General features: G+C 45.7%; 27 non-coding genes and 3 pseudogenes across 27 annotated transcripts; 28 read left to right on the top strand and 2 right to left on the bottom strand.

Moving 5' to 3' along the window:
* The first annotated feature begins 18,556 nt into the window (after positions 1-18,556).
* LOC135031388 (U1 spliceosomal RNA) lies at positions 18,557-18,720 on the top strand. The gene has a single exon (XR_010227102.1). It is a non-coding gene; the product is annotated as a U1 spliceosomal RNA (small nuclear RNA).
* A 152-nt stretch (positions 18,721-18,872) lies between these two features.
* Positions 18,873-19,014, top strand: LOC135031385 (U1 spliceosomal RNA; annotated as a pseudogene).
* A 790-nt stretch (positions 19,015-19,804) lies between these two features.
* On the top strand, positions 19,805-19,968 carry LOC135031510 (U1 spliceosomal RNA). Its single transcript, XR_010227211.1, has one exon. It is a non-coding gene; the product is annotated as a U1 spliceosomal RNA (small nuclear RNA).
* Positions 19,969-20,120: 152 nt separating this feature from the next.
* On the top strand, positions 20,121-20,262 carry LOC135031384 (U1 spliceosomal RNA; annotated as a pseudogene).
* Positions 20,263-20,954: 692 nt separating this feature from the next.
* Positions 20,955-21,118, top strand: LOC135031489 (U1 spliceosomal RNA). Its single transcript, XR_010227191.1, has one exon. It is a non-coding gene; the product is annotated as a U1 spliceosomal RNA (small nuclear RNA).
* A 152-nt stretch (positions 21,119-21,270) lies between these two features.
* On the top strand, positions 21,271-21,433 carry LOC135031429 (U1 spliceosomal RNA). Its single transcript, XR_010227138.1, has one exon. It is a non-coding gene; the product is annotated as a U1 spliceosomal RNA (small nuclear RNA).
* A 674-nt stretch (positions 21,434-22,107) lies between these two features.
* Positions 22,108-22,271, top strand: LOC135031476 (U1 spliceosomal RNA). Its single transcript, XR_010227179.1, has one exon. It is a non-coding gene; the product is annotated as a U1 spliceosomal RNA (small nuclear RNA).
* Positions 22,272-23,243: 972 nt separating this feature from the next.
* LOC135031387 (U1 spliceosomal RNA) lies at positions 23,244-23,409 on the top strand. Its single transcript, XR_010227101.1, has one exon. It is a non-coding gene; the product is annotated as a U1 spliceosomal RNA (small nuclear RNA).
* A 152-nt stretch (positions 23,410-23,561) lies between these two features.
* LOC135031391 (U1 spliceosomal RNA) lies at positions 23,562-23,724 on the top strand. Its single transcript, XR_010227105.1, has one exon. It is a non-coding gene; the product is annotated as a U1 spliceosomal RNA (small nuclear RNA).
* Positions 23,725-24,395: 671 nt separating this feature from the next.
* LOC135031474 (U1 spliceosomal RNA) lies at positions 24,396-24,559 on the top strand. Its single transcript, XR_010227177.1, has one exon. It is a non-coding gene; the product is annotated as a U1 spliceosomal RNA (small nuclear RNA).
* A 152-nt stretch (positions 24,560-24,711) lies between these two features.
* On the top strand, positions 24,712-24,874 carry LOC135031410 (U1 spliceosomal RNA). The gene has a single exon (XR_010227122.1). It is a non-coding gene; the product is annotated as a U1 spliceosomal RNA (small nuclear RNA).
* A 671-nt stretch (positions 24,875-25,545) lies between these two features.
* Positions 25,546-25,710, top strand: LOC135031395 (U1 spliceosomal RNA). Its single transcript, XR_010227109.1, has one exon. It is a non-coding gene; the product is annotated as a U1 spliceosomal RNA (small nuclear RNA).
* Positions 25,711-25,862: 152 nt separating this feature from the next.
* LOC135031393 (U1 spliceosomal RNA) lies at positions 25,863-26,025 on the top strand. The gene has a single exon (XR_010227107.1). It is a non-coding gene; the product is annotated as a U1 spliceosomal RNA (small nuclear RNA).
* A 674-nt stretch (positions 26,026-26,699) lies between these two features.
* On the top strand, positions 26,700-26,863 carry LOC135031487 (U1 spliceosomal RNA). The gene has a single exon (XR_010227189.1). It is a non-coding gene; the product is annotated as a U1 spliceosomal RNA (small nuclear RNA).
* A 152-nt stretch (positions 26,864-27,015) lies between these two features.
* Positions 27,016-27,178, top strand: LOC135031390 (U1 spliceosomal RNA). The gene has a single exon (XR_010227104.1). It is a non-coding gene; the product is annotated as a U1 spliceosomal RNA (small nuclear RNA).
* Positions 27,179-27,852: 674 nt separating this feature from the next.
* Positions 27,853-28,016, top strand: LOC135031504 (U1 spliceosomal RNA). The gene has a single exon (XR_010227205.1). It is a non-coding gene; the product is annotated as a U1 spliceosomal RNA (small nuclear RNA).
* A 152-nt stretch (positions 28,017-28,168) lies between these two features.
* LOC135031405 (U1 spliceosomal RNA) lies at positions 28,169-28,331 on the top strand. Its single transcript, XR_010227116.1, has one exon. It is a non-coding gene; the product is annotated as a U1 spliceosomal RNA (small nuclear RNA).
* Positions 28,332-29,005: 674 nt separating this feature from the next.
* On the top strand, positions 29,006-29,169 carry LOC135031503 (U1 spliceosomal RNA). The gene has a single exon (XR_010227204.1). It is a non-coding gene; the product is annotated as a U1 spliceosomal RNA (small nuclear RNA).
* A 152-nt stretch (positions 29,170-29,321) lies between these two features.
* LOC135031398 (U1 spliceosomal RNA) lies at positions 29,322-29,484 on the top strand. Its single transcript, XR_010227112.1, has one exon. It is a non-coding gene; the product is annotated as a U1 spliceosomal RNA (small nuclear RNA).
* Positions 29,485-30,158: 674 nt separating this feature from the next.
* LOC135031502 (U1 spliceosomal RNA) lies at positions 30,159-30,322 on the top strand. Its single transcript, XR_010227203.1, has one exon. It is a non-coding gene; the product is annotated as a U1 spliceosomal RNA (small nuclear RNA).
* A 152-nt stretch (positions 30,323-30,474) lies between these two features.
* Positions 30,475-30,637, top strand: LOC135031406 (U1 spliceosomal RNA). The gene has a single exon (XR_010227117.1). It is a non-coding gene; the product is annotated as a U1 spliceosomal RNA (small nuclear RNA).
* Positions 30,638-31,311: 674 nt separating this feature from the next.
* On the top strand, positions 31,312-31,475 carry LOC135031511 (U1 spliceosomal RNA). Its single transcript, XR_010227212.1, has one exon. It is a non-coding gene; the product is annotated as a U1 spliceosomal RNA (small nuclear RNA).
* Positions 31,476-31,627: 152 nt separating this feature from the next.
* Positions 31,628-31,790, top strand: LOC135031409 (U1 spliceosomal RNA). Its single transcript, XR_010227121.1, has one exon. It is a non-coding gene; the product is annotated as a U1 spliceosomal RNA (small nuclear RNA).
* A 674-nt stretch (positions 31,791-32,464) lies between these two features.
* LOC135031496 (U1 spliceosomal RNA) lies at positions 32,465-32,628 on the top strand. The gene has a single exon (XR_010227198.1). It is a non-coding gene; the product is annotated as a U1 spliceosomal RNA (small nuclear RNA).
* Positions 32,629-32,780: 152 nt separating this feature from the next.
* Positions 32,781-32,941, top strand: LOC135031428 (U1 spliceosomal RNA). Its single transcript, XR_010227137.1, has one exon. It is a non-coding gene; the product is annotated as a U1 spliceosomal RNA (small nuclear RNA).
* A 674-nt stretch (positions 32,942-33,615) lies between these two features.
* LOC135031506 (U1 spliceosomal RNA) lies at positions 33,616-33,779 on the top strand. The gene has a single exon (XR_010227207.1). It is a non-coding gene; the product is annotated as a U1 spliceosomal RNA (small nuclear RNA).
* Positions 33,780-33,931: 152 nt separating this feature from the next.
* Positions 33,932-34,094, top strand: LOC135031403 (U1 spliceosomal RNA). Its single transcript, XR_010227115.1, has one exon. It is a non-coding gene; the product is annotated as a U1 spliceosomal RNA (small nuclear RNA).
* Positions 34,095-34,918: 824 nt separating this feature from the next.
* On the bottom strand, positions 34,919-35,081 carry LOC135031389 (U1 spliceosomal RNA). Its single transcript, XR_010227103.1, has one exon. It is a non-coding gene; the product is annotated as a U1 spliceosomal RNA (small nuclear RNA).
* Positions 35,082-35,233: 152 nt separating this feature from the next.
* On the bottom strand, positions 35,234-35,397 carry LOC135031507 (U1 spliceosomal RNA). Its single transcript, XR_010227208.1, has one exon. It is a non-coding gene; the product is annotated as a U1 spliceosomal RNA (small nuclear RNA).
* A 3,499-nt stretch (positions 35,398-38,896) lies between these two features.
* On the top strand, positions 38,897-39,075 carry LOC135031437 (U1 spliceosomal RNA; annotated as a pseudogene).
* Positions 39,076-68,452: the final 29,377 nt, after the last annotated feature.

Here is a 68,452-nt window from a genome sequence, read left to right as displayed (position 1 = left end):
ATCGTTCTAGATGAATGCTTATTAGCCTTTGTCAGTATGTACTTTTGCAAAGTGTCGCTGTGGCGCAATCAGTTAGTGTGTAAGGCTATTAACCAAAAGGTTGGTGGTTCAATCCCACCCAGGGACTTAATTGACCTTGTTATCAGATTTTGGTGATCTTTAAGTAGACAAGTCAAAATTTCAAACCCCCTGTTATGGTGTAGGGTACCTGGCCTTCTCTGATGTAATCAGAGTTAGATTTGATTCAGTGATTTTATAAAAACAGCTAGGAAGCACAATTTAGCAGTGGGTTGCAGAGAAAAAGAAAAATGCTGGCAGAAAAATCCAATTGAGTGATTAAACAGCTCTTCATTTTCTGGCTTTATTTTTATGCTAACTAATTTGTTCTCTGAAAAGTGTCCACAAAGCCAAGTATCTGATTAACATATTTGTAGGGATGGTTTTTCACCTATTACTAAATTAAACTTGCTTCATTGGAAAGGCAGCAAGATGCATCCTCATTTCAATATCTACTGAAATAATACAGGTTGACACCAGGAAACATTAACGCCACTGCATCCTTGCTGCTTTCTCATGTGGAAGTCTGTTTAATGTGAAAACAAGGTGATATCTAATTAGCACACAGGTAAGGAATTAAGAAAATCTTTATTTAAGGGTGAAGATGTTTCTCACAAAATCGTTGCCCCAATGCATCATTGAAATTCAAGCTGGAAAGATGATTTTAATATATCACTTGTACATTTTGTATTGCTCTTCTGGTGACAATGTAGTTTGTTTTTGTCAATTACCATTTTAATAATCGGGTAAAGAAAATTAATTGGATTTTTGAAAGAAAACAATACTGTCAATATACTATTAAAAAAAATTAAAATGGTAAAAGTTATTGTACTTTAAGTAAAAATAAAAGCTAAAATATCAATCCCAGTTTTGGATTACTTTAATGAACAAAAAAAAAATGCATATAGCAAAGGATAGTTTCAATCTGCCTACCTCTGGGTTATGGGCCCAGCATGCTTCCAGTGCAGTACTCTGCTGCACATGTAAGTGCAAGAGATCCTGAAGCACTCACTCATCATGCGAAAGTACCAATGTGTTTCTTCATTGGTTGCTGGAAGAAACATCTTACAAAAACTCTCCAGATTATTGACTTTTTAAAGTTTTTCTAGGAAACGTTCTAGATGAATGCTTATTAGTCTTTGTCAGTATGTACTTTTTGCAAAGTGTCTCTGTGGCGCAATCGGTTAGTGTGATCAGCTGTTAATCAAAAGGTTGGTGGTTCAATCTCACCCAGGGATGTAATTGACCTTGTGATCAGATTTTGGTGATATTTAAGTAGACAAGTCAAAATTTCGAAAACCCCTGTTATGGTGTAGGGTACCTGGCCTTCTCTGATGTAATCAGAGTTAGATTTGATTCAGTGATTTTATAAAAACAGCTAGGAAGCACAATTTAGCAGTGGGTTGCAGAGAAAAAGAAATATGCTGGCAAAAAAATCCAATTGACTGATTAAACAGCTCTTCATTTTCTGGCTTTATTTTTATGCTAACAAATTTGTTCTCTGAAAAGTGTCCACAAAGCCAAGTATCTGATTAACATCTTTGTAGGGATGGTTTTTCACCTATTACTAAATTAAACTTGCTTCATTGGAAAGGCAGCAAGATGCATCCTCATTTCAATATCTACTGAAATAATACAGGTTGACACCAGGAAACATTAACGCCACTGCATCCTTGCTGCTTTCTCATGTGGAAGTCTGTTTAATGTGAAAACAAGGTGATATCTAATTAGCACACAGGTAAGGAATTAAGAAAATCTTTATTTAAGGGTGAAGATGTTTCTCACAAAATCGTTGCCCCAATGCATCATTGAAATTCAAGCTGGAAAGATGATTTTAATATATCACTTGTACATTTTGTATTGCTCTTCTGGTGACAATGTAGTTTGCTTTTGTCAATTACCATTTTAATAATCGGGTAAAGAAAATTAATTGGATTTTTGAAAGAAAACAATACTGTCAATATACTATTAAAACAAATTAAAATGGTAAAAGTTATTGTACTTTAAGTAAAAATAAAAGAGCAAAAATATCAATCCCAGTTTTGGATTACTTTAATTAACAAAAAAAAAATGCATATAGCAGAGGATAGTTTCAATCTGCCTACCTCTGGGTTATGGACCCAGCATGCTTCCATTACAGTACTCTGCTGCACATGTAAGTGCAAGAGATCCTGAAGCACTCACTTATCATGGGAAAGTACCAATGTGTTTCTTCATTGGTTGATGGAAGAAACATCATACAAAAACTCTCCACATTATTGACTTTTTAAAATGTTTCTAGGAATCGTTCTAGATGAATGCTTATTAGCCTTTGTCAGTATGTACTTTTGCAAAGTGTCGCGGTGGCGCAATCAGTTAGTGTGTAAGGCTATTAACCAAAAGGTTGGTGGTTCAATCCCACCCAGGGACTTAATTGACCTTGTTATCAGATTTTGGTGATCTTTAAGTAGACAAGTCAAAATTTCGAAAACCCCTGTGATGGTGTAGGGTACCTGGCCTTCTCTGATGTAATCAGAGTTAGATTTGATTCAGTGATTTTATAAAAACAGCTAGGAAGCACAATTTAGCAGTGGGTTGCAGAGAAAAAGAAATATGCTGGCAAAAAAATCCAATTGACTGATTAAACAGCTCTTCATTTTCTGGCTTTATTTTTATGCTAACAAATTTGTTCTCTGAAAAGTGTCCACAAAGCCAAGTATCTGATTAACATCTTTGTAGGGATGGTTTTTCACCTATTACTAAATTAAACTTGCTTCATTGGAAAGGCAGCAAGATGCATCCTCATTTCAATATCTACTGAAATAATACAGGTTGACACCAGGAAACATTAACGCCACTGCATCCTTGCTGCTTTCTCATGTGGAAGTCTGTTTAATGTGAAAACAAGGTGATATCTAATTAGCACACAGGTAAGGAATTAAGAAAATCTTTATTTAAGGGTGAAGATGTTTCTCACAAAATCGTTGCCCCAATGCATCATTGAAATTCAAGCTGGAAAGATGATTTTAATATATCACTTGTACATTTTGTATTGCTCTTCTGGTGACAATGTAGTTTGTTTTTGTCAATTACCATTTTAATAATCGGGTAAAGAAAATTAATTGGATTTTTGAAAGAAAACAATACTGTCAATATACTATTAAAACAAATTAAAATGGTAAAAGTTATTGTACTTTAAGTAAAAATAAAAGAGCAAAAATATCAATCCCAGTTTTGGATTACTTTAATTAACAAAAAAAAAATGCATATAGCAGAGGATAGTTTCAATCTGCCTACCTCTGGGTTATGGACCCAGCATGCTTCCATTACAGTACTCTGCTGCACATGTAAGTGCAAGAGATCCTGAAGCACTCACTCATCATGGGAAAGTACCAATGTGTTTCTTCATTGGTTGATGGAAGAAACATCATACAAAAACTCTCCACATTATTGACTTTTTAAAATGTTTCTAGGAATCGTTCTAGATGAATGCTTATTAGCCTTTGTCAGTATGTACTTTTGCAAAGTGTCGCGGTGGCGCAATCAGTTAGTGTGTAAGGCTATTAACCAAAAGGTTGGTGGTTCAATCCCACCCAGGGAATTAATTGACCTTGTTATCAGATTTTGGTGATCTTTAAGTAGACAAGTCAAAATTTCAAACCACCTGTTATGGTGTAGGGTACCTGGCCTTCTCTGATGTAATCAGAGTTAGATTTGATTCAGTGATTTTATAAAAACAGCTAGGAAGCACAATTTAGCAGTGGGTTGCAGAGAAAAAGAAAAATGCTGGCAGAAAAATCCAATTGAGTGATTAAACAGCTCTTCATTTTCTGGCTTTATTTTTATGCTAACTAATTTGTTCTCTGAAAAGTGTCCACAAAGCCAAGTATCTGATTAACATATTTGTAGGGATGGTTTTTCACCTATTACTAAATTAAACTTGCTTCATTGGAAAGGCAGCAAGATGCATCCTTATTTCAATATCTACTGAAATAATACAGGTTGACACCAGGAAACATTAACGCCACTGCATCCTTGCTGCTTTCTCATGTGGAAGTCTGTTTAATGTGAAAACAAGGTGATATCTAATTAGCACACAGGTAAGGAATTAAGAAAATCTTTATTTAAGGGTGAAGATGTTTCTCACAAAATCGTTGCCCCAATGCATCATTGAAATTCAAGCTGGAAAGATGATTTTAATATATCACTTGTACATTTTGTATTGCCCTTCTGGTGACAATGTAGTTTGTTTTTGTCAATTACCATTTTAATAATAGGGTAAAGAAAATTAAGTGGATTTTTGAAAGAAAACAATACTGTCAATATACTATTAAAACAAATTAAAATGGTAAAAGTTATTGTACTTTAAGTAAAAATAAAAGCTAAAATATCAATCCCAGTTTTGGATTACTTTAATGAACAACAAAAAAATGCATATAGCAAAGGATAGTTTCAATCTGCCTACCTCTGGGTTATGGACCCAGCATGCTTCCATTGCAGTACTCTGCTGCACATGTAAGTGCAAGAGATTCTGAAGCACTCACTCATCATGCGAAAGTACCAATGTGTTTCTTCATTGGTTGCTGGAAGAAACATCTTACAAACACTCTCCAGATTATTGACTTTTTAAAGTTTTTCTAGGAAACGTTCTAGATGAATGCTTATTAGTCTTTGTCAGTATATACTTTTTGCAAAGTGTCTCTGTGGCGCAATCGGTTAGTGTGTTCAGCTATTAATCAAAAGGTTGGTGGTTCAATCCCACCCAGGGACGTAATTGACCTTGTGATCAGATTTTGGTGATATTTAAGTAGACAAGTCAAAATTGCAAACCCCCTCTTATGGTGTAGGGTACCTGGCCTTCTCTGATGTAATCAGAGTTAGATTTGATTCAGTGATTTTATAAAAAAACAGCTAGGAAGCACAATTTAGCAGTGGGTTGCAGAGAAAAAGAAAAATGCTGGCAGAAAAATCCAATTGAGTGATTAAACAGCTCTTCATTTTCTGGCTTTATTTTTATGCTAACTAATTTGTTCTCTGAAAAGTGTCCACAAAGCCAAGTATCTGATTAACATCTTTGTAGGGATGGTTTTTCACCTATTACTAAATTAAACTTGCTTCATTGGAAAGGCAGCAAGATGCATCCTCATTTCAATGTCTACTGAAATAATACAGGTTGACACCAGGAAACATTAACGCCACTGCATCTTTGCTGTTTTCTCATGTGGAAGTCTGTTTAATGTGAAAACAAGGTGATATCTAATTAGCACACAGGTAAGGAATTAAGAAAATCTTTATTTAAGGGTGAAGATGTTTCTCACAAAATCGTTGCGCCAATGCATCATTGAAATTCAAGCTGGAAAGATGATTTTAATATATCACTAGTACATTTTGTATTGCTCTTCTGGTGACAATGTAGTTTGTTTTTGTCAATTACCATTTTAATAATCGGGTAAAGAAAATTAAGTGGATTTTTGAAAGAAAACAATACTGTCAATTATAAGGGCACGGTCGTGCCCTTATATTAAGGCTGAATCGAACAAACGGAATTCTCCCATAGGGAACTTCTGAGATGGGGGCATGGTGTTTGAGGGGCTACACCTCAAAACTGATAGGACGTACTGAGCTGAAATTTGGCATGGACGCGTAGAATCGTCACCCGCTGCTGCAGGCCAAATTTCAGGGCAAAATAATAAAAAATGAGGAATTGGGAGTAAGCTAAAGTTCCAACTGTCAGTTTTTTTCTGCCACTCCCTCTGTGGCTTTTTGACAACGTTTTCCTATAGAGTGAATGAAGATTTTTTTGGGAAGGCATAACTCAGGATAGAGGACGAATTAAGACTTGGGGTTTGTTTTACTAGATAGAGTATGCCCCAGTGTAGTGCCTTTTGGGGTTGTGGTTTTTCAGAAAGTTATAGGGTTTTTTTAATTAAGAGAAATATGCCCCATTATAGAGATAGGGCATTTCAATTTGTTGCGCCTGCGCAGTGACCGCCAGCAGGGGGTGTACAGAGAGTAGCTCTGGCAGTTGGGCACGAGGAGACAGAGCGGGAAGGAGTCACGTGGAGCTGCAGGAGGACAGCCAGCGGTTCCCGGCGTGTGAGTTCATTGAGGTCCATGAAGCGGGAGGAGATCGCCGGAGCTGCGTAGCACTGGGTGAGTTCTGTCAGGCAGCCCACCGCTGTGTACCCAGCTTCCACTTCTCCCCCGCGTGTCCGGCCACCCTCCCTTCCCGCCCGCCCGGCCACCCTCCCCTCCCGCCCGCCCGCCCGCCCGCTCGCCCGCTCGCCCGCCCGCTTGCCCGCTGTGTGCCCGGCCGCCCGCCGGACCTTCCCTGGTGGCTGCCTGCGTCTCCTCCCCGCGTCTGTGGTGCGGCTGGCAGTAGGAGGCGTCTCGGGCAGCTGTGTCCGGCCACTCCTCCCTCCTCCTCCTCCCGCTGTGTCCGGCCCTCCCTACCTGCAGTATGCGGTATTTATCAAGGTCTCTATGGTCACCAGTCACCCCCCCTTCCCCCTCTCGCCCTCCCTGCTGTGTGTCCGTCTCCCCCCCCAGCTGTGTGTCCGTCGCCCCCCCCCCCCCTTGCCCTCCCTGCTGTGTGTCCCCCCCTCCTCCCTGCAGTGTGTTCCCCCCCGTGCCCTCCCTGCTGTGTGTCCGGCCACCCTCCCCTCCTCCCGCTGTGTCCGGCCACCCCCCCCTCCCGCTGTGTCCGGCCACCCCCCCCCCCCTCTCGCTGTGTCCGTCCACCCCCCCCCCTCCCGCTGTGTCCGGCCACCCCCCCCTCCCGCTGTGACCGGCCACCCCCCCCCACTCCCGCTGTGTCTGGCCACCCCCCCCTCCCGCTGTGTCCGGCCACCCTCCCCTCCTCCCGCTGTGTCCGGCCACCCTCCCCTCCTCCCGCTGTGTCCGGCCACCCCCCCCTCCCGCTGTGTCCGGCCACCCCCCCTCCCGCTGTGTCCGTCCACCCCCCCCTCCCGCTGTGTCCGGCCACCCTCCCCCTCCCGCTGTGTCCGGCCACCCCCCCTCCTCCCGCTGTGTCCGGCCACCCCCCCTCCTCCCGCTGTGTCAGGCCACCCCCCCTCCTCCCGCTGTATCTGTCCACCCCCCCTCCTCCTCTCTGCTGTGTGTCCGTTCTCCCCCCGCCCTCCCTGCTGTGTGTCCGTCCCCCCCCGCCCTCCCTGCAGCGCCTGACACACGCACACGCAGCGCCTGACACACACGCACACACGCAGCACCTGACACACACACACAGACGCAGCACCTGACACTCACACGGACCTGACACACACGCACACACTCACACGCAGCGCCTGACACACACAGACACGCAGCGCCTGACACACACAGACACGCAGCGCCTGACACACACACACTCACGCACCTGACACACACACTCACGCACCTGACACACACACACACACTCACGCACCTGACACACACACACTCACGCACCTGACACACGCACACTCACGCACCTGACACACGCACACGGCACGCAGCACCTGACACACACACACAGCACCTGACACACACACACACACACACACGCAGCACCTGACACACAGACATGCAGCGCCTGACACACACACACAGACACGCAGCACCTGACACACACACGCAGACACGCAGCACCTGACACACACACAAACACGCAGCACCTGACACACACACGCAGACATGCAGCACCTGACACACACACGCAGACACGCAGCACCTGACACACACACGCAGACACGCAGCACCTGACACAGACACGCAGCACCTGACACACACACACATACGCAGCACCTGACACACACACAGCACCTGACACACACACACGCAGCACCTGACACAGACATGCAGCGCCTGACACACACACGCAGACATGCAGCACCTGACACACACATGCAGCACCTGACAGACACACACACACACACACACATGCAGCACCTGACACACCCACACACACAGACATGCAGCACCTGACACACCCACACACACACGCAGCACCTGACACACATACATACATGTGGCATTTAACGCACACACGCACAGCACCTGACACACAATCATATACACTCAGAGCACCTAACACACACATACACTCGCAGCACCTCACACACACTCGTATACACACGCAGCACCTGCCACTCACACATATATACACATGTAGCACCTGCCACTCCCACATACATGAACAGCACCTAACACACACATATATACATGCAGCACCTGACACACACATACACGTGCAGCACCTGACAGTCACACACATACAGATGCGACACAAACACATACACGCTCAACACCTGACACCCACGTGGCAGCTGACGCATACAAATGCAGCACCTGAGATACACACATATACACGTGCAGCACCTGAGACACACACATACACGTACAGCACCTGACACACACACACATGTATGTACACGCGCGGCTCCAGGCACACACATACGTACGTACACACGCGGAATTTAACACACACACACACATACACGTGCGGCACCTGACACACATGTACGAACACGCGTGGCTCCTGACACACACACACGCGTGGCTCCTGACACACACACACACACACACATGTACGAACACGCGCGGCTCCTGACACACACACGTATATACGTATACGCACGGCACCTGACACCTACACGTATGTACGTATACGCACGGCTCCTGACACCCACACGCATGTACACGCGCGGCTCCTGGCACACACACACACACACACGTACGTACACGCGCGGCACCTGACACACGCCTGTACGTACACACATGCACAGCACCTGACATACACACATGTAGGTACGCGCCACCTGACACACACACACACACACACGTACACGTACGACACTTGACACACACGTACGTACACGCACGGCACTGACACGTATGTACGCGCACGGCACCTGACACTCACGTACATACTAGTGATGAGTGGGTTCGGTTCGTCGGAATCCGAACCCCCCGAACTTCACCCATTTTACACGGGTCCGAGGCAGGTTCGAACCTTCCCGCCTTGCTCGGCTAGCCTGAGCGCGCACGAACGTCATCATCCCGCTGTCGGATTCTCGCGAGATTCGGATGTCTGCATTCGTGGAAAGGGATCCCATGTGTAAACATGGGACCCCTTTCAGTCCGTCTGGTCCGGGTGTTCGGTTTGTTGTTTTGCCAAGTACGTGGATTTAATCTGGAACCTGGATCAGGTGAGTATAATTATCTTTTATTTTCAGGTACCCGTGGATTCTACTTGGAGAAGAGGACCGACTGCTTCATGTCAACATAGGTAAGTATGTGTGTGTCGGCAGGTGGGAAATAAAGTTATACTTTCACGGTGTCTGTGTCCTGTTTTTATTTGGGTATTTTTTCCCCAGTAGAACTACAGGTACCAGCGGGCCCGTTTTTCTCCTGCATGCTGGTACTTGTGGTTCTCCAAGTACCAGCTTGCGGGGGAGGCTTGCTGGGACTTGTAGTACTACTAGAAAAAACAATATTCTTTAAATTTTCTCAAGGCTATCAGCCTCCCATCCGCAGCCCTTGGATGGGGGGGACAGCCTCGGGCTTCACCCCTGGCCCTTAGGTGGCTGGGGGGGGGACCCCTTGATTGAAGGGGTCACCACTCCCCCAGGGTACCCCGGCCAGGGGTGACTAGTTGGATATTTAATGCCACGGCCGCAGGGCACTGTATAAAAGTGACCCCCGGCTGTGGCATTATCTGTCCAGCTAGTGGAGCCCGATGCTGGTGTAAAAAATACGGGGGACCCCTACTCTTTTTGTCCCCCGTATTTTTTGCACCAGCACCAGGCGCAGAGCCCGGTGCTGGTTTTAAAAATACGGGGGATCCCCTGTCCGTTTTTCCCCCGGATTTTTAGAACCAGGACCGGCTCGAAGAGCCCGAGGCTGGTTATGCTTTGGAGGGGGGACCCACGCAATTTTTTTTTCGGGTTTTTCACATTCCATTTAAAAAATAAATAATATTTTAAAAAATATATAAATAATACTTGTGCCTCCAAAAAAGACAAACCAAGTACCTAATCCCTTCTAATATAAATAGATATGCTATTACCAAAAAAAAAAAACTGCAAAAAAAAAAACATGTTTTTAAATTTTTTTTATTAGATTCCGCCAGCAAAGTGTGGCGGATTGAAAATGACGAATTTACTGTTTAAAAGCACTGTTGTCGAATTTACAAACTTCAATTGAATATACTTTTGTCGAATTGCCGCATTTGTACCATTGCAGAAAAGTCGAATTTGTCAAATGTCGAATTTTAAAGTCGAATTTTGAAAGCCTGTAAGAATAGGCTCCGTCCCCTTCTACCCCTGTACCTTGCTCTCTCCTGTCTGTGCTCTCTCCCGTCTGTAGGACTAGGCCCCGCCCCCTTCTTACCCTCCTGTGACTGCTCTCTCCTGACAAGTGGACCAGGCCTGCCCCCTACACGCTGCTGGTGTCTTCATTGTTACTTGGTCTGGAGCTCCGTTGGGGAGAGAACTCACGTGAGCTCATTAAGAATGAGGAACTGGGATGTTTTAATTTTATTGTGAGTAGTGTAGTGTGGTGATGTAGTATGTTGTATGGGGGGTATAGTGTAATTATGAAGTGCAGCATATGGGAGGGCTGTAGCATAGTGATGTAGTGTGGCATATGGGGGGTGGTAGCGCATAGGCGTGCGTACAGGGGGTGCCTGGTGCGCACAGGCACTCCCTAATGTCCAGCACCGCTGCACGCCACACTTGCTGTAGCACAGTGATCGCTGACTGTGTGATCGGTGGAGCCTAGCCTGCAGCTCATTTCCGTACCTCCCACCACCGCTGCACCCGACCCCCCTCTGCCTGCTGCTAATACTATGCTGAGTGCATTCGTCGGCGGCCTCACTGGGGGGACTGGCGTCACCTTGCAATGTGACGTGGTGATGTCCGCCCATGCTCTCCTCCCGCCCACCTGTGCTTTCCTCCTGCTGCGGTCTCTCAGTCCTAGTGTGCCGCGGCCGCCACACCACTGGCAGTGTTCCTCTAGGAGGGACTGGGAGCTGCTGGCAGACACATTCTGCTGAGACTTACTTGTCAGTGCGGGTTCCGGACGGCAGGCGGCGGGTGGGAGGGCAGACGGGGAGCAGGTGTCACAAGGAGTGTGTGGGTAACTAATTCACAATACTTCCGCTCAACGTGGCACTGCTGGTCCTTCATCTCCCATGTCTCTTCACCAGGTGGCGGGCGGCCCGGAAATTAAGTGATGTGTTGTGCAGCAGTCAGTGTGAAGTGACTGTGAGTAACACTGGTGGTGCTGATGATGCTGCTGCAGAATCTGGAAGCAATTAATTCATAAATATAATGTACTCTATCAGTGTTTCTCTGACGTCCTAGTGGATGCTGGGAACTCCGTAAGGACCATGGGGATTAGCGGCTCCGCAGGATACTGGGTACAAAAGTAAAGCTTTAGGACTACCTGGTGTGCACTGGCTCCTCCCCCTATGACAATCCTCCAAGCCTCAGTTAGATTTTTGTGCCCGGCCGAGAAGGGTGCACACTAGGGGCTCTCCTGAGCTTCTTAGTGAAAGTTTAGTTTTAGGTTTTTTATTTTCAGTGAGACCTGCTGGCAACAGGCTCACTGCATCGAGGGACTAAGGGGAGAAGAAGCGAACTCACCTGCGTGCAGAGTGGATTGGGCTTCTTAGGCTACTGGACACCATTAGCTCCAGAGGGACCGAACACAGGCCCAGCCTCGGAGCTCGGTCCCAGAGCCGCGCCGCCGGCCCCCTTACAGAGCCAGAAGCAAGAAGAGGTCCGGAAAATCGGCGGCAGAAGACATCCTGTCTTCACCAAGGTAGCGCACAGCACTGCAGCTGTGCGCCATTGCTCCTCAGCACACTTCACACTTCGGTCACTGAGGGTGCAGGGCGCTAGGGGGGGCACCCTGAGCAGCAATAGAAACACCTTGGCTGGCGAAAATACATCACATATAGCCCCCAGGGCTATATGGATGAATTTTAACCCCTGGCAGATTCCACAGAAAAACGGGAGAAAAGGCCGCCGAGAAGGGGGCGGAGCCTATCTCCTCAGCACACTGGCGCCATTTTCTCTCACAGCTCCGTTGGAGGGAAACTCCCTGGCTCTCCCCTGCAGTTACTACACTACAGAAAGGGGTTAAAAAAGAGAGGGGGGCACTAATTAGGCGTAGTATAACAATACAGCAGCTATAAGGGGAAAAACACTTATATAAGGTTATCCCTGTATATATATATATATATATAGCGCTCTGGTGTGTGCTGGCATACTCTCCCTCTGTCTCCCCAAAGGGCTAGTGGGGTCCTGTCCTCTATCAGAGCATTCCCTGTGTGTGTGTGTGTCGGTACGATTGTGTCGACATGTATGAGGAGGAAAATAGTGTGGAGGCGGAGCAATTGCCTGTAATGGAGTTGTCACCCCCTAGGGAGTCGACACCTGAGTGGCTGAGTTTATGGAAGGAATTACGTGACAGTGTCAGCTCTTTACAAAAGATTGATGACATGAGACAGCCGGCTACTCAGCCTGTGCCTGTCCAGGTGTCTCAAAAGCCATCAGGGGCTCTAAAACGCCCGTTACCGCAGATGGCAGATACAGACGCCGACACGGATACTGATTCCAGTGTCGACGATTAAGAGACGAATGTGACTTCCAGTAGGGCCACACGTTACATGATTGAGGCTATGGAAAATGTTTTTACACATTTCTGATAATACCAGTACCACTAAAAAGGGTATTATGTTGGGTGAGAAAAAACTGCCTGTAGTTTTTCCTGCATCTGAGGAATTAAATGAAGTGTGTGATGATGCGTGGGTTTCCCCCGATAAAAACTGTTAATTCCTAAAAAGTTATTAGCATCATACCCCTTCCCGCCAGAGGATAGGGCACATTGGGAAACACCCCCTAGGGTGAATAAAGCGCTCACACGCTTGTCTAAACAGGTGGCACTACCGTCCCCGGATACGGCCGCCCTTAAGGAACCTGCTGACAGAAAGCAGTAAAATATCCTAAAATGTATATACACTCACACGGGTGTGATACTGCGACCAGCAATCGCCTCAGCCTGGATGTGCAGTGCTGGGGTGGCTTGGTCGGATTCCCTGACTGACAATATTGATACCCTAGATAGGGACAGTATATTACTGACTATAGAGCATTTAAAAGATGCTTTCTATATATGCGTGATGCACAGAGGGATATTTGCTGACTGGCATCAAGAGTAAGTGCGCTGTCCATTTCTGCCAGAAGAGGGTTATGGACAAGACAGTGGTCAGGTGATGCTGATTCCAAAAGGCATATGGAAGTATCGCCTTATAAAAGGGAGGAGTTATTTGGGGTAGGTCTAACAGACCTGGTGGCCACGGCAACGGCTGGGAAATCCACATTTTTACCCCAGGTAGCCTCTCAACATAAGAAGACGCCGTATTATCAGGCGCAGTCCTTTGGGCCCCATAAGGGCAAGCGGGCAAAAGGCTCCTCATTTCTGCCCCGTGGCAGAGGGAGAGGAAAAAGGCTGCAGCAAACAGCCAGTTCCCAGGAACAGAAATGGTGGGGGCCCGTCTCATAAATTTCAGCGTGCAGTGGGCTCACTCACAGGTGGACCCCTGGATCCTTCAGGTGGTATCTCAGGGGTACAAATTGGAATTCGAGACGTCTCCCCTTCGCCGTTTTCCTAAAGTCTGCTTTACCGACGTCTCCCTCCGACAGGGAGGCGGTATGGGAAGCCATTCACAAGCTGTATTCCCAGCAGGTGATAATCAAGGTACCCCTCCTACAACAGGGAAAGGGGTATTATTCCACGCTGTTTGTGGTACCGAAGCCGGACGGCTCGGTGAGACCTAATTTAAATCTGAAATCCTTGAACACTTACATACAAAGGTTCAAATTCAAGATGGAGTCACTCAGAGCGGTGATGGCAAACCGGGAAGAAGGGGATTATATGGTGTCTCTGGACATCAAGGATGCTTATCTCCATGTCCCAAATTACCCTTCTCACCAAGGGTACCTCAGGTTTGTGGTACAGAACTGTCACTATCAGTTTCAGACGCTGCCGTTTGGTTTGTCCACGGCACCCCGGGTCTTTACCAAAGTAATGGCCGAAATGATGATACTCCTTCAAAGGAAGGGAGTTTTAATTATCCCTTACTTGGACGATCTCCGGATAAGGGCAAGATCCAGGGAACAGTTGGTAGTCGGGGTAGCACTATCTCAAGTAGTGTTGCGGCAGCACGGTTGGATTCTTAATATTCCAAAATCGCAGCTGATTCCGACGACACGTCTTCTATTCCTAAGGATGATCCTGGACACAGTCCAGAAAATAAGAATTTACTTACCGATAATTCTATTTCTCATAGTCCGTAGTGGATGCTGGGGACTCCGAAAGGACCATGGGGAATAGCGGCTCCGCAGGAGACTGGGCACAAAGTAAAAGCTTTAGGACTAGCTGGTGTGCACTGGCTCCTCCCCCTATGACCCTCCTCCAAGCCTCAGTTAGGATACTGTGCCCGGACGAGCGTACACAATAAGGAAGGATTTTGAATCCCGGGTAAGACTCATACCAGCCACACCAATCACACCGTACAACTTGTGATCTGAACCCAGTTAACAGCATGATAACAGAAGGAGCCTCTGAAAAGATGGCTCACAACAACAATAACCCGATTTTTGTAACAATAACTATGTACAAGTAATGCAGACAATCCGCACTTGGGATGGGCGCCCAGCATCCACTATGGACTATGAGAAATAGAATTATCGGTAAGTAAATTCTTATTTTCTCTAACGTCCTAGTGGATGCTGGGGACTCCGAAAGGACCATGGGGATTATACCAAAGCTCCCAACCGGGTGGGAGAGTGCGGATGACTCTGCAGCACCGAATGAGAGAACTCCAGGTCCTCCTCAGCCAGGGTATCAAATTTGTAGAATTTAGCAAACATGTTTTCCCCTGACCAAGTAGCTGCTCGGCAAAGTTGTAAAGCCGAGACCCCTCGGGCAGCCGCCCAAGATGAGCCCACTTTCCGTGTGGAATGGGCTTTTACAGATTTTGGCTGTGGCAGGCCTGCCACAGAATGTGCAAGCTGAATTGTACTACAAATCCAACGAGCAATCGTCTGCTTAGAAGCAGGAGCACCCAGCTTGCTGGGTGCATACAGGATAAACAGCGAATCAGATTTTCTGACTCCAGCCGTCCTGGAAACATATATTTTCAGGGCCCTGACTACGTCCAGCAACTTGGAATCCTCCAAGTCCCTAGTAGCCGCAGGCACCACATATGAAAAATTAGGTAAGGGCTTTTATAGGATAAAGCCGCCAATTCTGAGACACGATGTACAGAGAGCCAACGTAAAAAATAACAATGTTTATTAATAAAACATATAAAAAGATTAATTGTCAAATAACCGGTGAAAAATATATATAAATATATATAAGAACATTCTACCTTTGAGAAAGTCACGTGAACGTGACGAAACGCGTCAGGACCCGCCCCTATCCACACTCAGCTCAGGTGAAATCTTCCAGGTGTTCCTTGGTCCCCGCTGCACCCTCCTTCTACAGCATCCGACATCAGCGGCTTCAGCGCACACGCCGCCACGACCGGGTTGTGAGAGAGACGGTCCATTCCTTTCCGCTGCACAGCGTATATGGGCATTGCAGGACATTGAAGCCGAGGACGCTCGGCTCTTACCAGCCCATTTTGGAAAGGTATTGAATATCAATTTCAACTGAGGGACTTTTTTATTCATTAGGATCCTACCAACACACCTGGTATTTATCAACTATCTAACAAGTGAATCACTGAACTTTTCACCCCAATAAGCTGAGTCATTACAATATACCACTAGTTCACGTCTAGTGACTGTTCTTATATATATTTGTATATATTTTTCACCGGTTATTTGACAATTAATCTTTTTATATGTTTTATTAATAAACATTGTTATTTTTTACGTTGGCTCTCTGTACATCATGTTTCGTTCCTGATATTCAGCGCAGCCGTTTGTTCTTTTTCTATGCTATCACCACAATACTACACATAGTATTCCGGCAAGCGCAGACTATCAGGAACATAAAATTGTGATTATTTAATTCTATGAAACACGTATTGGTTTTCACTTTTTATTTTGATGATTAGGCGCTCGTTTGTTGCAGTTTTTTGTTTTGGTCAATTCTGAGACACGCCTGGCTGAAGCCAGGGCTAACAGCATTACCACTTTCCATGTGAGATATTTTAAGTCCACAGTGGTGAGTGGTTCAAACCAATGTGATTTTAGGAATCCCAAAACTACATTGAGATCCCAAGGTGCCACTGGAGGCACAAAAGGAGGCTGTATATGCAGTACTCCCTTGACAAACGTCTGAACTTCAGGAACAGAAGCCAGTTCTTTTTGGAAGAATATTGACAGGGCCGAAATTTGAACCTTAATGGACCCTAATTTGAGGCCCATAGACAGTCCTGTTTGCAGGAAATGCAGGAAACGACCCAGTTGAAATTCCTCTGTAGGGGCCTTCCTGGCCTCGCACCACGCAACATATTTACGCCAAATACGGTGATAATGTTGTATGGTTACATCCTTCCTGGCTTTGATCAGGGTAGGGATGACTTCATCCGGAATGCCTTTTTCCTTCAGGATCCGGCGTTCAACCGCCATGCCGTCAAACGCAGCCGCGGTAAGTCTTGGAACAGACATGGTCCCTGCTGGAGCAGGTCCTTTCTTAGAGGTAGAGGCCACGGGTCTTCCGTGAGCATCTCTTGAATTTCCGGGTACCAAGTCCTTCTTGGCCAATCCGGAGCCACGAGTATAGTCTTTACTCCTCTCCTTCTTATGATTCTCAGTACTTTTGGTATGAGAGGAAGAGGAGGGAACACATACACTGACTGGTACACCCACGGTGTTACCAGAGAGTCCACAGCTATTGCCTGAGGGTCCCTTGACCTGGCGCAATATCTGTCCAGCTTTTTGTTGAGGCGGGACGCCATCATGTCCACCCTTTGGTTTTTCCCAACGGTTCACAATCATGTGGAAGACTTCTGGGTGAAGTCCCCACTCCCCCGGGTGAAGATCGTGTCTGCTGAGGAAGTCTGCTTCCCAGTTGTCCACTCCCGGAATGAACACTGCTGACAGTGCTATCACATGATTCTCTGCCCAGCGAAGAATCCTTGCCACTTCCATCATTGCCCTCCTGCTTCTTGTGCCGCCCTGTCTGTTTACGTGGGCGACTGCCGTGATGTTGTCCGACTGGATCAACACCGGCTGACCCTGAAGCAGAGGTCTTGCCTGACTTAGGGCATTGTAAATGGCCCTTAGTTCCAGGATATTTATGTGAAGTGACGTTTCCATGCTTGACCACAAGCCCAGGAAATTTCTTCCCTGTGTGACTGCTCCCCAGCCTCTCAGGCTGGCATCCGTGGTCACCAGGACCCAATCCTGAATGCCGAATCTGCGGCCCTCTAGGAGATGAGCACTCTGTAACCACCACAGGAGAGACATCCTTGTCCTTGGAGACAGGGTTATCCGCTGATGCATTTGAAGATGCGATCCGGACCATTTTTCCAGCAGATCCCACTGAAAAGTTCTTGCATGGAATCTGCCGAATGGAATCGCTTCGTAAGAAGCCACCATCTTTCCCAGGACCATTGTGCATTGTACTGACACTTGGCCTGGTCTTAGGAGGTTCCTGACTATGTCGGATAACTCCTTGGCTTTCTCCTCCGGGAGAAACACCTTTTTCTGTACTGTGTCCAGAATCATCCCTAGGAACAGCAGACGTGTCGTCGGAATCAGCTGCGATTTTGGAATATTTAGAATCCATCCGTGCTGTCGTAGTACTACTTGAGATAGTGCTACTCCGACCTCTAACTGTTCTCTGGACCTTGCCTGCTTACTTTGTGCCTTCCAATGCACAATGCAAACTACAGGTAGTGCTGCAGGGCCCACACCCTTTTACTTGCCGTACAGAGCAGCTCTGGAGCTGTTACAGTGCCCAGCTGCTGCAAGAAATCAGCTTGAATGCTTCAGGGGCTGGGGCATAGCCAACATGAGCCCCACACCGAAGGAGGGTGGAGGTGTTTAATGCGAACTAGGGGTCATCCAAGCGCCGCAAAAGGCCGCCATGCCCTGCACGCCCCTTTTCTCTTTTCATATGCAGACGAGGGTTGAAGCCAACTTTGACCCACTGCTTGGATGACATCACCGTATGCAAATCCATCTGCTGCAGGCCTTCCCCCAGGAATGCTTGCACTAGTTGTTGCATTTGGTTTGTTGTTTGACCCACTGCTTGGATGACATCACCGTATGCAAATCCATCTGCTGCAGGCCTTCCCCCAGGAATGCTTGCACTAGTTGTTGCATTTGGTTTGTTGTTTGGGGGTGCTTCATTATTAGGCAGCCTTCTGCCCTCCCATGTTCATCTGAAAATTTGTGTTCTCCCTGCAGTTGTTGTCCCCAGATGAGAGTTCCCTTGTGCTGCCTCAGTTGAATCTCCTTTACTTGACAGAGATGTGCCTGAGCAGCGGCCCTCCCCAGCCCTATCCCAAATCATACTTATTTTGCATAGGAGATACCATGGTCATGAAGATTGTTCTCCCAGGGTGAGGTTCATTCATTGCATTCTGGGTATGCTGACCCCTGTGATTTCCCCAAATGTGGGAAACTCGACTGCATTATTTGTGGTAGTGGGGGACTGTGTTTGTGCTTTCCTCTGGTCAGCTCTGGTAAAAGTCAGATTTATTTGTCTCAGATCTTCCTCTAGCCTTGTTCTTCTTTCGAGAGTTCCCTTGTGCTGCCTCAGTTGGATCTCCTTCACTTGACAGGGGGGTACCCGAGCAGCGACCCTCCCCAGCTCTAGCCCAACTTCTACTTACCTGGCAGGTGAGATACTATGATCATGTAGGTGCTTCTCCCAGGGCAAGGCTCACCCATTGCACTCTGGGTGTGCTGCTCCTGCGATTTCCCCAAATGTGGGAAACTTGACTGCATAATTTGTGTTTCCCCTGGTCGGCTCTCATATAATTCAGATCTCTTTGTCTCAGGTCTCTCTCCAGCCTAGTTTGCTGTCTGTTTCAACTTCTCTTTTCTTGAGCCGCTCCCTTCTATGCCCTTGCGCACTATCCTGACTTCTCCCGTCTGCTTACTTTGTGCCTTCCAATGCACAATGCAAACTACAGGTAGTGCTGCAGGGCCCACACCCTTTTACTTGCCGTTCAGAGCAGCTCTGGAGCTGTTACAGTGCCCAGCTGCTGCAAGAAATCAGCTTGAATGCTTCAGGGGCTGGGGCATAGCCAACATGAGCCCCACACCGAAGGAGGGTGGAGGTGTTTAATGCGAACTAGGGGTCATCCAAGCGCCGCAAAAGGCCGCCATGCCCTGCACGCCCCTTTTCTCTTTTCATATGCAGACGAGGGTTGAAGCCAACTTTGACCCACTGCTTGGATGACATCACCGTATGCAAATCCATCTGCTGCAGGCCTTCCCCCAGGAATGCTTGCACTAGTTGTTGCATTTGGTTTGTTGTTTGACCCACTGCTTGGATGACATCACCGTATGCAAATCCATCTGCTGCAGGCCTTCCCCCAGGAATGCTTGCACTAGTTGTTGCATTTGGTTTGTTGTTTGGGGGTGCTTCATTATTAGGCAGCCTTCTGCCCTCCCATGTTCATCTGAAAATTTGTGTTCTCCCTGCAGTTGTTGTCCCCAGATGAGAGTTCCCTTGTGCTGCCTCAGTTGAATCTCCTTTACTTGACAGAGATGTGCCTGAGCAGCGGCCCTCCCCAGCCCTATCCCAAATCATACTTATTTTGCATAGGAGATACCATGGTCATGAAGATTGTTCTCCCAGGGTGAGGTTCATTCATTGCATTCTGGGTATGCTGACCCCTGTGATTTCCCCAAATGTGGGAAACTCGACTGCATTATTTGTGGTAGTGGGGGACTGTGTTTGTGCTTTCCTCTGGTCAGCTCTGGTAAAAGTCAGATTTATTTGTCTCAGATCTTCCTCTAGCCTTGTTCTTCTTTCGAGAGTTCCCTTGTGCTGCCTCAGTTGGATCTCCTTCACTTGACAGGGGGGTACCCGAGCAGCGACCCTCCCCAGCTCTAGCCCAACTTCTACTTACCTGGCAGGTGAGATACTATGATCATGTAGGTGCTTCTCCCAGGGCAAGGCTCACCCATTGCACTCTGGGTGTGCTGCTCCTGCGATTTCCCCAAATGTGGGAAACTTGACTGCATAATTTGTGTTTCCCCTGGTCGGCTCTCATATAATTCAGATCTCTTTGTCTCAGGTCTCTCTCCAGCCTAGTTTGCTGTCTGTTTCAACTTCTCTTTTCTTGAGCCGCTCCCTTCTATGCCCTTGCGCACTATCCTGACTTCTCCCGTCTGCTTACTTTGTGCCTTCCAATGCACAATGCAAACTACAGGTAGTGCTGCAGGGCCCACACCCTTTTACTTGCCGTTCAGAGCAGCTCTGGAGCTGTTACAGTGCCCAGCTGCTGCAAGAAATCAGCTTGAATGCTTCAGGGGCTGGGGCATAGCCAACATGAGCCCCACACCGAAGGAGGGTGGAGGTGTTTAATGCGAACTAGGGGTCATCCAAGCGCCGCAAAAGGCCGCCATGCCCTGCACGCCCCTTTTCTCTTTTCATATGCAGACGAGGGTTGAAGCCAACTTTGACCCACTGCTTGGATGACATCACCATATGCAAATCCATCTGCTGCAGGCCTTCCCCCAGGAATGCTTGTACTAGTTGTTGCATTTGGTTTGTTGTTTGGGGGTGCTTCAGTATTAGGCAGCCTTCTGCCCTCCCATGTTTATCTGGAAATATGTGTTCTCCCTGCAGTTGTTGTCCCCAGATGAGAGTTCCCTTGTGCTGCCTCAGTTGAATCTCCTTTACTTGACAGAGATGTGCCTGAGCAGCGGCCCTCCCCAGCCCTATCCAAAATCATACTTATTTTGCATAGGCGATACCATGGTCATGAAGATTGTTCTCCCAGGGTGAGGTTCATTCATTGCATTCTGGGTATGCTGACCCCTGTGATTTCCCCAAATGTGGGAAACTCGACTGCATTATTTGTGGTAGTGGGGGACTGTGTTTGTGCTTTCCTCTGGACAGCTCTGGTAAAAGTCAGATTTATTTGTCTCAGATCTTCCTCTAGCCTTGTTCTTCTTTCGAGAGTTCCCTTGTGCTGCCTCAGTTGGATCTCTTTCACTTGACAGGGGGGTGCCAGAGCAGCGACCCTCCTCAGCTCTAGCCCAACTCCTACTTACCTGCCAGGTGAGATACTTTGATCATGAAGGTGCTTCTCCCAGGGCAAGGCTCACCCATTGCACTCTGGGTGTGGTGCCCCTGCGATTTCCCCAAATGTGGGAAGCTTGACTGCATAATTTGTGTTTCCCCTGGTCAGCTCTCGTATAATTCAGATCTCTTTGTCTCAGGTCTCTCTCCAGCCTAGTTTGCTGTCTGTTTCCACTTCTTTTTTCATGAGCCCCTCCCTTTTATACCCTTGTGCACTATCCTGACTTCTCCTCCTGTCTGCTTACTTTGTGCCTTCCAATGCACAATGCAAACTACAGGTAGTGCTGCAGGGCCCACACCCTTTTACTTGCCGTACAGAGCAGCTCTGGAGCTGTTACAGTGCCCAGCTGCTGCAAGAAATCAGCTTGAATGCTTCAGGGGCTGGGGCATAGCCAACATGAGCCCCACACCGAAGGAGGGTGGAGGTGTTTAATGTGAACTAGGGGTCATCCAAGCGCCGCAAAAGGCCGCCATGCCCTGCACGCCCCTTTTCTCTTTTCATATGCAGACGAGGGTTGAAGCCAACTTTGACCCACTGCTTGGATGACATCACCGTATGCAAATCCATCTGCTGCAGGCCTTCCCCCAGGAATGCTTGCACTAGTTGTTGCATTTGGTTTGTTGTTTGGGGGTGCTTCAGTATTAAGCAGCCTTCTGCCCTCCCATGTTCATCTGAAAATATGTGTTCTCCCTGCAGTTGTTGTCCCCAGATGAGAGTTCCCTTGTGCTGCCTCAGTTGAATCTCCTTTACTTGACAGAGATGTGCCTGAGCAGCGGCCCTCCCCAGCCCTATCCCAAATCATACTTATTTTGCATAGGAGATACCATGGTCATGAAGATTGTTCTCCCAGGGTGAGGTTCATTCATTGTATTCTGGGTATGCTGACCCCTGTGATTTCCCCAAATGTGGGAAACTCGACTGCATTATTTGTGGTAGTGGGGGACTGTGTTTGTGCTTTCCTCTGGTCAGCTCTGGTAAAAGTCAGATTTATTTGTCTCAGATCTTCCTCTAGCCTTGTTCTTCTTTCGAGAGTTCCCTTGTGCTGCCTCAGTTGGATCTCTTTCACTTGACAGGGGGGTGCCCGAGCAGCGACCCTCCCCAGCTCTAGCCCAACTCCTACTTACCTGCCAGGTGAGATACTATGATCATGAAGGTGCTTCTCCCAGGGCAAGGCTCACCCATTGCACTCTGATTTCCCCAAATGTGGGAAGCTTGACTGCATAATTTGTGTTTCCCCTGGTCGGCTCTCGTATAATTCAGATCTCTTTGTCTCAGGTCTCTCTGCAGCCTAATTTGCTGTCTGTTTCCACTTCTTTTTTCATGAGCCCCTCCCTTTTATACCCTTGTGCACTATCCTGACTTCTCCTCCTGTCTGCTTTCTTTGTGCCTTCCAATGCACAATGCAAACTACAGGTAGTGCTGCAGGGCCCACACCCTTTTACTTGCCGTACAGAGCAGCTCTGGAGCTGTTACAGTGCCCAGCTGCTGCAAGAAATCAGCTTGAATGCTTCAGGGGCTGGGGCATAGCCAACATGAGCCCCACACCGAAGGAGGGTGGAGGTGTTTAATGCGAACTAGGGGTCATCCAAGCGTCGCAAAAGGCCGCCATGCCCTGCACGCCCCTTTTCTCTTTTCATATGCAGACGAGGGTTGAAGCCAACTTTGACCCACTGCTTGGATGACATCACCGTATGCAAATCCATCTGCTGCAGGCCTTCCCCCAGGAATGCTTGCACTAGTTGTTGCATTTGGTTTGTTGTTTGGGGGTGCTTCAGTATTAGGCAGCCTTCTGCCCTCCCATGTTCATCTGAAAATATGTGTTCTCCCTGCAGTTGTTGTCCCCAGATGAGAGTTCCCTTGTGCTGCCTCAGTTGAATCTCCTTTACTTGACAGAGATGTGCATGAGCAGCGGCCCTCCCCAGCCCTATCCCAAATCATACTTATTTTGCATAGGAGATACCATGGTCATGAAGATTACTCTCCCAGGGTGAGGTTCATTCATTGCATTCTGGGTATGCTGACCCCTGTGATTTCCCCAAATGTGGGAAACGCGACTGCTTTATTTGTTGGTAGTGGGGGGACTGTGTTTGTGCTTTCTTCTGGTCAGCTCTGGTAAAAGTCAGATTTCTTTGTCTCAGATCTTCCTCTAGCCTTGTTCTTCTTTCGAGAGTTCCTTTGTGCTGCCTCAGTTGGATCTCCTTCACTTGACAGGGGGGTGCCCGAGCAGCGACCCTCCCCAGCTCTTGCCCAACTCCTACTTACCTGCCAGGTGAGATACTATGATCATGAAGGTGCTTCTCCCAGGGCAAGGCTCACCCATTGCACTCTGGGTGTGCTGCCCCTGCGATTTCCCCAAATGTGGGAAACTTGACTGCATAATTTGTGTTTCCCCTGGTCGGCTCTCGTATAATTCAGATCTCTTTGTCTCAGGTCTCTCTCCAGCCTAGTTTGCTGTCTGTTTCCACTTCTCTTTTCTTGAGCCGCTCCCTTCTATGCCCTTGCGCACTATCCTGACTTCTCCCGTCTGCTTACTTTGTGCCTTCCTACGCACAATGCGAACTACAGGTAGTGCTGCAGGGCCCACACCCTTTTAGTTGCCTTACAGAGCAGCTCTGGAGCTGTTACAGTGCCCAGCTGCTGCAAGAAATCAGCTTGAATGCTTCAGGGGCTGGGGCATAGCCAACATGAGCCCCACACCGAAGGAGGGTGGAGGTGTTTAATGCGAACTAGGGGTCATCCAAGCGCCGCAAAAGGCCGCCATGCCCTGCATAACCCTTTTCTCTTTTCATATGCAGATGAGGGTTCCAGCCAACTTTGGCCCACTGCTTGGATGACATCACCGTATGCAAATCCGTCTTCTGCAGACCTTCACCCAGGAATGCTTTTACTAGTTGTTGCATTTGGTTTGTTGTTTGGGGGTGCTTCAGTATTAGGCAGCCTTCTGTCCTCCCATGTTCATCTGAAAATATGTGTTCTCCCTGCAGTTGTTGTCCCCAGATGAGAGTTCCCTTGTGCTGCCTCAGTTGAATCTCCTTTACTTGACAGAGATGTGCCTGAGCAGCGGCCCTCCCCAGCCCTATCCCAGATCATACTTATTTTGCATAGGAGATACCATGGTCATGAAGATTGTTCTCCCAGGGTGAGGTTCATTCATTGCATTCTGGGTATGCTGACCCCTGTGATTTCCCCAAATTTGGGAAACTCGACTGCATTATTTGTGGTAGTGGGGGACTGTGTTTGTGCTTTCCTCTGGTCAGCTCTGGTAAAAGTCAGATTTCTTTGTCTCAGATCTTCCTCTAGCCTTGTTCTTCTTTCGAGAGTTTCCTTGTGCTGCCTCAGTTGGATCTCCTTCACTTGACAGGGGGGTGCCCGAGCAGCGACCCTCCCAAGCTCTAGCCCAACTCCTACTTACCTGCCAGGTGAGATACTATAATCAGGAAGGTGCTTCTCCCAGGGCAAGGCTCACCCATTGCACTCTGGGTGTGCTGCTCCTGCGATTTCCCCAAATGTGGAAAACTTGACTGCATAATTTGTGTTTCCCCTGGTCGGCTCTCGTATAATTCAGATCTCTTTGTCTCAGGTCTCTCTCCAGCCTAGTTTGCTGTCTGTTTCAACTTCTCTTTTCTTGAGCCGCTCCCTTCTATGCCCTTGCGCACTATCCTGACTTCTCCCGTCTGCTTACTTTGTGCCTTCCAATGCACAATGCAAACTACAGGTAGTGCTGCAGGGCCCACACCCTTTTACTTGCCGTTCAGAGCAGCTCTGGAGCTGTTACAGTGCCCAGCTGCTGCAATAAATCAGCTTGAATGCTTCAGGGGATGGGGCATGGCCAACATGAGCCCCACACCAAAGGAGGGTGGGGGTGTTTAATGCGAACTAGGGGTCATCCAAGCACCGCAAAAGGCCGCCATGCCCTGCACGCCCCTTTTCTCTTTTCATATGCAGATGAGGGTTGAAGCCAACTTTGACCCACTGCTTGGATGACATCACCGTATGCAAATCCGTCTTCTGCAGAACTTACCCCAGGAATGCTTGCACTAGTTGTTGCATTTGGTTTGTTGTTTGGGGGTGCTTCAGTATTAGGCAGCCTTCTGCCCTCCCATGTTCATCTGAAAATATGTGTTCTCCCTGCAGTTGTTGTCCCCAGATGAGAGTTCCCTTGTGCTGCCTCAGTTGAATCTCCTTTACTTGACAGAGATGTGCATGAGCAGCGGCCCTCCCCAGCCCTATCCCAAATCATACTTATTTTGCATAGGAGATACCATGGTCATGAAGATTACTCTCCCAGGGTGAGGTTCATTCATTGCATTCTGGGTATGCTGACCCCTGTGATTTCCCCAAATGTGGGAAACGCGACTGCTTTATTTGTTGGTAGTGGGGGACTGTGTTTGTGTTTTCCTCTGGTCAGCTCTGGTAAAAGTCAAATTTCTTTGTCTCAGATCTTCCTCTAGCCTTGTTCTTCTTTCGAGAGTTTCCTTGTGCTGCCTCAGTTGGATCTCCTTCACTTGACAGGGGGGTGCCCGAGCAGCGACCCTCCCCAGCTCTAGCCCAACTCCTACTTACCTGCCAGGTGAGATACTATGATCATGAAGGTGCTTCTCCCAGGGCAAGGCTCACCCATTGCACTCTGGGTGTGCTGCCCCTGCGATTTCCCCAAATGTGGGAAACTTGACTGCATAATTTGTGTTTCCCCTGGTCAGGTCTCGTATAATTCAGATCTCTTTGTCTCAGGTCTCTCTCCAGCCTAGTTTGCTGTCTGTTTCAACTTCTCTTTTCTTGAGCCGCTCCCTTTTATACCCTTGTGCACTATCCTGACTTCTCCTCCTGTCTGCTTACTTTGTGCCTTCCAATGCGCAATGCAAACTACAGGTAGTGCTGCAGGGCCCACACCCTTTTACTTGCCTAACAGAACAGCTCTGGAGCTGTTACAGTGCCAAGCTGCTGCAAGAAATCAGCTTGAATGCTTCAGGGGATGGGGCATGGCCAACATGAGCCCCACACCGAAGGAGGGTGGGGGTGTTTAATGCGAACTAAGGGTCATCCAAGCGCCGCAAAAGGCCGCCATGCCCTGCATACCCCTTTTCTCTTTTCATATGCAGATGAGGGTTCCAGCCAACTTTGGCCCACTGCTTGGATGACATCACCGTATGCAATTCCGTCTTCTGCAGAACTTCCCCCAGGAATGCTTGTACTAGTTGTTGCATTTGGTTTGTTGTTTGGGGGTGCTTCAGTATTAGGCAGCCTTCTGCCCTCCCATGTTCATCTGAAAATATGTGTTCTCCCTGCAGTTGTTGTCCCCAGATGAGAGTTTCCTTGTGCTGCCTCAGTTGAATCTCCTTTACTTGACAGAGATGTGCATGAGCAGCGGCCCTCCCCAGCCCTATCCCAAATCATACTTATTTTGCATAGGAGATACCATGGTCATGAAGATTGTTCTCCCAGGGTGAGGTTCATTCATTGCATTTTGGGTATGCTGACCCCTGTGATTTCCCCAAATGTGGGAAACTCGACTGCATTATTTGTGGTAGTGGGGGACTGTGTTTGTGCTTTCCTCTGGTCAGCTCTGGAAAAAGTCAGATTTCTTTGTCTCAGATCTTCCTCTAGCCTTGTTCTTCTTTCGAGAGTTCCCTTGTGCTGCCTCAGTTGGATCTCTTTCACTTGACAGGGGGGTGCCCGAACAGCGACTTTCCCCAGCTCTAGCCCAACTCCTACTTACCTGCCAGGTGAGATACTATGATCATGAAGGTGCTTCTCCCAGGGCAAGGCTCACCCATTGCACTCTGGGTGTGCTGCCCCTGCGATTTCCCCAAATGTGGGAAACTTGACTGCATAATTTGTGTTTCCCCTGGTCGGCTCTCGTATAATTCAGATCTCTTTGTCTCAGGTCTCTCTCCAGCCTAGTTTGCTGTCTGTTTCCACTTCTCTTTTCTTCAGCCGCTCCCTTCTATACCCTTGTGCACTATCCTGACTTCTCCTCCCATCTGCTTACTTTGTGCCTTCCAATGCACAATGCAAACTACAGGTAGTGCTGCAGGGCCCACACCCTTTTACTTGCCTTACAGAGCAGCTCTGGAGCTGTTACAGTGCCCAGCTGCTGCAAGAAATCAGCTTGAATGCTTCAGGGGATGGGGCATGGCCAACATGAGCCCCACACCAAAGGAGGGTGGAGGTGTTTAATGCGAACTAGGGGTCATCCAAGCACCGCAAAAGGCCGCCATGCCCTGCACGCCCCTTTTCTCTTTTCATATGCAGATGAGGGTTGAAGCCAACTTTGACCCACTGCTTGTATGACATCACCGTATGCAAATCCGTCTTCTGCAGAACTTCCCCCAGGAATGCTTGGACTAGTTGTTGCATTTGGTTTGTTGTTTGGGGGTGCTTCAGTATTAGGCAGCCTTCTGCCCTCCCATGTTCATCTGAAAATATGTGTTCTCCCTGCAGTTGTTGTCCCCAGATGAAAGTTCCCTTGTGCTGCCTCAGTTGAATCTCCTTTACTTGACAGAGATGTGCATGAGCAGCGGCCCTCCCCAGCCCTATTCCAAATCATACTTATTTTGCATAGGAGATACCATGGTCATGAAGATTTTTCTCCCAGGGTGAGGTTCATTCATTGCATTTTGGGTATGCTGACCCCTGTGATTTCCCCAAATGTGGGAAACTTGACTGCATTATTTGTGGTAGTGGGAGACTGTGTTTGTGCTTTCCTCTGGTCAGCTCTGGTAAAAGTCAGATTTCTTTGTCTCAGATTTTCCTTTAGCCTTGTTCTTCTTTCGAGAGTTCCCTTGTGCTGCCTCAGTTGGATCTCCTTCACTTTACAGGGGGGTACCCGAGCAGCGACCCTCCCCAGCTCTAGCCCAACTCCTACTTACCTGCCAGGTGAGATACTATGATCATGAAGGTGCTTCTCCCAGGGCAAGGCTCACCCATTGTACTCTGGGTGTGCTGCTCCTGCGATTTCCCCAAATGTGGGAAACTTGACTGCATAATTTGTGTTTCCCCTGGTCGGCTCTCGTATAATTCAGATCTCTTTGTCACAGGTCTCTCTCCAGCCTAGTTTGCTGTCTATTTCCACTTCTCTTTTCTTCAGCCGCTCCCTTCTATACCCTTGTGCACTATCCTGACTTCTCCTCCCGTCTGCTTACTTTGTGCCTTCCAATGCACAATGCAAACTACAGGTAGTGCTGCAGGGCCCACACCCTTTTACTTGCCTTACAGAGCAGCTCTGGAGCTGTTACAGTGCCCAGCTGCTGCAAGAAATCAGCTTGAATGCTTCAGGGGATGGGGCATGGCCAACATGAGCCCCACACCAAAGGAGGGTGGAGGTGTTTAATGCGAACTAGGGGTCATCCAAGCACCGCAAAAGGCCGCCATGCCCTGCACGCCCCTTTTCTCTTTTCATATGCAGATGAGGGTTGAAGCCAACTTTGACCCACTGCTTGGATGACATCACCGTATGCAAATCCGTCTTCTGCAGAACTTCCCCCAGGAATGCTTGCACTAGTTGTTGCATTTGGTTTGTTGTTTGGGGGTGCTTCAGTATTAGGCAGCCTTCTGCCCTCCCATGTTCATCTGAAAATATGTGTTCTCCCTGCAGTTGTTGTCCCAAGATGAGAGTTCCCTTGTGCTGCCTCAGTTGAATCTCCTTTACTTGACAGAGATGTGCATGAGCAGCGGCCCTCCCCAGCCCTATTCCAAATCATACTTATTTTGCATAGGAGATACCATGGTCATGAAGATTTTTCTCCCAGGGTGAGGTTCATTCATTGCATTTTGGGTATGCTGACCCCTGTGATTTCCCCAAATGTGGGAAACTTGACTGCATTATTTGTGGTAGTGGGAGACTGTGTTTGTGCTTTCCTCTGGTCAGCTCTGGTAAAAGTCAGATTTCTTTGTCTCAGATTTTCCTTTAGCCTTGTTCTTCTTTCGAGAGTTCCCTTGTGCTGCCTCAGTTGGATCTCCTTCACTTTACAGGGGGGTACCCGAGCAGCGACCCTCCCCTGCTCTAGCCCAACTCCTACTTACCTGCCAGGTGAGATACTATGATCATGAAGGTGCTTCTCCCAGGGCAAGGCTCACCCATTGTACTCTGGGTGTGCTGCTCCTGCAATTTCCCCAAATGTGGGAAACTTGACTGCATAATTTGTGTTTCCCCTGGTCGGCTCTCGTATAATTCAGATCTCTTTGTCTCAGGTCTCTCTCCAGCCTAGTTTGCTGTCTGTTTCCACTTTTCTTTTCTTCAGCCGCTCCCTTCTATACCCTTGTGCACTATCCTGACTTCTCCTCCCGTCTGCTTACTTTGTGCCTTCCAATGCACAATGCAAACTACAGGTAGTGCTGCAGGGCCCACACCCTTTTACTTGCCTTACAGAGCAGCTCTGGAGCTGTTACAGTGCCCAGCTGCTGCAAGAAATCAGCTTGAATGCTTCAGGGGCTGGGGCATAGCCAACATGAGCCCCACACCGAAGGAGGGTGGAGGTGTTTAATGCAAACTAGGGGTCAGACAAGCGCCGCAAAAGGCCACCATGCCCTGCACGCCCCTTTTCTGTTTTCATATGCAGACGAGGGTTGAAGCCAACTTTGACCCACTGCTTGGATGACATCACCATATGCAAATCCATCTGCGGCAGGCCTTCCCCCAGGAATGCTTGCACTAGTTGTTGCATTTGGTTTGTTGTTTGGGGGTGCTTCAGTATTAGGCAGCCTTCTGCCCTCCCATGTTCATCTGAAAATATGTGTTCTCCCTGCAGTTGTTGTCCCAAGATGAGAGTTCCCTTTTGCTGCCTCAGTTGAATCTCCTTTACTTGACAGAGATGTGCATGAGCAGCGGCCCTCCCCAGCCCTATTCCAAATCATACTTATTTTGCATAGGAGATACCATGGTCATGAAGATTTTTCTCCCAGGGTGAGGTTCATTCATTGCATTTTGGGTATGCTGACCCCTGTGATTTCCCCAAATGTGGGAAACTTGACTGCATTATTTGTGGTAGTGGGAGACTGTGTTTGTGCTTTCCTCTGGTCAGCTCTGGTAAAAGTCAGATTTCTTTGTCTCAGATTTTCCTTTAGCCTTGTTCTTCTTTCGAGAGTTCCCTTGTGCTGCCTCAGTTGGATCTCCTTCACTTTACAGGGGGGTACCCGAGCAGCGACCCTCCCCAGCTCTAGCCCAACTCCTACTTACCTGCCAGGTGAGATACTATGATCATGAAGGTGCTTCTCCCAGGGCAAGGCTCACCCATTGTACTCTGGGTGTGCTGCTCCTGCGATTTCCCCAAATGTGGGAAACTTGACTGCATAATTTGTGTTTCCCCTGGTCGGCTCTCGTATAATTCAGATTTCTTTGTCTCAGGTCTCTCTCCAGCCTAGTTTGCTGTCTGTTTCCACTTCTCTTTTCTTCAGCCGCTCCCTTCTATACCCTTGTGCACTATCCTGACTTCTCCTCCCGTCTGCTTACTTTGTGCCTTCCAATGCACAATGCAAACTACAGGTAGTGCTGCAGGGCCCACACCCTTTTACTTGCCTTACAGAGCAGCTCTGGAGCTGTTACAGTGCCCAGCTGCTGCAAGAAATCAGCTTGAATGCTTCAGGGGATGGGGCATGGCCAACATGAGCCCCACACCAAAGGAGGGTGGAGGTGTTTAATGCGAACTACGGGTCATCCAAGCACCGCAAAAGGCCGCCATGCCCTGCACGCCCCTTTTCTCTTTTCATATGCAGATGAGGGTTGAAGCCAACTTTGACCCACTGCTTGGATGACATCACCGTATGCAAATCCGTCTTCTGCAGAACTTCCCCCAGGAATGCTTGCACTAGTTGTTGCATTTGGTTTGTTGTTTGGGGGTGCTTCAGTATTAGGCAGCCTTCTGCCCTCCCATGTTCATCTGAAAATATGTGTTCTCCCTGCAGTTGTTGACCCAAGATGAGAGTTCCCTTGTGCTGCCTCAGTTGAATCTCCTTTACTTGACAGAGATGTGCATGAGCAGCGGCCCTCCCCAGCCCTATTCCAAATCATGCTTATTTTGCATAGGAGATACCATGGTCATGAAGATTTTTCTCCCAGGGTGAGGTTCATTCATTGCATTTTGGGTATGCTGACCCCTGTGATTTCCCCAAATGTGGGAAACTTGACTGCATTATTTGTGGTAGTGGGAGACTGTGTTTGTGCTTTCCTCTGGTCAGCTCTGGTAAAAGTCAGATTTCTTTGTCTCACATTTTCCTTTAGCCTTGTTCTTCTTTCGAGAGTTCCCTTGTGCTGCCTCAGTTGGATCTCCTTCACTTTACAGGGGGGTACCCGAGCAGCGACCCTCCCCAGCTCTAGCCCAACTCCTACTTACCTGCCAGGTGAGATACTATGATCATGAAGGTGCTTCTCCCTGGGCAAGGCTCACCCATTGTACTCTGGGTGTGCTGCCCCTGCGATTTCCCCAAATGTGGGAAACTTGACTGCATAATTTGTGTTTCCCCTGGTCGGCTCTCGTATAATTCAGATCTCTCTGTCTCAGGTCTCTCTCCAGCCTAGTTTGCTGTCTGTTTCCACTTCTCTTTTCTTCAGCCGCTCCCTTCTATACCCTTGTGCACTATCCTGACTTCTCCTCCCGTCTGCTTACTTTGTGCCTTCCAATGCACAATGCAAACTACAGCTAGTGCTGCAGGGCCCACACCCTTTTACTTGCCTTACAGAGCAGCTCTGGAGCTGTTACAGTGCCCAGCTGCTGCAAGAAATCAGCTTGAATGCTTCAGGGGCTGGGGCATAGCCAACATGAGCCCCACACCGAAGGAGGGTGGAGGTGTTTAATGCAAACTAGGGGTCATCCAAGCACCGCAAAAGGCCGCCATGCCCTGCACGCCCCTTTTCTCTTTTCATATGCAGATGAGGGTTGAAGCCAACTTTGACCCACTGCTTGGATGACATCACCATATGCAAATCCATCTGCGGCAGGCCTTCCCCCAGGAATGCTTGCACTAGTTGTTGCATTTGGTTTGTTGTTTGGGGGTGCTTCAGTATTAGGCAGCCTTCTGCCCTCCCATGTTCATCTGAAAATATGTGTTCTCCCTGCAGTTGTTGTCCCCAGATGAGAGTTCCCTTGTGCTGCCTCAGTTGAATCTCCTTAACTTGACAGAGATGTGCCTGAGCAGCGGCCCACCCCAGCTCTATCCCAAATCATACTTATTTTGCATAGGAGATACCATGGTCATGAAGATTATTCTCCCAGGGTGAGGTTCATTCATTGCATTCTGGGTATGCTGACCCCTGTGATTTCCCCAAATGTGGGAAACTCGACTGCTTTATTTGTGGTAGTGGGGGACTGTGTTTGTGTTTTCCTCTGGTCAGCTCTGGTAAAAGTCAGATTTCTTTGTTTCAGATCTTCCTCTAGCCTTGTTAATCTTTTGAGAGTTCCCTTGTGCTGCCTCAGTTGGATCTCCTTCACTTTACAGGGGGGTACCCGAGCAGCGACCCTCCCCAGCTCTAGCCCAACTCCTACTTACCTGCCAGGTGAGATACTATGATCATGAAGGTGCTTCTCCCAGGGCAAGGCTCACCCATTGCTCTGGGTGTGCTGCTCCTGCGATTTCCCCAAATGTGGGAAACTTGACTGCATAATTTGTGTTTCCCCTGGTCGGCTCTCGTATAATTCAGATCTCTTTGTCTCAGGTCTCTCTCCAGCCTAGTTTGCTGTCTGTTTCCACTTCTCTTTTCTTGAGCCGCTCCCTTCTATGCCCTTGCGCACTATCCTGACTTCTCCTCCTGTCTGCTTACTTTGTGCCTTCCAACGCACAATGCGAACTACAGGTAGTGCTGCAGGGCCCACACCCTTTTACTTGCCTTACAGAGCAGCTCTGGAGCTGTTACAGTGCCCAGCTGCTGCAAGAAATCAGCTTGAATGCTTCAGGGGCTGGGGCATAGCCAACATGAGCCCCACACCAAAGGAGGGTGGAGGTGTTTAATGCAAACTAGGGGTCAGCCAAGCGCCGCAAAAGGCCACCATGCCCTGCACGCCCCTTTTCTCTTTTCATATGCAGACGAGGGTTGAAGCCAACTTTGACCCACTGCTTGGATGACATCACCATATGCAAATCCATCTGCGGCAGGCCTTCCCCCAGGAATGCTTGCACTAGTTGTTGCATTTGGTTTGTTGTTTGGGGGTGCTTCAGTATTAGGCAGCCTTCTGCCCTCCCATGTTCATCTGAAAATATATGTTCTCCCTGCAGTTGTTGTCCCCAGATGAGAGTTCCCTTGTGTTGCCTCAGTTAAATCTCCTTTACTTGACAGAGATGTGCATGAGCAGCGGCCCTCCCCAGCCCTATTCCAAATCATACTTATTTTGCATAGGAGATACCATGGTCATGAAGATTTTTCTCCCAGGGTGAGGTTTATTCATTGCATTTTGGGTATGCTGACCCCTGTGATTTCCCCAAATGTGGGAAACTTGACTGCATTATTTGTGGTAGTGGGAGGCTGTGTTTGTGATTTCTTCTGGTCAGCTCTGGTAAAAGTCAGATTTCTTTGTCTCAGATTTTCCTTTAGCCTTGTTCTTCTTTCGAGAGTTCCCTTGTGCTGCCTCAATTGGATCTCCTTCACTTTACAGGGGGGTACCCGAGCAGCGACCCTCCCCAGCTCTAGCCCAACTCCTACTTACCTGCCAGGTGAGATACTATGATCATGAAGGTGCTTCTCCCAGGGCAAGGCTCACCCATTGTACTCTGGGTGTGCTGCTCCTGCGATTTCCCCAAATGTGGGAAACTTGACTGCATAATTTGTGTTTCCCCTGGTCGGCTCTCGTATAATTCAGATCTCTTTGTCTCAGGTCTCTCTCCAGCCTAGTTTGCTGTCTGTTTCCACTTCTCTTTTCTTCAGCCGCTCCCTTCTATACCCTTGTGCACTATCCTGACTTCTCCTCCCGTCTGCTTACTTTGTGCCTTCCAATGCACAATGCAAACTACAGGTAGTGCTGCAGGGCCCACACCCTTTTACTTGCCTTACAGAGCAGCTCTGGAGCTGTTACAGTGGCCAGCTGCTGCAAGAAATCAGCTTGAATGCTTCAGGGGCTGGGGCATAGCCAACATGAGCCCCACACCGAAGGAGGGTGGAGGTGTTTAATGCAAACTAGGGGTCAGTCAAGCGCCGCAAAAGGCCACCATGCCCTGCACGCCCCTTTTCTGTTTTCATATGCAGACGAGGGTTGAAGCCACCTTTGACCAACTGCTTGGATGACATCACCACAAATCCATCTGCGGCAGGCCTTCCCCCAGGAATGCTTGCACTAGTTGTTGCATTTGGTTTGTTGTTTGGGGGTGCTTCAGTATTAGGCAGCCTTCTGCTCCACCCTCCTTTGGTGTGGGGCTCATGTTGGCCATGTCCCATCCCCTGAAGCATTCAAGCAGATTTCTTGCAGCAGCTGGGCACTGTAACAGCTCCAGAGACGCTCTGTAAGGCAAGTAAAAGGGTGTGGGCCCTGCAGCACTACCTGTAGTTTGCATTGTGCATTGGAAGGCACAAAGTAAGCAGACGGGAGGAGAAGTCAGGATAGTGCACAAGGGTATAGAAGGGAGCGGCTGAAGAAAAGAGAAGTGGAAACAGACAGCAAACTAGGCTGGAGAGAGATCTGAGACAAAGAGATCTGAATTATACGAGAGCCGACCAGGGGAAACACAAATTATGCAGTCAAGTTTCCCACATTTGGGGAAATCGCAGGGGCAGCACACCCAGAGTGCAATGGGTGAGCCTTGCCCTGGGAGAAGCACCTTCATGATCATAGTATCTCACCTGGCAGGTAAGTAGGAGTTGGGCTAGAGCTGGGGAGGGTCGCTGCTCGGGCACCCCCCTGTTAAGTGAAGGAGATCCAACTGAGGCAGCACAAGGGAACTCTCGAAAGAAGAACAAGGCTAAAGGAAAATCTGAAACAAAGAAATCTGACTTTTACCAGAGCTGACCAGAAGAAATCACAAACACAGCCTCCCACTACCACAAATAATGCAGTCGAGTTTCCCACATTTGGGGAAATCACAGGGGTCAGCATACCCAAAATGCAATGAATGAACCTCACCCTGGGAGAAAAATCTTCATGACCATGGTATCTCCTATGCAAAATAAGTATGATTTGGAATAGGGCTGGGGAGGGCCGCTGCTCATGCACATCTCTGTCAAGTAAAGGAGATTCAACTGAGGCAGCACAAGGGAACTCTCATCTTGGGACAACAACTGCAGGGAGAACATATATTTTCAGATGAACATGGGAGGGCAGAAGGCTGCCTAATACTGAAGCACCCCCAAACAACAAACCAAATGCAACAACTAGTGCAAGCATTCCTGGGGGAAGGCCTGCCGCAGATGGATTTGCATATGGTGATGTCATCCAAGCAGTTGGTCAAAGTTGGCTTCAACCCTCGTCTGCATATGAAAAGAGAAAAGGGGCGTGCAGGGCATGGTGGCCTTTTGCGGCGCTTGGCTGACCCCTAGTTTGCATTAAACACCTCCACCCTCCTTTGGTGTGGGGCTCATGTTGGCTATGCCCCAGCCCCTGAAGCATTCAAGCTGAATTCTTGCAGCAGCTGGGCACTGTAACAGCTCCAGAGCTGCTCTGTAAGGCAAGTAAAAGGGTGTGGGCCCTGCAGCACTACCTGTAGTTCGCAGATGGATTTGCCGCCATAGAATGCGCCTGCTGAATCGTGTTACAGATCCAGAGAGCAATAGTCTGCTTTGAAGCAGGGGTGCCAATCTTGTTGGCTGCATACAGGACAAACAGTGCTTCTGTTTTTCTGACTCTAGCCGTTCTGGCCACGTAAATTTTCAAAGCCCTGACCACATCAAGGGACTCGGAATCCTCCAAGTCACGCGTAGCCACAGGCATCACAATAGGTTGGTTCATATGAAAGGATGATTCCACTTTTAGCAGGAATTGAGGACGGGTCTGCAATTCCGCTGCCACCGCGCTACAACCCCGGCCGACGCAATTGCCGGTCTGAGTAAGGTACCAGAATGTGTGTAAATGGACTTTAGGGTAACCTCCTGCTTGCGGTCAGCAGGGTCCCTGATGGTAGCCGTATCCTGGGATGGCAGCGCTACCTTTTTGGATAAGCGTGTCAATGCTTTATCCACCCTAGGGGAGGATTCCCACCGTATCCTGTCCATTGGCGGGAAAGGATACGCCATAAGAATCCTTTTGGGAATCTGCAGCTTTTTGTCTGGAGATTCCCAAGCTTTTTCACATAATTCGTTCAACTCATGTGAGGGGGGAAAGGTTATCTCAGGTTTCTTTCCCTTATACATGTGTACCCTCGTGTCAGGGACAGGGGACTCTGTGATGTGCAAAACATCTTTTAGTGCAATAATCATATATCGAATACATTTAGCCAATTTTGGCTGTAACTTTGCATCATCGTAGTCGACACTGGAGTCAGAATCCGTGTCGGTATCTGTGTCAACTATTTGGGATAGTGGGCGCTTTTGAGACCCCGAAGGTCCCTGCGACATAGGGACAGGCATGGGTTGACTCCCTGACTGTTCCCTAGCTTCAGCTTTGTCTAATCTCTTGTGTAATAAGTTTACATTAGCACTTAAAACATTCCACATATCCATCCAGTCAGGTGTCGGCGTTGTCGATGGAGACACCACATTAATTTGCTCCTGCTCCTCTCTAGGAGAGCCTTCTACCTCAGACATGTCGACACACGTGTACCGACACACCATACACTCAGGGAATCCTCTTATCTGAGGACAGTTCCCCAACAAGGCCCTTTGGAGAGACAGAGAGAGAGAGTATGCCAGCACACACCCCAGCGCTATATGACCCAGGAAAAAAACACAATAATTTTATGTTTACCCAGTAGCGCTGTATTTCCATATATATATGCGCCTAATTATGTGCCCCCCTCTTCTTTAAGACCCTCTTTCTACCGTGGTATAAGCAGGGGAGAGTCCGTGGAGCTTCCCCTCAGCGGTGCTGTGGAGAAAATGGCGCTGGTGAGTGCAGAGGGAGAAGCCCCACCCCCTCATCGACGGGCTTCTGTCCCGCTCAAATATAGTAAAAAAAAGGCGGGGGCTCTTATATATATATATACAGTGCCTAGCTGCATATATATTTATTTTGCCAAAGAGAGGTCTATATTGCTGCCCAGGGCATCCCCCCTGCGCCCTTCACCCTTACACTGACTGCCGTGTGAGAGGTGTATGGGAGCAATGGAGCACAGCTTTACTGCTGTGCGTTACCTCAGTGAAGATCATGAAGTCTTCCGCCGCCTCTGAAGTCTTCTTTTCTTCTCATACTCACCCGGCTTCTATCTTCCGGCTCTGCGAGGGGGACGGCGGCGCGGCGCTGGGACGGACGGCGAGGGTGAGACCTGCGTACCGATCCCTCTGGAGCTAATGCTGTACAGTAGCCTAAGAAGCAGAGCCTATCAACTCACAGAAGTAGGTGTGCATCTCTCCCCTCCGCCCCTCGATGCAGGGAGTCTGTTGCCAGCAGGCTCCCTGAAAATAAAAAAATCTAACAAATATACTTTCTGTCAGGAAACTCAGGAGAGCTCCCTGAAAAGCACCCAGTCTCCTCTGGGCACAGTAGTAAACTGAGGTCTGGAGGAGGGGCATAGAGGGAGGAGCCAGTGCACACCCAGATCTAAAGTCTTTCTTAAAGTGCCCATGTCTCCTGCGGAGCCCGTCTATCCCCCATGGTCCTTACGGAGTCCCCAGCATCCTCTAGGACGTAAGAGAAAAATTATGCTGGCAGAAAAATCCAATTGAGTGATTAAACAGCTCCAGAGCTGCTCTGTAAGGCAAGTAAAAGGGTGTGGGCCCTGCAGCACTACCTGTAGTTTGCATTGTGCATTGGAAGCCTAGTTTGCTGTCTGTTTCCACTTCTTTTTTCTTGAGCCCCTCCCGTCTATACCCTTGTGCACTATCCTGACTTCTCTTCCCGTCTGCTTACTTTGTGCCTTCCAAAGCACAATGCAAACTACAGGTAGTGCTGCAGGGCCCACACCCTTTTACTTGCCTTACAGAGCAGCTCTTGAGCTGTTACAGTGCCCAGCTGCTGCAAGAAATCAGCGTGAATGCTTCAGGGGCTGGGGCATGGCCAACATGAGCCCCACACCGAAGGAGGGTGGGGGTGTTTAATGCGAACTAGGGGTCTCGCACAATGCGAACTACAGGTAGTGCTGCAGGGCCCACACCCTTTTACTTGCCTTACAGAGCAGCTCTGGAGCTGTTACAGTGCCCAGCTGCTGCAAGAAATGTGAACTAGGGGTCATCCAAGTGCCGCAAAAGGCCGCCATGCCCTGCACGCCCCTTTTCTCTTTTCATATGCAGACGAGGGTTGAAGCCAACTTTGACCCACTGCTTGGATGACATCGCCATATGCAAATCCATCTGCTGCAGGCCTTCCCCCAGGAATGCTTGCACTAGTTGTTGCATTTGGTTTGTTGTTTGGGGGTGCTTCAGTATTAGGCAGCCTTCTGCCCTCCCATGTTCATCTGAAAATATGTGTTCTCCCTGCAGTTGTTGTCCCCAGATGAGAGTTCCCTTGTGCTGCCTCAGTTGAATCTCCTTTACTTGACAGAGATGTGCCTGAGCAGCGGCCCTCCCCAGCCCTATCCCAAATCATACTTATTTTGCATAGGAGATACCATGGTCATGAAGACTGTTCTCCCAGGGAGCGGTTCATTCATTGCATTCTGGGTATGCTGACCCCTGTGATTTCCCCAAATGTGGGAAACTCGACTGCATTATTTAATGCGAACTAGGGGTCATCCAAGCACCGCAAAAGGCCGCCATGCCCTGCATACCCCTTTTCTCTTTTCATAAGCAGACGAGGTTTGAAGCCAACTTTGACCCACTGCTTGGATGACATCACTTGCTGCCTTTCCAATGAAGCAAGTTTAATTTAATAATAGGTGAAAAACCATCCCTACAAAGGTGTTAATCAGATACTTGGCTTTGTGGACACTTTTCAGAGCACAAATTTGTTAGCATAAAATAAAGCCAGAAAATGAAGAGCTGTTTAATCACTCAATTGGATTTTTCTGCCAGCATATTTCTTTTTCTCTGCAACCCACTGCTAAATTGTGCTTCCTAGCTGTTTTTATAAAATCACTGAATCAAATCTAACTCTGATTACATCAGAGAAGGCCAGGTACCCTACACCATAACAGGGGGTTTGAAATTTTGACTTGTCTACTTAAAGATCACCAAAATCTGATAACAAGGTCAATTAAGTCTCTGGGTGGGATTGAACCACCAACCTTTTGGTTAATAGCCTTACACACCAACTGATTGCGCCACAGCAACACTTTGCAAAAGTCCATACTGACAAAGGCTAATAAGCATTCATCTAGAACGATTCCTAGAAACATTTTAAAAAGTCAATAATGTGGAGAGTTTTTGTAAGATGTTTCTTCCATCAACCAATGAAGAAACACATTGGTACTTTCCCATGATGAGTGAGTGCTTCAGGATCTTTTGCACTTACATGTGCAGCAGAGTACTGTAATGGAAGTGCTGGGTCCATAACCCAGAGGTAGGCAGATTGAAACTATCCTCTGCTATATGCATTTTTTTTGTTAATTAAAGTAATCCAAAACTGGGATTGATATTTTTGCTCTTTTATTTTTACTTAAAGTACAATAACTTTTACCATTTTAATTTGTTTTAATAGTATATTGACAGTATTGTTTTCTTTCAAAAATCCAATTAATTTTCTTTACCCGATTATTAAAATGGTAATTGACAAAAACAAACTACATTGTCACCAGAAGAGCAATACAAAATGTACAAGTGATATATTAAAATCATCTTTCCAGCTTGAATTTCAATGATGCATTGGGGCAACGATTTTGTGAGAAACATCTTCACCCTTAAATAAAGATTTTCTTAATTCCTTACCTGTGTGCTAATTAGATATCACCTTGTTTTCATATTAAACAGACTTCCACATGAGAAAACAGCAAAGATGCAGTGGCGTTAATGTTTCCTGGTGTCAACCTGTATTATTTCCGTAGATATTGAAATGAGGATGCATCTTGCTGCCTTTCCAATGAAGCAAGTTTAATTTAGTAATAGGTGAAAAACCATCCCTACAAAGATGTTAATCAGATACTTGGCTTTGTGGACACTTTTCTGAGAACAAATTTGTTAGCATAAAAATAAAGCCAGAAAATGAAGAGCTGTTTAATCACTCAATTGGATTTTTCTGCCAGCATTTTTCTTTTTCTCTGCAACCCACTGCTAAATTGTGCTTCCTAGCTGTTTTTTTTATAAAATCACTTAATCAAATCTAACTCTGATTACATCAGAGAAGGCCAGGTACCCTACACCATAAGAGGGGGTTTGCAATTTTGACTTGTCTACTTAAATATCACCAACATCTGATCACAAGGTCAATTACGTCCCTGGGTGGGATTGAACCACCAACCTTTTGATAAATAGCTGAACACACTAACCGATTGCGCCACAGAGACACTTTGCAGAAAATACATACTGACAAAGACTAATAAGCATTCATCTAGAACGTTTCCTAGAAAAACTTTAAAAAGTCAATAATCTGGAGAGTTTTTGTAAGATGTTTCTTCCAGCAACCAATGAAGAAACACATTGGTACTTTCGCATGATGAGTGAGTGCTTCAGGATCTCTTGCACTTACATGTGCAGCAGAGTACTGCAATGGAAGCATGCTGGGCCCATAACCCAGAGGTAGGCAGATTGAAACTATCCTTTGCTATATGCATTATTTTTTTGTACATTAAAGTAATTCATAACTGGGATTGATATTTTAGCTTTTATTTTTACTTAAAGTACAATAACTTTTACCATTTTAATTTGTTTTAATAGTATATTGACAGTATTGTTTTCTTTCAAAAATCCAAGCCACTGCATCTTTGCTGTTTTCTCATGTGGAAGTCTGTTTAATGTGAAAACAAGGTGATATCTAATTAGCACACAGGTAAGGAATTAAGAAAATCTTTATTTAAGGGTGAAGATGTTTCTCACAAAATCGTTGCCCCAATGCATCATTGAAATTCAAGCTGGAAAGATGATTTTAATATATCACTTGTACATTTTGTATTGCTCTTCTGGTGACAATGTAGTTTGTTTTTGTCAATTACCATTTTAATAATCGGGTAAAGAAAATTAATTGGATTTTTGAAAGAAAACAATACTGTCAATATACTATTAAAACAAATTAAAATGGTAAAAGTTATTGTACTTTAAGTAAAAATAAAAGCTAAAATATCAATCCCAGTTTTGGATTACTTTAATGAACAAAAAAAAATGCATATAGCAAAGGATAGTTTCAATCTGCCTACCTCTGGGTTATGGGCCCAGCATGCTTCCAGTGCAGTACTCTGCTACACATGTAAGTGCAAGAGATCCTGAAGCACTCACTCATCATGCGAAAGTACCAATGTGTTTCTTCATTGGTTGCTGGAAGAAACATCTTACAAAAACTCTCCAGATTATTGACTTTTTAAAGTTTTTCTAGGAAACGTTCTAGATGAATGCTTATTAGTCTTTGTCAGTATGTACTTTTTGCAAAGTGTCTCTGTGGCGCAATCGGTTAGTGTGTTCAGCTATTAATCAAAAGGTTGGTGGTTCAATCCCACCCAGGGACGTAATTGACCTTGTGATCAGATTTTGGTGATATTTAAGTAGACAAGTCAAAATTGCAAACCCCCTCTTATGGTGTAGGGTACCTGGCCTTCTCTGATGTAATCAGAGTTAGATTTGATTAAGTGATTTTATAAAAAAACAGCTAGGAAGCACAATTTAGCAGTGGGTTGCAGAGAAAAAGAAAAATGCTGGCAGAAAAATCCAATTGAGTGATTAAACAGCTCTTCATTTTCTGGCTTTATTTTTATGATAACAAATTTGTTCTCTGAAAAGTGTCCACAAAGCCAAGTATCTGATTAACATCTTTGTAGGGATGGTTTTTCACCTATTACTAAATTAAACATGCTTCATTGGAAAGGCAGCAAGATGCATCCTCATTTCAATATCTACGGAAATAATACAGGTTGACACCAGGAAACATTAACGCCACTGCATCTTTGCTGTTTTCTCATGTGGAAGTCTGTTTAATGTGAAAACAAGGTGATATCTAATTAGCACACAGGTAAGGAATTAAGAAAATCTTTATTTAAGGGTGAAGATGTTTCTCACAAAATCGTTGCCCCAATGCATCATTGAAATTCAAGCTGGAAAGATGATTTTAATATATCACTTGTACATTTTGTATTGCTCTTCTGGTGACAATGTAGTTTGTTTTTGTCAATTACCATTTTAATAATCGGGTAAAGAAAATTAATTGGATTTTTGAAAGAAAACAATACTGTCAATATACTATTAAAACAAATTAAAATGGTAAAAGTTATTGTACTTTAAGTAAAAATAAAAGAGCAAAAATGTCAATCCCAGTTTTGGATTACTTTAATTAACAAAAAAAAATGCATATAGCAGAGGATAGTTTCAATCTGCCTACCTCTGGGTTATGGACCCAGCATGCTTCCATTACAGTACTCTGCTGCACATGTAAGTGCAAGAGATCCTGAAGCACTCACTCATCATGGGAAAGTACCAATGTGTTTCTTCATTGGTTGATGGAAGAAACATCTTACAAAAACTCTCCAGATTATTGACTATTTAAAGTTTTTATAGGAAACGTTCTAGATGAATGCTTATTAGCCTTTGTCAGTATGTACTTTTGAAAAGTATCGCTGTGGCGCAATCAGTTAGTGTGTACGGCAATTAACCAAAAGGTTGGTGGTTCAATCCCACCCAGGGACGTAATTGACCTTGTTATCAGATTTTGTTGATCTTTAAGTAGACAAGTCAAAATTTCGAATACCCCTGTTATGGTGTAGGGTACCTGGCCTTCTCTGATGTAATCAGAATTAGATTTGATTCAGTGATTTTATAAAAACAGCTAGGAAGCACAATTTAGCAGTGGGTTGCAGAGAAAAAGAAATATGCTGGCAAAAAAATCCAATTGAGTGATTAAACAGCTCTTCATTTTCTGGCTTTATTTTTATGCTAACAAATTTGTTCTCTGAAAAGTGTCCACAAAGCCAAGTATCTGATTAACATCTTTGTAGGGATGGTTTTTCACCTATTACTAAATTAAACTTGCTTCATTGGAAAGGCAGCAAGATGCATCCTCATTTCAATATCTACTGAAATAATACAGGTTGACACCAGGAAACATCAACGCCACTGCATCCTTGCTGCTTTCTCATGTGGAAGTCTGTTTAATGTGAAAACAAGGAGATATCTAATTAGCACACAGGTAAGGAATTAAGAAAATCTTTATTTAAGGGTGAAGATGTTTCTCACAAAATCGTTGCCCCAATGCATCATTAAAATTCAAGCTGGAAAGATGATTTTAATATATCACTTGTACATTTTGTATTGCTCTTCTGGTGACAATGTAGTTTGCTTTTGTCAATTACCATTTTAATAATCGGGTAAAGAAAATTAATTGGATTTTTGAAAGAAAACAATACTGTCAATATACTATTAAAACAAATTAAAATGGTAAAAGTTATTGTACTTTAAGTAAAAATAAAAGAGCAAAAATATCAATCCCAGTTTTGGATTACTTTAATTAACAAAAAAAAATGCATATAGCAGAGGATAGTTTCAATCTGCCTACCTCTGGGTTATGGACCCAGCATGCTTCCATTACAGTACTCTGCTGCACATGTAAGTGCAAGAGATCCTGAAGCACTCACTCATCATGGGAAAGTACCAATGTGTTTCTTCATTGGTTGATGGAAGAAACATCTTACAAAAACTCTCCACATTATTGACTTTTTAAAATGTTTCTAGGAATCGTTCTAGATGAATGCTTATTAGCCTTTGTCAGTATCTACTTTTGCAAAGTGTTGCTGTGGCGCAATCAGTTAGTGTGTAAGGCTATTAACCAAAAGGTTGGTGGTTCAATTCCACCCAGGGACTTAATTGACCTTGTTATCAGATTTTGGTGATCTTTAAGTAGACAAGTCAAAATTTCAAACCCCCTGTTATGGTGTAGGGTACCTGGCCTTCTCTGATGTAATCAGAGTTAGATTTGATTCAGTGATTTTATAAAAACAGCTAGGAAGCACAATTTAGCAGTGGGTTGCAGAGAAAAAGAAATATGCTGGCAGAAAAATCCAATTGAGTGATTAAACAGCTCTTCATTTTCTGGCTTTATTTTTATGCTAACTAATTTGTTCTCTGAAAAGTGTCCACAAAGCCAAGTATCTGATTAACATATTTGTAGGGATGGTTTTTCACCTATTACTAAATTAAACTTGCTTCATTGGAAAGGCAGCAAGATGCATCCTCATTTCAATATCTACTGAAATAATACAGGTTGACACCAGGAAACATTAACGCCACTGCATCCTTGCTGCTTTCTCATGTGGAAGTCTGTTTAATGTGAAAACAAGGTGATATCTAATTAGCACACAGGTAAGGAATTAAGAAAATCTTTATTTAAGGGTGAAGATGTTTCTCACAAAATCGTTGCCCCAATGCATCATTGAAATTCAAGCTGGAAAGATGATTTTAATATATCACTTGTACATTTTGTATTGCTCTTCTGGTGACAATGTAGTTTGTTTTTGTCAATTACCATTTTAATAATAGGGTAAAGAAAATTAAGTGGATTTTTGAAAGAAAACAATACTGTCAATATACTATTAAAACAAATTAAAATGGTAAAAGTTATTGTACTTTAAGTAAAAATAAAAGCTAAAATATCAATCCCAGTTTTGGATTACTTTAATGAACAAAAAAAAATGCATATAGCAAAGGATAGTTTCAATCTGCCTACCTCTGGGTTATGGGCCCAGCATGCTTCCATTGCAGTACTCTGCTGCACATGTAAGTGCAAGAGATCCTGAAGCACTCACTCATCATGCGAAAGTACCAATGTGTTTCTTCATTGGTTGCTGGAAGAAACATCTTACAAAAACTCTCCAGATTATTGACTTTTTAAAGTTTTTCTAGGAAACGTTCTAGATGAATGCTTATTAGTCTTTGTCAGTATATAGTTTTTGCAAAGTGTCTCTGTGGCGAAATCGGTTAGTGTGTTCAGCTATTAATCAAAAGGTTGGTGGTTCAATCCCACCCAGGGACGTAATTGACCTTGTGATCAGATTTTGGTGATATTTAAGTAGACAAGTCAAAATTGCAAACCCCCTCTTATGGTGTAGGGTACCTGGCCTTCTCTGATGTAATCAGAGTTAGATTTGATTAAGTGATTTTATAAAAAAACAGCTAGGAAGCACAATTTAGCAGTGGGTTGCAGAGAAAAAGAAAAATGCTGGCAGAAAAATCCAATTGAGTGATTAAACAGCTCTTCATTTTCTGGCTTTATTTTTATGATAACAAATTTGTTCTCTGAAAAGTGTCCACAAAGCCAAGTATCTGATTAACATCTTTGTAGGGATGGTTTTTCACCTATTACTAAATTAAACTTGCTTCATTGGAAAGGCAGCAAGATGCATCCTCATTTCAATATCTACGGAAATAATACAGGTTGACACCAGGAAACATTAACGCCACTGCATCTTTGCTGTTTTCTCATGTGGAAGTCTGTTTAATGTGAAAACAAGGTGATATCTAATTAGCACACAGGTAAGGAATTAAGAAAATCTTTATTTAAGGGTGAAGATGTTTCTCACAAAATCGTTGCCCCAATGCATCATTGAAATTCAAGCTGGAAAGATGATTTTAATATATCACTTGTACATTTTGTATTGCTCTTCTGGTGACAATGTAGTTTGTTTTTGTCAATTACCATTTTAATAATCGGGTAAAGAAAATTAAGTGGATTTTTGAAAGAAAACAATACAGTCAATTATAAGGGCACGGTCGTGCCCTTATATTAAGGCTGAATCGAACAAACGGAATTCTCCCATAGGGAACTTCTGAGATGGGGGCATGGTGTTTGAGGGGCTACACCTCAAAACTGATTGGACGTACTGAGCTGAAATTTGGTATGGACGCGTAGAATCGTCACCCGCTGCTGCAGGACAAATTTCAGGGCAAAATAATAAAAAATGAGGAATTGGGAGTAAGCTAAATTTCCAACTGTCAGTTTTTTTCTGCCACTCCCTCTGTGGCTTTTTGACAACGTTTTCCCATAGAGTGAATGAAGATTTTTTTGGGAAGGCATAAGTCAGGATAGAGGACGAATTAAGACTTGGGGTTTGTTTTACTAGATAGAGTATGCCCCAGTGTAGTGCCTTTTGGGGTTGTGGTTTTTCAGAAAGTTATAGGGTTTTTTTAATTAAGAGAAATATGCCCCATTATAGAGATAGGGCATTTCAATTTGTTGCGCCTGCGCAGTGACCGCCAGCAGGGGGTGTACAGAGAGTAGCTCTGGCAGTTGGGCACGAGGAGACAGAGCGGGAAGGAGTCACGTGGAGCTGCAGGAGGACAGCCAGCGGTTCCCGGCGTGTGAGTTCATTGAGGTCCATGAAGCGGGAGGAGATCGCCGGAGCTGCGTAGCACTGGGTGAGTTCTGTCAGGCAGCCCACCGCTGTGTACCCAGCTTCCACTTCTCCCCCGTGTGTCCGGCCACCCTCCCCTCCCGCCCGCCCGGCCACCCTCCCCTCCCGCCCGCCCGCTCGCCCGCCCGCTCGCCCGCTGTGTGCCCGGCCGCCCGCCGGACCTTCCCTGGTGGCTGCCTGCGTCTCCTCCCCGCGTCTGTAGTGCGGCTGGCAGTAGGAGGCGCCTCGGGCAGCTGTGTCCGGCCACTCCTCCCTCCTCCTCCTCCCGCTGTGTCCGGCCCTCCCTCCGTGCAGTATGCGGTATTTATCAAGGTCTCTATGGTCACCAGTCACCCCCCCTCCCCCTCTCGCCCTCCCTGCTGTGTGTCCGTCTCCCTCCCCCCCCCCCTGCTGTGTGTCCGTCGCCCCCCCCTTGCCCTCCCTGCTGTGTGTCCCCCCCCTCCTCCCTGCAGTGTGTTCCCCCCCGCGCCCTCCCTGCTGTGTGTCCGGCCACCCTCCCCTCCTCCCGCTGTGTCCGGCCACCCTCCCCTCCTCCCGCTGTGTCCGGCCACCCCCCCCTCCCGCTGTGTCCGGCCACCCCTCCCTCTCGCTGTGTCCGTCCACCCCCCCTCCCGCTGTGTCCGGCCACCCCCCCCCCTCCCGCTGTGTCCGGCCACCCCCCCCTCCCGCTGTGTCTGGCCACCCCCCCCTCCCGCTGTGTCCGGCCACCCTCCCCTCCTCCCGCTGTGTCCGGCCACCCCCCCCCTCCCGCTGTGTCCGGCCACCCCCCCTCCCGCTGTGTCCGTCCACCCCCCCCTCCCGCTGTGTCCGGCCACCCCCCCCTCCCGCTGTGTCCGGCCACCCCCCCCTCCCGCTGTGTCCGGCCACCCCCTCTCCTCCCGCTGTGTCCGGCCACCCCCCCTCCTCCCGCTGTGTCCGGCCACCCCCCTCCTCCCGCTGTGTCCGGCCACCCCCCCTCCTCCCGCTGTGTCCGGCCACCCCCCCTCCTCCTCTCTGCTGTGTGTCCGTTCTCCCCCCGCCCTCCCTGCTGTGTGTCCGTCCCCCCCCCGCCCTCCCTGCTGTCCGTCCCCCCCGCCCTCCCTGCAGCGCCTGACACACGCACACGCAGCGCCTGACACACACGCACACACGCAGCACCTGACACACACACACAGACGCAGCACCTGACACTCACACGGACCTGACACACACGCACACACTCACACGCAGCGCCTTACACACACAGACACGCAGCGCCTGACACACACAGACACGCAGCGCCTGACACACACACACTCACGCACCTGACACACACACTCACGCACCTGACACACGCACACTCACGCACCTGACACACGCACACGGCACGTAGCACCTGACACACACACACAGCACCTGACACACACACACGCAGCACCTGACACACAGACATGCAGCGCCTGACACACACACACGCAGACATGCAGCACCTGACACACACACGCAGACACGCAGCACCTGACACACACACACACACACACACGCAGCACCTGACACACACACGCAGACACGCAGCACCTGACACACACACGCAGACACGCAGCACCTGACACACACACACACACACACACACACAGCACCTGACACACACACACACACACACACACACACGCAGCACCTGACACAGACATGCAGCGCCTGACACACACGCAGACATGCAGCACCTGACACACACATGCAGCACCTGACAGACACACACACACACACACATGCAGCACCTGACACACCCACACACACAGACATGCAGCACCTGACACACCCACACACACACGCAGCACCTGACACACATACATACATGTGGCATTTAACGCACACACGCACAGCACCTGACACACAATCATATACACTCAGAGCACCTAACACACACATACACTCGCAGCACCTCACACACACTCGTATACACACGCAGCACCTGCCACTCACACATATATACACATGTAGCACCTGCCACTCCCACATACATGAACAGCACCTAACACACACATATATACATGCAGCACCTGACACACACATACACGTGCAGCACCTGACAGTCACACACATACAGATGCGACACAAACACATACACGCTCAACACCTGACACCCACGTGGCAGCTGACGCATACAAATGCAGCACCTGAGATACACACATATACACGTGCAGCACCTGAGACACACACATACACGTACAGCACCTGACACACACACATGTATGTACACGCGCGGCTCCAGGCACACACATACGTACGTACACACGCGGAATTTAACACACACACACACATACACGTGCGGCACCTGACACACATGTACGAACACGCGCGGCTCCTGACACACACACACACACGCGTGGCTCCTGACACACACACACATGTACGAACACGCGCGGCTCCTGACACACACACGTATATACGTATACGCACGGCACCTGACACCTACACGTATGTACGTATACGCACGGCTCCTGACACCCACACGCATGTACACGCGCGGCTCCTGGCACACACACACACGTACGTACACGCGCGGCACCTGACACACGCCTGTACGTACACACATGCACAGCACCTGACATACACACATGTAGGTACGCGCCACCTGACACACACACACACACGTACACGCACGACACTTGACACACACGTACGTACACGCACGGCACTGACACGTATGTACGCGCACGGCACCTGACACTCACGTAAATACTAGTGATGAGTGGGTTCGGTTCGTCGGAATCCGAACCCCCCGAACTTCACCCATTTTACACGGGTCCGAGGCAGGTTCGAACCTTCCCGCCTTGCTCGGCTAGCCCGAGCGCGCACGAACGTCATCATCCCGCTGTCGGATTCTCGCGAGATTCGGATGTCTGCATTCGTGGAAAGGGATCCCATGTGTAAACATGGGACCCCTTTCAGTCCGTCTGGTCCGGGTGTTCGGTTTGTTGTTTTGCCAAGTACGTGGATTTAATCTGGAACCTGGATCAGGTGAGTATAATTATCTTTTATTTTCAGGTACCCGTGGATTCTACTTGGAGAAGAGGACCGACTGCTTCATGTCAACATAGGTAAGTATGGGTGTGTCGGCAGGTGGGAAATAAAGTTAAATTTTTACGGTGTCTGTGTCCTGTTTTTATTTGGGTATTTTTTCCCCAGTAGAACTACAGGTACCAGCGGGCCCGTTTTTCTCCTGCATGCTGGTACTTGTGGTTCTCCAAGTACCAGCTTGCGGGGGAGGCTTGCTGGGACTTGTAGTACTACTAGAAAAAACAATATTATTTAAATTTTCTCAAGGCTATCAGCCTCCCATCCGCAGCCCTTGGATGGGGGGGACAGCCTCGGGCTTCACCCCTGGCCCTTGGGTGGCTGGGGGGGACCCCTTGATTGAAGGGGTCCCCACTCCCCAAGGGTACCCCGGCCAGGGGTGACTAGTTGGATATTTAATGCCACGGCCGCAGGGCACTGTATAAAAGTGACCCCCGGCTGTGGCATTATCTGTCCAGCTAGTGGAGCCCGATGCTGGTGTAAAAAATACGGGGGACCCCTACTCTTTTTGTTCCCCGTATTTTTTGCACCAGCACCAGGCGCAGAGCCCGGTGCTGGTTTTAAAAATACGGGGGATCCCCTGTCCGTTTTTCCCCCAGATTTTTAGAACCAGGACCGGCTCGAAGAGCCCGAGGCTGGTTATGCTTTGGAGGGGGGACCCACGCAATTTTTTTTCGGGTTTTTCACATTCCATTTAAAAAATAAATAATATTTTAAAAAATATATAAATAATACTTGTGCCTCCAAAAAAGACAAACCAAGTACCTAATCCCTTCTAATATAAATAGATATGCTATTACCAAAAAAAAAAAACTGCAAAAAAAAAACATGTTTTTAAATTTTTTTTATTAGATTCCGCCAGCAAATTGTGGCGGATTGAAAATGACGAATTTACTGTTTAAAAGCACTGTTGTCGAATTTACAAACTTCAATTGAATATACTTTTGTCGAATTGCCGCATTTGTACCATTGCAGAAAAGTCGAATTTGTCAAATGTCGAATTTTAAAGTCGAATTTTGAAAGCGTGTAAGAATAGGCTCCGTCCCCTTCTACCCCTGTACCATGCTCTCTCCTGTCTGTGCTCTCTCCCGTCTGTAGGACTAGGCCCCGCCCCCTTCTTACCCTCCTGTGACTGCTCTCTCCTGACAAGTGGACCAGGCCTGCCCCCTACACGCTGCTGGTGTCTTCATTGTTACTTGGTCTGGAGCTCCGTTGGGGAGAGAACTCACGTGAGCTCATTAAGAATGAGGAACTGGGATGTTTTAATTTTATTGTGAGTAGTGTAGTGTGGTGATGTAGTATGTTGTATGGGGGGTATAGTGTAATTATGAAGTGCAGCATATGGGAGGGCTGTAGCATAGTGATGTAGTGTGGCATATGGGTGGTGGTAGCGCATAGGCGTGCGTACAGGGGGTGCCTGGTGCGCACAGGCACTCCCTAATGTCCAGCACCGCTGCACGCCACGCTTGCTGTAGCACAGTGATCGCTGAGTGTGTGATCGGTGGAGCCTAGCCTGCAGCTCATTTCCGTACCTCCCACCACCGCTGCACCCGACCCCCCTCTGCCTGCTGCTAATACTATGCTGAGTGCATTCGTCGGCGGCCTCACTGGGGGGACTGGCGTCACCTTGCAATGTGACATGGTGATGTCCGCCCATGCTCTCCTCCCGCCCACCTGTGCTTTCCTCCTGCTGCGGTCTCTCAGTCCTAGTGTGCCGCGGCCGCCACACCACTGGCAGTGTTCCTCTAGGAGGGACTGGGAGCTGCTGGCAGACACATTCTGCTGAGACTTACTTGTCAGTGCGGGTTCCGGACGGCAGGCGGCGGGTGGGAGGGCAGACGGGGAGCAGGTGTCACAAGGAGTGTGTGGGTAACTAATTCACAATACTTCCGCTCAACGTGGCACTGCTGGTCCTTCATCTCCCATGTCTCTTCACCAGGTGGCGGGCGGCCCGGAAATTAAGTGATGTGTTGTGCAGCAGTCAGTGTGAAGTGACTGTGAGTAACACTGGTGGTGCTGATGATGCTGCTGCAGAATCTGGAAGCAATTAATTCATAAATATAATGTACTCTATCAGTGTTTCTCTGACGTCCTAGTGGATGCTGGGAACTCCATAAGGACCATGGGGATTAGCGGCTCCGCTGGAGACTGGGCACAAAAGTAAAGCTTTAGGACTACCTGGTGTGCACTGGCTCCTCCCCCTATGACAATCCTCCAAGCCTCAGTTAGATTTTTGTGCCCGGCCGAGAAGGGTGCACACTAGGGGCTCTCCTGAGCTTCTTAGTGAAAGTTTAGTTTTAGGTTTTTTATTTTCAGTGAGACCTGCTGGCAACAGGCTCACTGCATCGAGGGACTAAGGGGAGAAGAAGCGAACTCACCTGCGTGCAGAGTGGATTGGGCTTCTTAGGCTACTGGACACCATTAGCTCCAGAGGGACCGAACACAGGCCCAGCCTCGGAGCTCGGTCCCAGAGCCGCGCCGCCGGCCCCCTTACAGAGCCAGAAGCAAGAAGAGGTCCGGAAAATCGGCGGCTGAAGACATCCTGTCTTCACCAAGGTAGCGCACAGCACTGCAGCTGTGCGCCATTGCTCCTCAGCACACTTCACACTTCGGTCACTGAGGGTGCAGGGCGCTAGGGGGGGGCGCCCTGAGCAGCAATAGAAACACCTTGGCTGGCGAAAATACATCACATATAGCCCCCAGGGCTATATGGATGAATTTTAACCCCTGCCAGATTCCACAGAAAAACGGGAGAAAAGGCCGCCGAGAAGGGGGCGGAGCCTATCTCCTCAGCACACTGGCGCCATTTTCTCTCACAGCTCCGTTGGAGGGAAGCTCCCTGGCTCTCCCCTGCAGTTACTACACTACAGAAAGGGGTTAAAAAAGAGAGGGGGGCACTAATTAGGCGTAGTATAACAATACAGCAGCTATAAGGGGAAAAACACTTATATAAGGTTATCCCTGTATATATATTATTAGCGCTCTGGTGTGTGCTGGCATACTCTCCCTCTGTCTCCCCAAAGGGCTAGTGGGGTCCTGTCCTCTATCAGAGCATTCCCTGTGTGTGTGCTGTGTGTCGGTGCGATTGTGTCGACATGTATGAGGAGGAAAATGGTGTGGAGGCGGAGCAATTGCCTGTAATGGAGTTGTCACCCCCTAGGGAGTCAACACCTGAGTGGCTGAGCTTATGGAAGGAATTACGTGACAGTGTCAGCTCTTTACAAAAGATTGATGACATGAGACAGCCGGCTACTCAGCCTGTGCCTGTCCAGGTGTCTCAAAAGCCATCAGGGGCTCTAAAACGCCCGTTACCGCAGATGGCAGATACAGACGCCGACACGGATACTGATTCCAGTGTCGACGATTAAGAGACGAATGTGACTTCCAGTAGGGCCACACGTTACATGATTGAGGCTATGGAAAATGTTTTTACACATTTCTGATAATACCAGTACCACTAAAAAGGGTATTATGTTGGGTGAGAAAAAACTGCCTGTAGTTTTTCCTGCATCTGAGGAATTAAATGAAGTGTGTGATGATGCGTGGGTTTCCCCCGATAAAAACTGTTAATTCCTAAAAAGTTATTAGCATCATACCCCTTCCCGCCAGAGGATAGGGCACATTGGGAAACACCCCCTAGGGTGAATAAAGCGCTCACACGCTTGTCTAAACAGGTGGCACTACCGTCCCCGGATACGGCCGCCCTTAAGGAACCTGCTGACAGAAAGCAGTAAAATATCCTAAAATGTATATACACTCACACGGGTGTGATACTGCGACCAGCAATCGCCTCAGCCTGGATGTGCAGTGCTGGGGTGGCTTGGTCGGATTCCCTGACTGACAATATTGATACCCTAGATAGGGACAGTATATTACTGACTATAGAGCATTTAAAATATGCTTTCTATATATGCACAGAGGGATATTTGCCGACTGGCATCAAGAGTAAGTGCGCTGTCCATTTCTGCCAGAAGAGGGTTATGGACAAGACAGTGGTCAGGTGATGCTGATTCCAAAAGGCATATGGAAGTATCGCCTTATAAAAGGGAGGAGTTATTTGGGGTAGGTCTAACAGACCTGGTGGCCACGGCAACGGCTGGGAAATCCACATTTTTACCCCAGGTAGCCTCTCAACATAAGAAGACGCCGTATTATCAGGCGCAGTCCTTTGGGCCCCATAAGGGCAAGCGGGCAAAAGGCTCCTCATTTCTGCCCCGTGGCAGAGGGAGAGGAAAAAGGCTGCAGCAAACAGCCAGTTCCCAGGAACAGAAACGGTGTGGGCCCGTCTCATAAATTTCAGCGTGCAGTGGGCTCACTCACAGGTGGACCCCTGGATCCTTCAGGTGGTATCTCAGGGGTACAAATTGGAATTCGAGACGTCTCCCCTTCGCCGTTTTCCTAAAGTCTGCTTTACCGACGTCTCCCTCCGACAGGGAGGCGGTATGGGAAGCCATTCACAAGCTGTATTCCCAGCAGGTGATAATCAAGGTACCCCTCCTACAACAGGGAAAGGGGTATTATTCCACGCTGTTTGTGGTACCGAAGCCGGACGGCTCGGTGAGACCTAATTTAAATCTGAAATCCTTGAACACTTACATACAAAGGTTCAAATTCAAGATGGAGTCACTCAGAGCGGTGATGGCAAACCGGGAAGAAGGGGATTATATGGTGTCTCTGGACATCAAGGATGCTTATCTCCATGTCCCAAATTACCCTTCTCACCAAGGGTACCTCAGGTTTGTGGTACAGAACTGTCACTATCAGTTTCAGACGCTGCCGTTTGGTTTGTCCACGGCACCCCGGGTCTTTACCAAAGTAATGGCCGAAATGATGATACTCCTTCGAAGGAAGGGAGTTTTAATTATCCCTTACTTGGACGATCTCCGGATAAGGGCAAGATCCAGGGAACAGTTGGTAGTCGGGGTAGCACTATCTCAGGTAGTGTTGCGGCAGCACGGTTGGATTCTTAATATTCCAAAATCGCAGCTGATCCCGACGACACGTCTTCTATTCCTAAGGATGATCCTGGACACAGTCCAGAAAATAAGAATTTACTTACCGATAATTCTATTTCTCATAGTCCGTAGTGGATGCTGGGGACTCCGAAAGGACCATGGGGAATAGCGGCTCCGCAGGAGACTGGGCACAAAGTAAAAGCTTTAGGACTAGCTGGTGTGCACTGGCTCCTCCCCCTATGACCCTCCTCCAAGCCTCAGTTAGGATACTGTGCCCGGACGAGCGTACACAATAAGGAAGGATTTTGAATCCCGGGTAAGACTCATACCAGCCACACCAATCACACCGTACAACTTGTGATCTGAACCCAGTTAACAGCATGATAACAAAGAGATAGGCATTGGAAAATTCAGGGCTATAACAAGTAGATGAAGCACTAACAGGAGGCTTTAAAATTTTCATTCTAGTGTCTTTCGTTTGGGAGAAAAATGCAAAGGTACAATACAGCTTTTCCTTGCCGATATCTCTCTTTTGCAAAGAGATAGGCATTGGAAAATTCAGGGCTATAACGTGTAGATGAAGCATTAACAGGAGGCTTTAAAATTTTCATTCTAGTGTCCTTCGTTTGGGAGAAAAATGCAAAGGTACAATACAGCTTTTCCTTGCCGATATCTCTCTTTTGCAAAGAGATAGGCATTGGAAAATTCAGGGCTATAACGTGTAGATGAAGCACTAACAGGAGGCTTTAAAATTTTTATTCTAGTGTCCTTCGTTTGGGAGAAAAATGCAAAGGTACAATACAGCTTTTCCTTGCCGATATCTCTCTTTTGCAAAGAGATAGGCATTGGAAAATTCAGGGCTATAACGTGTAGATGAAGCACTAACAGGAGGCTTTAAAATTTTCATTCTAGTGTCTTTCGTTTGGGAGAAAAATGCAAAAGTACAATGCAGCTTTTCCTTGCCGATATCTCTCTTTTGCAAAGAGATAGGCATTGGAAAATGCAGGGCTATAACGTGTAGATGAAGCACTAACAGGAGGCTTTAAAATTTTCATTCTAGTGTCTTTCGTTTGGGAGAAAAATGCAAAGGTACAATACAGCATTTCCTTGCCGATATCTCTCTTTTGCAAAGAGATAGGCATTGGAAAATTCAGGGCTATTACGTGTAGATGAAGCACTAACAGGAGGCTTTAAAATTTTCATTCTAGTGTCTTTCGTTTGGGAGAAAAATGCAAAAGTACAATGCAGCTTTTCCTTGCCGATATCTCTCTTTTGCAAAGAGATAGGCATTGGAAAATGCAGGGCTATAACGTGTAGATGAAGCACTAACAGGAGGCTTTAAAATTTTCATTCTAGTGTCTTTCGTTTGGGAGAAAAATGCAAAGGTACAATACAGCATTTCCTTGCCGATATCTCTCTTTTGCAAAGAGATAGGCATTGGAAAATTCAGGGCTATAACGTGTAGATTAAGCACTAACAGGAGGCTTTAAAATTTTCATTCTAGTGTCCTTCGTTTGGGAGAAAAATGCAAAGGTGCAATACAGCTTTTCCTTGCCGATATCTCTCTTTTGCAAAGAGATAGGCATTGGAAAATTCAGGGCTATAACGTGTAGATGAAGCACTAATAGGAGGCTTTAAAATTTTCATTCTAGTGTCCTTCGTTTGGGAGAAAAATGCAAAGGTACAATACAGCTTTTCCTTGCCGATATCTCTCTTTTGCAAAGAGATAGGCATTGGAAAATTCAGGGCTATAACGTGTAGATGAAGCACTAATAGGAGGCTTTAAAATTTTCATTCTAGTGTCCTTCGTTTGGGAGAAAAATGCAAAGGTACAATACAGCTTTTCCTTGCCGATATCTCTCTTTTGCAAAGAGATAGGAATTGGAAAATTCAGGGCTATAACGTGTAGATGAAGCACTAACAGGAGGCTTTAAAATTTTCATTCTAGTGTCTTTCGTTTGGGAGAAAAATGCAAAAGTACAATGCAGCTTTTCCTTGCCGATATCTCTCTTTTGCAAAGAGATAGGCATTGGAAAATGCAGGGCTATAACGTGTAGATGAAGCACTAACAGGAGGCTTTAAAATTTTCATTCTAGTGTCTTTCGTTTGGGAGAAAAATGCAAAGGTACAATACAGCATTTCCTTGCCGATATCTCTCTTTTGCAAAGAGATAGGCATTGGAAAATTCAGGGCTATTACGTGTAGATGAAGCACTAACAGGAGGCTTTAAATTTTTCATTCTAGTGTCTTTCGTTTGGGAGAAAAATGCAAAAGTACAATGCAGCTTTTCCTTGCCGATATCTCTCTTTTGCAAAGAGATAGGCATTGGAAAATGCAGCGCTATAACGTGTAGATGAAGCACTAACAGGAGGCTTTAAAATTTTAATTCTAGTGTCTTTCGTTTGGGAGAAAAATGCAAAGGTACAATACAGCTTTTCCTTGCCGATATCTCTCTTTTGCAAAGAGATAGGCATTGGAAAATTCAGGGCTATAACGTGTAGATGAAGCACTAATAGGAGGCTTTAAAATTTTCATTCTAGTGTCCTTCGTTTGGGAGAAAAATGCAAAGGTACAATACAGCTTTTCCTTGCCGATATCTCTCTTTTGCAAAGAGATAGGCATTGGAAAATTCAGGGCTATAACGTGTAGACGAAGCACTAACAGGAGGCTTTAAAATTTTCATTCTAGTGTCTTTCGTTTGGGAGAAAAATGCAAAGGTACAATACAGCTTTTCCTTGCCGATATCTCTCTTTTGCAAAGAGCTAGGCATTGGAAAATTCAGAGCTATAACGTGTAGATGAAGCACTAACAGTAGGCTTTAAAATTTTCATTCTAGTGTCTTTCGTTTGGGAGAAAAATGCAAAGGTACAATACAGCTTTTCCTTGCCAATATCTCTCTTTTGCAAAGAGATAGGCATTGGAAAATGCAGGGCTATAACGTGTAGATGAAGCACTAACAGGAGGCTTTAAAATTTTCATTCTAGTGTCTTTCGTTTGGGAGAAAAATGCAAAGGTACAATACAGATTTTCCTTGCCGATATCTCTCTTTTGCAAAGAGCTAGGCATTGGAAAATTCAGGGCTATAACGTGTAGATGAAGCACTAACAGGAGGCTTTAAAATTTTCATTCTAGTGTCCTTCGTTTGGGAGAAAAATGCAAAGGTACAATACAGCTTTTCCTTGCCAATATCTCTCTTTTGCAAAGAGCTAGGCATTGGAAAATTCAGGGCTATACCGTGTAGTTGAAGCACTAACAGGAGGCTTTTAAATTTTCATTCTAGTGTCCTTCGTTTGGGAGAAAAATGCAAAGGTACAATACAGCTTTTCCTTGCCGATATCTCTCTTTTGCAAAGAGATAGGCATTGGAAAATTCAGGGCTATAACGTGTAGATGAAGCACTGACAGGAGGCTTTAAAATTTTCATTCTAGTGTCTTTCGTTTGGGAGAAAAATGCAAAGGTACAATACAGCTTTTCCTTGCCGATATCTCTCTTTTGCAAAGAGCTAGGCATTGGAAAATTCAGGGCTATAACGTGTAGATGAAGCACTAACAGTAGGCTTTAAAATTTTCATTCTAGTGTCTTTCGTTTGGGAGAAAAATGCAAAGGTACAATACAGCTTTTCCTTGCCAATATCTCTCTTTTGCAAAGAGCTAGGCATTGGAAAATTCAGGGCTATACCGTGTAGATGAAGCACTAACAGGAGGCTTTTAAATTTTCATTCTAGTGTCCTTCGTTTGGGAGAAAAATGCAAAGGTACAATACAGCTTTTCCTTGCCGATATCTCTCTTTTGCAAAGAGATAGGCATTGGAAAATTCAGGGCTATAACGTGTAGATGAAGCACTAACAGGAGGCTTTAAAATTTTAATTCTAGTGTCTTTCGTTTGGGAGAAAAATGCAAAGGTACAATACAGTTTTTCCTTGCCGATATCTCTCTTTGGCAAAGAGATAGGCATTGGAAAATTCAGGGCTATAACGTGTAGATGAAGCACTAACAGGAGGCTTTAAAATTTTCATTCTAGTGTCTTTCGTTTGGGAGAAAAATGCAAAAGTACAATGCAGCTTTTCCTTGCCGATATCTCTCTTTTGCAAAGAGATAGGCATTGGAAAATGCAGGGCTATAACGTGTAGATGAAGCACTAACAGGAGGCTTTAAAATTTTCATTCTAGTGTCTTTCGTTTGGGAGAAAAATGCAAAGGTACAATACAGCATTTCCTTGCCGATATCTCTCTTTTGTAAAGAGATAGGCATTGGAAAATTCAGGGCTATTACGTGTAGATGAAGCACTAACAGGAGGCTTTAAAATTTTAATTCTAGTGTCTTTCGTTTGGGAGAAAAATGCAAAGGTACAATACAGTTTTTCCTTGCCGATATCTCTCTTTGGCAAAGAGATAGGCATTGGAAAATTCAGGGCTATAACGTGTAGATGAAGCACTAACAGGAGGCTTTAAAATTTTCATTCTAGTGTCTTTCGTTTGGGAGAAAAATGCAAAGGTACAATACAGCTTTTCCTTGCCGATATCTCTCTTTTGCAAAGAGATAGGCATTGGAAAATTCAGGGCTATAACGTGTAGATGAAGCACTAACAGGAGGCTTTAAAATTTTCATTCTAGTGTCTTTCGTTTGGGAGAAAAATGCAAAGGTACAATACAGCATTTCCTTGCCGATATCTCTCTTTTGTAAAGAGATAGGCATTGGAAAATTCAGGGCTATTACGTGTAGATGAAGCACTAACAGGAGGCTTTAAAATTTTCATTCTAGTGTCTTTCGTTTGGGAGAAAAATGCAAAAGTACAATGCAGCTTTTCCTTGCCGATATCTCTCTTTTGCAAAGAGATAGGCATTGGAAAATGCAGGGCTATAACGTGTAGATGAAGCACTAACAGGAGGCTTTAAAATTTTCATTCTAGTGTCTTTCGTTTGGGAGAAAAATGCAAAGGTATAATACAGCATTTCCTTGCCGATATCTCTCTTTTGCAAAGAGATAGGCATTGGAAAATTCAGGGCTATAACGTGTAGATGAAGCACTAACAGGAGGCTTTAAAATTTTCATTCTAGTGTCTTTCGTTTGGGAGAAAAATGCAAAGGTATAATACAGCATTTCCTTGCCGATATCTCTCTTTTGCAAAGAGATAGGCATTGGAAAATTCAGGGCTATAACGTGTAGATGAAGCACTAACAGGAGGCTTTAAAATTTTCATTCTAGTGTCTTTCGTTTGGGAGAAAAATGCAAAGGTACAATACAGCTTTTCCTTGCCGATATCTCTCTTTTGCAAAGAGATAGGCATTGGAAAATTCAGGGCTATAACGTGTAGATGAAGCACTAACAGGAGGCTTTAAAATTTTCATTCTAGTGTCTTTCGTTTAGGAGAAAAATGCAAAGGTACAATACAGTTTTTCCTTGCCAATATATCTCTTTTGCAAAGAGATAGGCATTGGAAAATTCAGGGCTATAACGTGCAGATGAAGCACTAACAGGAGGCTTTAAAATTTTCATTCTAGTGTCCTTCGTTTGGGAGAAAAATGCAAAGGTACAATACAGCTTTTCCTTGCCAATATCTCTCTTTTGCAAAGAGCTAGGCATTGGAAAATTCAGGGCTATACCGTGTAGATGAAGCACTAACAGGAGGCTTTTAAATTTTCATTCTAGTGTCCTTCGTTTGGGAGAAAAATGCAAAGGTACAATACAGCTTTTCCTTGCCGATATCTCTCTTTTGCAAAGAGATAGGCATTGGAAAATTCAGGGCTATAACGTGTAGATGAAGCACTAACAGGAGGCTTTAAAATTTTCATTCTAGTGTCTTTCGTTTGGGAGAAAAATGCAAAGGTACAATACAGCTTTTCCTTGCCGATATCTCTCTTTTGCAAAGAGATAGGCATTGGAAAATTCAGGGCTATAACGTGTAGATGAAGCACTAACAGGAGGCTTTAAAATTTTCATTCTAGTGTCCTTCGTTTGGGAGAAAAATGCAAAGGTACAATACAGCTTTTCCTTGCCGATATCTCTCTTTTGCAAAGAGATAGGCATTGGAAAATTCAGGGCTATAACGTGTAGATGAAGCACTAATAGGAGGCTTTAAAATTTTCAATCTAGTGTCCTTCGTTTGGGAGAAAAATGCAAAGGTACAATACAGCTTTTCCTTGCCGATATCTCTCTTTTGCAAAGAGCTAGGCATTGGAAAATTCAGGGCTATAACGTGTAGATGAAGCACTAACAGGAGGCTTTAAAATTTTCATTCTAGTGTCTTTCGTTTGGGAGAAAAATGCAAAAGTACAATGCTGCTTTTCCTTGCCGATATCTCTCTTTTGCAAAGAGATAGGCATTTGAAAATGCAGGGCTATAACGTGTAGATGAAGCACTAACAGGAGGCTTTAAAATTTTCATTCTAGTGTCTTTCGTTTGAGAGAAAAAATGCAAAGGTACAATACAGCTTTTCCTTGCCAATATCTCTCTTTTGCAAAGAGCTAGGCATTGGAAAATTCAGGGCTATACCGTGTAGATGAAGCACTAACAGGAGGCTTTTAAATTTTCATTCTAGTGTCCTTCGTTTGGGAGAAAAATGCTAAGGTACAATACAGTTTTTCCTTGCCGATATCTCTCTTTGGCAAAGAGATAGGCATTGGAAAATTCAGGGCTATAACGTGTAGATGAAGCACTAACAGGAGGCTTTAAAATTTTCATTCTAGTGTCTTTCGTTTGGGAGAAAAATGCAAAGGTACAATACAGCATTTCCTTGCCGATATCTCTCTTTTGTAAAGAGATAGGCATTGGAAAATTCAGGGCTATTACGTGTAGATGAAGCACTAACAGGAGGCTTTAAAATTTTCATTCTAGTGTCTTTCGTTTGGGAGAAAAATGCAAAAGTACAATGCAGCTTTTCCTTGCCGATATCTCTCTTTTGCAAAGAGATAGCAATTGGAAAATGCAGGGCTATAACGTGTAGATGAAGCACTAACAGGAGGCTTTAAAATTTTCATTCTAGTGTCTTTCGTTTGGGAGAAAAATGCAAAGGTACAATACAGATTTTCCTTGCCGATATCTCTCTTTTGCAAAGAGCTAGGCATTGGAAAATTCAGGGCTATAACGTGTAGATGAAGCACTAACAGGAGGCTTTAAAATTTTCATTCTAGTGTCCTTCGTTTGGGAGAAAAATGCAAAGGTACAATACAGCTTTTCCTTGCCAATATCTCTCTTTTGCAAAGAGCTAGGCATTGGAAAATTCAGGGCTATACCGTGTAGATGAAGCACTAACAGGAGGCTTTTAAATTTTCATTCTAGTTTCCTTCGTTTGGGAGAAAAATGCAAAGGTACAATACAGCTTTTCCTTGCCGATATCTCTCTTTTGCAAAGAGCTAGGCATTGGAAAATTCAGGGCTATAACGTGTAGATGAAGCACTAACAGTAGGCTTTAAAATTTTAATTCTAGTGTCTTTCGTTTGGGAGAAAAATGCAAAAGTACAATGCAGCTTTTCCTTGCCGATATCTCTCTTTTGCAAAGAGATAGGCATTGGAAAATGCAGGGCTATAACGTGTAGATGAAGCACTAACAGGAGGCTTTAAAATTTTCATTCTAGTGTCTTTCGTTTGGGAGAAAAATGCAAAGGTACAATACAGCATTTCCATGCCGATATCTCTCTTTTGCAAAGAGATAGGCATTGGAAAATTCAGGGCTATAACGTGTAGATGAAGCACTAACAGGATGCTTTAAAATTTTCATTCTAGTGTCTTTCGTTTGGGAGAAAAATGCAAAGGTACAATACAGCTTTTCCTTGCCGATATCTCTCTTTTGCAAAGAGATAGGCATTGGAAAATTCAGGGCTATAACGTGTAGATGAAGCACTAATAGGAGGCTTTAAAATTTTCATTCTAGTGTCCTTCGTTTGGGAGAAAAATGCAAAGGTACAATACAGCTTTTCCTTGCCGATATCTCTCTTTTGCAAAGAGATAGGCATTGGAAAATTCAGGGCTATAACGTGTAGATGAAGCACTAACAGGAGGCTTTAAAATTTTCATTCTAGTGTCTTTCGTTTGGGAGAAAAATGCAAAGGTACAATACAGCTTTTCCTTGCCGATATCTCTCTTTTGCAAAGAGCTAGGCATTGGAAAATTCAGGGCTATAACGTGTAGATGAAGCATTAACAGTAGGCTTTAAAATTTTCATTCTAGTGTCTTTCGTTTGGGAGAAAAATGCAAAGGTACAATACAGCTTTTCCTTGCCAATATCTCTCTTTTGCAAAGAGCTAGGCATTGGAAAATTCAGGGCTATAACGTGTAGATGAAGCACTAACAGGAGGCTTTAAAATTTTCATTCTAGTGTCTTTCGTTTAGGAGAAAAATGCAAAGGTACAATACAGTTTTTCCTTGCCAATATATCTCTTTTGCAAAGAGATAGGCATTGGAAAATTCAGGGCTATAACGTGCAGATGAAGCACTAACAGGAGGCTTTAAAATTTTCATTCTAGTGTCCTTCGTTTGGGAGAAAAATGCAAAGGTACAATACAGCTTTTCCTTGCCAATATCTCTCTTTTGCAAAGAGCTAGGCATTGGAAAATTCAGGGCTATACCGTGTAGATGAAGCACTAACAGGAGGCTTTTAAATTTTCATTCTAGTGTCCTTCGTTTGGGAGAAAAATGCAAAGGTACAATACAGCTTTTCCTTGCCGATATCTCTCTTTTGCAAAGAGATAGGCATTGGAAAATTCAGGGCTATAACGTGTAGATGAAGCACTAACAGGAGGCTTTAAAATTTTCATTCTAGTGTCTTTCGTTTGAGAGAAAAAATGCAAAGGTACAATACAGCTTTTCCTTGCCAATATATCTCTTTTGCAAAGAGATAGGCATTGGAAAATTCAGGGCTATAACGTGCAGATGAAGCACTAACAGGAGGCTTTAAAATTTTCATTCTAGTGTCCTTCGTTTGGGAGAAAAATGCAAAGGTACAATACAGCTTTTCCTTGCCAATATCTCTCTTTTGCAAAGAGCTAGGCATTGGAAAATTCAGGGCTATACCGTGTAGATGAAGCACTAACAGGAGGCTTTTAAATTTTCATTCTAGTTTCCTTCGTTTGGGAGAAAAATGCAAAAGTACAATGCTGCTTTTCCTTGCCGATATCTCTCTTTTGCAAAGAGATAGGCATTTGAAAATGCAGGGCTATAACGTGAAGATGAAGCACTAACAGGAGGCTTTAAAATTTTCATTCTAGTGTCTTTCGTTTGAGAGAAAAAATGCAAAGGTACAATACAGCTTTTCCTTGCCAATATCTCTCTTTTGCAAAGAGCTAGGCATTGGAAAATTCAGGGCTATACCGTGTAGATGAAGCACTAACAGGAGGCTTTTAAATTTTCATTCTAGTGTCCTTCGTTTGGGAGAAAAATGCAAAGGTACAATACAGTTTTTCCTTGCCGATATCTCTCTTTGGCAAAGAGATAGGCATTGGAAAATTCAGGGCTATAACGTGTAGATGAAGCACTAACAGGAGGCTTTAAAATTTTCATTCTAGTGTCTTTCGTTTGGGAGAAAAATGCAAAGGTACAATACAGTTTTTCCTTGCCGATATCTCTCTTTTGCAAAGAGCTAGGCATTGGAAAATTCAGGGCTATAACGTGTAGATGAAGCACTAACAGTAGGCTTTAAAATTTTCATTCTAGTGTCCTTCGTTTGGGAGAAAAATGCAAAGGTAAAATACAGCTTTTCCTTGCCAATATCTCTCTTTTGCAAAGAGCTAGGCATTGGAAAATTCAGGGCTATAACGTGTAGATGAAGCACTAACAGTAGGCTTTAAAATTTTCATTCTAGTGTCCTTCGTTTGGGAGAAAAATGCAAAGGTAAAATACAGCTTTTCCTTGCCAATATCTCTCTTTTGCAAAGAGCTAGGCATTGGAAAATTCAGGGCTATAACGTGTAGATGAAGCACTAACAGGAGGCTTTAAAATTTTCATTCTAGTGTCCTTCGTTTGGGAGAAAAATGCAAAGGTAAAATACAGCTTTTCCTTGCCAATATCTCTCTTTTGCAAAGAGCTAGGCATTGGAAAATTCAGGGCTATAACGTGTAGATGAAGCACTAACAGTAGGCTTTAAAATTTTCATTCTAGTGTCCTTCGTTTGGGAGAAAAATGCAAAGGTAAAATACAGCTTTTCCTTGCCAATATCTCTCTTTTGCAAAGAGCTAGGCATTGGAAAATTCAGGGCTATAACGTGTAGATGAAGCACTAACAGGAGGCTTTAAAATTTTCATTCTAGTGTCTTTCGTTTGGGAGAAAAATGCAAAGGTACAATACAGCTTTTCCTTGCCAATATCTCTCTTTTGCAAAGAGCTAGGCATTGGAAAATGCAGGGCTATAACGTGTAGATGAAGCACTAACAGGAGGCTTTACAATTTTCATTCTAGTGTCTTTCGTTTGGGAGAAAAATGCAAAGGTACAATGCTGCTTTTCCTTGCCGATATCTCTCTTTTGCAAAGAGCTAGGCATTGGAAAATTCAGGGCTATACCGTGTAGATGAAGCACTAACAGGAGGCTTTAAAATTTTCATTCTAGTGTCTTTCGTTTGGGAGAAAAATGCAAAGGTACAATACAGCATTTCCTTGCCGATATCTCTCTTTTGCAAAGAGATAGGCATTGGAAAATTCAGGGCTATAACGTGTAGATGAAGCACTAACAGGAGGCTTTAAAATTTTCATTCTAGTGTCTTTCGTTTGGGAGAAAAATGCAAAGGTACAATACAGCTTTTCCTTGCCGATATCTCTCTTTTGCAAAGAGATAGGCATTGGAAAATTCAGGGCTATAACGTGTAGATGAAGCACTAACAGGAGGCTTTAAAATTTTCATTCTAGTGTCCTTCGTTTGGGAGAAAAATGCAAAGGTTCAATACAGCTTTTCCTTGCCGATATCTCTCTTTTGCAAAGAGATAGGCATTGGAAAATTCAGGGCTATAACGTGTAGATGAAGCACTAACAGGAGGCTTTAAAATTTTCATTCTAGTGTCTTTCGTTTGGGAGAAAAATGCAAAGGTACAATACAGCTTTTCCTTGCCGATATCTCTCTTTTGCAAAGAGCTAGGCATTGGAAAATTCAGGGCTATAACGTGTAGATGAAGCACTAACAGTAGGCTTTAAAATTTTCATTCTAGTGTCCTTCGTTTGAGAGAAAAATGCAAAGGTACAATACAGCATTTCCTTGCCAATATCTCTCTTTTGCAAAGAGCTAGGCATTGGAAAATTCAGGGCTATAACGTGTAGATGAAGCACTAACAGGAGGCTTTAAAATTTTCATTCTAGTGTCTTTCGTTTGGGAGAAAAATGCAAAGGTACAATACAGTTTTTCCTTGCCGATATCTCTCTTTTGCAAAGAGATAGGCATTGGAAAATTCAGGGCTATAACGTGTAGATGAAGCACTAACAGGAGGCTTTTAAATTTTCATTCTAGTGTCCTTCGTTTGGGAGAAAAATGCAAAGGTATAATACAGCTTTTCCTTGCCGATATCTCTCTTTTGCAAAGAGATAGGCATTGGAAAATTCAGGGCTATAACGTGTAGATGAAGCACTAACAGGAGGCTTTTAAATTTTCATTCTAGTGTCCTTCGTTTGGGAGAAAAATGCAAAGGTACAATACAGCTTTTCCTTGCCGATATCTCTCTTTTGCAAAGAGATAGGCATTGGAAAATTCAGGGCTATAACGTGTAGATGAAGCACTAACAGGAGGCTTTAAAATTTTAATTCTAGTGTCCTTCGTTTGGGAGAAAAATGCAAAGGTACAATACAGCTTTTCCTTGCCAATATCTCTCTTTTGCAAAGAGCTAGGCATTGGAAAATTCAGGGCTATAACGTGTAGATGAAGCACTAACAGGAGGCTTTTAAATTTTCATTCTAGTGTCCTTCGTTTGGGAGAAAAATGCAAAGGTACAATACAGCTTTTCCTTGCCGATATCTTTCTTTTGCAAAGAGATAGGCATTGGAAAATTCAGGGCTATAACGTGTAGATGAAGCACTAACAGGAGGCTTTAAAATTTTAATTCTAGTGTCTTTCGTTTGGGAGAAAAATGCAAAGGTACAATACAGTTTTTCCTTGCCGATATCTCTCTTTGGCAAAGAGATAGGCATTGGAAAATTCAGGGCTATAACGTGTAGATGAAGCACTAACAGGAGGCTTTAAAATTTTCATTCTAGTGTCTTTCGTTTGGGAGAAAAATGCAAAGGTACAATACAGTTTTTCCTTGCCGATATCTCTCTTTGGCAAAGAGATAGGCATTGGAAAATTCAGGGCTATAACGCGTAGATGAAGCACTAACAGGAGGCTTTAAAATTTTCATTCTAGTGTCTTTCGTTTGGGAGAAAAATGCAAAGGTACAATACAGCTTTTCCTTGCCAATATCTCTCTTTTGCAAAGAGCTAGGCATTGGAAAATGCAGGGCTATAACGTGTAGATGAAGCACTAACAGGAGGCTTTAAAATTTTCATTCTAGTGTCTTTCGTTTGGGAGAAAAATGCAAAGGTACAATACAGCATTTCCTTGCCGATATCTCTCTTTTGTAAAGAGATAGGCATTGGAAAATTCAGGGCTATTACGTGTAGATGAAGCACTAACAGGAGGCTTTAAAATTTTCATTCTAGTGTCTTTCGTTTGGGAGAAAAATGCAAAAGTACAATGCAGCTTTTCCTTGCCGATATCTCTCTTTTGCAAAGAGATAGGCATTGGAAAATGCAGGGCTATAACGTGTAGATGAAGCACTAACAGGAGGCTTTAAAATTTTCATTCTAGTGTCTTTCGTTTGGGAGAAAAATGCAAAGGTACAATACAGCATTTCCTTGCCGATATCTCTCTTTTGCAAAGAGATAGGCATTGGAAAATTCAGGGCTATAACGTGTAGATGAAGCACTAACAGGAGGCTTTAAAATTTTCATTCTAGTGTCTTTCGTTTGGGAGAAAAATGCAAAGGTACAATACAGCTTTTCCTTGCCGATATCTCTCTTTTGCAAAGAGATAGGCATTGGAAAATTCAGGGCTATAACGTGTAGATGAAGCACTAATAGGAGGCTTTAAAATTTTCATTCTAGTGTCCTTCGTTTGGGAGAAAAATGCAAAGGTACAATACAGCTTTTCCTTGCCGATATCTCTCTTTTGCAAAGAGATAGGCATTGGAAAAATCAGGGCTATAACGTGTAGATGAAGCACTAACAGGAGGCTTTAAAATTTTCATTCTAGTGTCTTTCGTTTGGGAGAAAAATGCAAAGGTACAATACAGCTTTTCCTTGCCGATATCTCTCTTTTGCAAAGAGCTAGGCATTGGAAAATTCAGGGCTATAACGTGTAGATGAAGCATTAACAGTAGGCTTTAAAATTTTCATTCTAGTGTCTTTCGTTTGGGAGAAAAATGCAAAGGTACAATACAGCTTTTCCTTGCCAATATCTCTCTTTTGCAAAGAGCTAGGCATTGGAAAATTCAGGGCTATAACGTGTAGATGAAGCACTAACAGGAGGCTTTAAAATTTTCATTCTAGTGTCTTTCGTTTAGGAGAAAAATGCAAAGGTACAATACAGTTTTTCCTTGCCAATATATCTCTTTTGCAAAGAGATAGGCATTGGAAAATTCAGGGCTATAACGTGCAGATGAAGCACTAACAGGAGGCTTTAAAATTTTCATTCTAGTGTCCTTCGTTTGGGAGAAAAATGCAAAG

The sequence above is a fragment of the Pseudophryne corroboree genome, unplaced genomic scaffold (genome assembly GCF_028390025.1).
Source record: "Pseudophryne corroboree isolate aPseCor3 unplaced genomic scaffold, aPseCor3.hap2 scaffold_515, whole genome shotgun sequence".
Taxonomy (NCBI): Eukaryota; Metazoa; Chordata; class Amphibia; order Anura; family Myobatrachidae; genus Pseudophryne; species Pseudophryne corroboree.
Note: the sequence above shows the minus strand (reverse complement) of the source record. Positions and strands in the feature narration are given on the sequence as shown.